Source organism: Phyllobates terribilis, unplaced genomic scaffold (genome assembly GCF_046119375.1).
Source record: "Phyllobates terribilis strain yellow unplaced genomic scaffold, ASM4611937v1 Scaffold_8__6_contigs__length_399053987, whole genome shotgun sequence".
Lineage (NCBI taxonomy): Eukaryota > Metazoa > Chordata > Amphibia > Anura > Dendrobatidae > Phyllobates > Phyllobates terribilis.
Genome location: NW_027362768.1, coordinates 363,980,381 through 364,051,812, shown reverse-complemented (window position 1 = coordinate 364,051,812; position 71,432 = coordinate 363,980,381). Strand labels below are relative to the sequence as shown.

Sequence of the window (71,432 nt, the reverse complement as noted above, 5' to 3'; positions counted from 1 at the left end):
AGTTTATTTTTTTTTTTAATTCTGTGGAAGCAGAAAAGCAATGTCTGACTTTCACTTGTTCATTTTAATAGATTTTAAATTTATTATTACTTTTGTCAAATTCAAGTTATTTCTGTGACCATTGTGGGTTTTTCTTTCATTAAACGAGGGGTACCAGCAATTTTGACCACACATACAATTATGTACAGGAGATGCCCAGGTTATACTGGCTGTATATATATACAGGGTGGTCCAAAAGTAGGTGGACAGAAAGTGTAATAAGGTTATGAAGGGGGAGATTTATCAAACATGGTGTAAAGTGAAACTGGCTCAGTTGCCCTTAGCAACCAGATTCCACTTTTCATTCCTCATAGAATCTTTGGAAAATGAAAGGTGGAATCTGATTGGTTGCTAAGGGCAACTGAGCCCGTTTCATAGATCTAGTTTTCACAGATAGATCTCCCCCAAATCTGTTTTCTTTACAGATAATTCAGATAACACATAATGGCAAATAATTTAGATACAGATCAAAGAAAATGGATTTTAACAGAGTATTGGAAATCTCAAAATGCTGAAACCGTTAGAGCAAATTGGGTGTAAACATTTGGTACTCAAGCCCCAAAGAGCCAAACCATTTACCGCATTCGTGACAAATTCAATGCCACTGGCTCAATCCTGAATGCTCCAAAAACTGCTCGACCCAAAACAGTCTGTACAGAAGATAATAAACAACTTGTTGCTGAAACATTTGTTCAGAGTCCAAAAAAGTCACCAGAAGAGCCTCTCTGGAATTGGGAATTTCACGAGCTTCTATCATGCGAATCCTGAAATCTATTGGGTGGAAAGCTTATCGTCCACGTCTAATTCATGGTTTATTGGAGGATGATCCAGACAGGCGGCTGCAATTTAGTGTTTGATAAATCTCCCCACTTCATAACCTTATTACACTTTCTGTCCACCTACTTTTGGACCACCCTGTATATAATTATGTACAGGAGATGCCCATATATTATATAAATACAGTACAGACCAAAAGTTTGGACACACCTTCTCATTTAAATATTTTTCTGTATTTTCATGACTATGAAAATTGTACATTCACACTGAAGGCATCAAAACTATGAATTACCACATGTGGAATTATAGACTTAACAAAAAAGTGTGAAACAACTGAAAATATGTCTTATGTTCTAGGTTCTTCAAAGTAGCCACCTTTTGCTTTGATGACTGCTTTGCACACTCTTGGCATTCTCTTGATGAGCTTCAAGAGGTAGTCACCGGAAATGGTCTTCCAACAATCTTGAAGGAGTTCCCAGAGATGCTTAGCACTTGTTGGCCCTTTTGCCTTCACTCTGCGGTCCAGCTCACCCCAAACCATCTCGATTGGGTCAGGTCTGGTGACTGTGGAGGCCAGGTCATCTGGCGTAGCCCCCCATCACTCTCCCTCTTGGTCAAATAGCCCTTACACAGCCTGGAGGTGTGTTTGGGATCATTGTCCTGTTGAAAAATAAATGATGATCCAACTAAACGCAAACCGGATGGAATAGCATGCCGCTGCAAGTTGCTGTGCTAGCCATGCTGGTTCAGTATGCCTTCAATTTTTAATAAATCCCCAACAGTGTCACCAGCAAAGCACCCCCACACCATCACACCTCCTCCTCCATGCTTCACGGTGGGAACCAGGCATGTAGAGTCCATCCGTTCACCTTTTCTGCGTCGCACAAAGACACGGTGGTTGGACCCAAAGATCTCAAATTTGGACTCATCAGACCAAAGCACAGATTTCCACTGGTCTAATGTCCATTCCTTGTGTTCTTTAGCCCAAACAAGTCTCTTCTGCTTGTTGCCTGTCCTTAGCAGTGGTTTCCTAGCAGCTATTTTACCATGAAGGCCTGCTGCACAAAGTCTCCTCTTAACAGTTGTTGAAGAGATGTGTCTGCTGCTAGAACTCTGTGTGGCATTGACCTGGTCTCTAATCTGAGCGGCTGTTAACCTGCGATTTCTGAGGCTGGTGACTCGGATAAACTTATCCTCAGAAGCAGAGGTGACTCTTGGTCTTCCTTTCCTGGGGCGGTCCTCATGTGAGCCAGTTTCTTTGTAGCGCTTGATGGATTTTGCAACTGCACTTGGGGACACTTTCAAAGTTTTCCCAATTTTTCGGACTGACTGACCTTCATTTCTTAAAGTAATGATGGCCACTCGTTTTTCTTTACTTAGAATTTGTATTATGGCAAGAAAAAAGCAGCTAATAGTCTATTCAGTAGGACTATCAGCTGTGTATCCACCAGACTTCTGCACAACACAACTGATGGTCCCAACCCTATTTATAAGGCAAGAAATCCCACTTATTAAACCTGACAGGGCACACCTGTGAAGTGAAGACCATTTCCGGTGACTACCTCTTGAAGCTCATCAAGAGAATGCCAAGAGTGTGCAAAGCAGTCATCAAAGCAAAAGGTGGCTACTTTGAAGAACCTAGAATATAAGACATATTTTCAGTTGTTTCACACTTTTTTGTTAAGTATATAATTCCACATGTGTTAATTCATAGTTTTGATGCCTTCAGTGTGAATGTACAATTTTCAAAGTTATGAAAATACAGAAAAATCTTTAAATGAGAAGGTGTGTCCAAACTTTTGGTCTGTACTGTATATATACACATACACAGCCGGTATAACCTGGGCATCTCCTCTATATAATTCTATATGTACAGCCGGTATAACCTGGGCATCCTCTATCTTTCATGTTATATGCTTAGCACAATTCTGTTAACCATTACCATGCTGCAGCTCAGCAGATGTGATAACCGCAGGTGGAGATGTCACTCTTGAGATAAGATCAGATCTGACACAGTTTTGAGACGTTGGTTGTGAAAGGTTATAATGGCGGAGCACATAATGCGGAGCAGTGATACAGACCCAGTGTGGCGCGACAGCACAGCCACAACATCACGGTTAGTGGAATATTCTATTTTTAGGCATTACCGTATTTTTCGGACCATAAGACGCACTTTTTTCCTCCAAGATTTTGGAGGAAAACGGGGGCGGGGGGCGTCTTATAGTCGGAATGTTGGGGGGGGGGGGTGTATATTTATGTGTGGTGTGGGGGGAGCGGTATCGGTGGAGGAGCGGGGCACAGGAGGCAGCAGCCGCCTACTGCATCCTACACTGTCCCTGCTGCTAAAGAAAATGAATATTCAATGCTCCCCACGCCCATTGGGCGTTTGGAGCACTGAATATTCATGCTCCTTAGTAGCGGTATACAGGGTAGCCACGCTGCGGCCAGCTATCTCCTGTGCCCGCTGTTAAAGGGCATGAATATTCAACCTCTCTCCACGCCCATGGGCGTTGGGAGGGGGTGAATATTCATGCCCTTTAATGAGCGGGCACAGGAGATAGCCGGCAGCAGCAGCGCGGCTCCGCTGTGTGTCGGCTATGAAGGAGAGTGAAGTCACTGCTCCCCACGCACACAGACCCGGCGTGGGGAGCAGTGACTTCCGGCAGCTGATCTCTCCTTGTGAGCCGTGCATGGCAGGGACGTCATGCGCGGCTCACATGGAGAGATCAGTGCAGGTAAACCAGACGCAGCGCTGGAGGAGAGAAGAAAGGTGAGTAGGAGTGTTTATTTATTTTTTTTAATGTGCAGCCTGATGGGGATGAGGGGTGCCATGGATACCAGGACAGGGATGAGGGGTGCCATGATTACCAGGATGAGGGATGCCAGACATACCAGGATGAGGATGGGGACCACATAAAAGGAAGGGGGGCGGGGGGGGGGGGGGGGGGGGGGGCATATATACCAGGATGGGGGATATTGTCAGAATTGGGGGACAATACCCCTATACCAGTGTCAGCAGAAGACCCCCTCCCCTTAAAAGTGCATCATGACCACATTTTTTGCTTAAATTTTTTTTTTTTTTTTTTTTATTTTCCTCCTCTAAAACCTAGATGCGTCTTATGGTCCAGTGCGTCTTATAGTCCGAAAAATACGGTAATTACGTCACAAGGAATCAGGTGATCGCCCCCTATGGCAGGACCGTTACCCTTAGAAGGGGAAACACGAGGATTTCTGCTTTCCGTGTATGTTAAAGTCCGAGAGTCTGTGACGATTTATTTCTACACATCAGACAAATTCAAACGACACAAATCAGGCTCCCAGCAGCGACCAATAGAGGGCGCTCAGTGCATACGATGACAGTACAGAGAGACCATTAACCAGTTCAGGACCCTTTTGCCACGTTTCCTGATCGGACACATTTTTGTTTTTTTCCACGTATGCACTTTCAATGGCTTTAAAACTTCTCTTTCGAATATTCACATAGTTTTTGCCTCTTTTGTTCACAATACATAAAGAAAAATAAAAAGTACGTGTCTATTTTATTTTTTTTTCCTTTTTAAAGACCAAAAAGAACCATTAAAAATAAATAAAAAAATTGCATTCCTGTTTCCATGGGAAAATGTTTATTTTTTGACAAAGGCAGGGCTATAAACAGCGATACAGTCTTGCAGTGTTTTTTTTATTATTTATTTCATGCACTGTGCCACCCAATAAGTTCATAAAAATCCTTTGGAGGATATTTTGACATTAATTATTTTTATTACAGATTTTCCCTGAAACTGGGGCTAATATATCAGCTCCAGTTACAGGGGAAATCCATTCTACTGGCTTCATACCAGAGCTGTCTGGATCTCCTAGGACCTAGCAGTTCCTGCTCCCTCTCCGAACTCAGCGATCACATGACTGCTGCGTATGGATTAGGAAGTGCCGTTAGCGCTTCCCATTACTGTACATACAGCGCTTGTTTAGTGCTGTGTGTGCAGCGATTGGGAAGGCAGAGATGGTAATAAACTGTCTCTGCCTTCTCTATGGCCAGTGTGGGCCTTCTGGCTAATACGGCAGGAAAAATAATATTGTACTTGATGTCTTTAGCGAAAAGTGGGAAGTCCTAGATTGGATATTTTCTAGCAAGTTGTGTATGCAGGATGGGGGGGGGGGGGGGGGGATACATTACAGACGACCAAATCTATTCACAGGACCCTGGTCCAGTGGCCGCCAAGAGGGACCCCCTGTAAACTCTTTCCTAGATGGTGGGATCCTCAAAACCCCTACTGATTTGTAGGCTGCATCGATGCAGTGTGATGTGCACATGACATGGCACCGGGTGGACTAATCTGAAGAGGTGAAGGGAGGAATAGGCTTTGAGGTGTCCAGTCTGGGGGGCCACAGACTGCAGCTGGTGTTCACTCCTTCATCAGACATCCTGGACGCCTCAGAAAGGGAGGACCGGCTGGCACGGAGGAATGGACCGGAATTGCTCATCTATAGTTCTCACTAACGAGGTATGAAAATATAAAAGTTCTGGCTTAGTTTTCATACAAGACATTCATTTATTTTCACATCTTAAAATAGAAAGTGGGACGCAGACAGATTTCCCTTATGATATGGAACATAAAGCCTGATATGTGGAGGTTTGCAAAAGTAAAATCGACTCAAATCAAATCGGCTCAAATCAACTGAGGTCTAGTGTAGAAGGAAGCGACAGGTCCCGTAATTATAAGTAACATCATGCACATCGTGTCGTCCCCATTATCTCCCCCCTCCGTTCACTTTTCCTTCCCTCCATAGTCCTCCTCCTAGTGTCCACCCTCCGGTCACTTTTCCTTCCCATCTTCTTCACCCTCTGGTTACTCCCTCCCCCCCCCCCATAGTCCTCTATATGGTCTCCAACCTCCGGTCACTTTTTCTTCTTCTCCTGAGTACTGGTGAACCACGAGTCCAGGAGCTTCTTGCTGTAGTAAATCTGCCAGGAATGAACCTGCACGGCCACAACCATAACCAAGTACATGACGGACACGGCAGAGAAGCCGAAGATGAAGCGGTAAGCCTTGCCGTGGCGGTACAGCTGCTGGGCCATGGGGAACATTTCCATGCTGCCGTAGATCAAGGGTGCGATGGAGAAGAGGCCGGTGCTGATCATGGAGATCACCAGGTAACTGATGTTGTTCCGAGGGAAGGAGAACAACCCGAAGAGAGAGGGCACGATGCTCAGGAGGTACGGGTACTCCCACTGGTACGGCATGGCTACCAAATCATGGGACACCAGTTTCAGCTGGGCCACAGTCATCTGAGCTGCCAGCAGCAACCAGATGACGATGTGAGCGTAGATCAGTTTCTTGATTTCGTTCTTCAGAGAAACGCTGAAATAAAACATTTGGAAGTTAATGGCATTAACACATCTCAAAAATGTGACACAGGGAAAATAAAAGGCTAAAAAAGTAAGAAGTAATAATGAAAAACAACCGGAGGGTCAACGTTCAACTATACGAAGTGAAGGTGTATAAAAAGAGCATGATAGAGAGGCAGAGTCTCCCAGGAGCAAAGATGGTCAGAGGTCACCGATCGGTGAACAACAGCATCTAAAAATTGTGAAAGAATTGCAAAGACTTTGAATATCCTCCATATACCGCACATAATATCGCATTCTTGCTTCCTTTACACAGTGGTCCAACCATTACACAGGTCACGGGTCCTTTACCTTCGGGGCTTCCTTGCAGCTTGGCGCTTACTCTCTCAATTGATGCATTGTTAATGTAACAATGAGTTTGTTTGTCCCTGGAGGGAAAGCGTAACCTTAATGTGATGGTGGTAGAACTGCCCAAGAACTGCAACGAGGCTGCTGCATGCAAAATACAATATCACTGCAGCGCCACCAAGTGGTGTGAAGTATAATTACACCGACTAAACATTAAAGGGGCTGACCTCTCAATATAACAGTAGTGGGGGTCCGACACCCGGCACCCCCACCAATCTGCTCTGGCTGGATATAAGTGATGCATGAGACAGATCACAGCAGAACCGGACGTTGCTTAGTGGCCATTGCTGAGTATTTCATCTACTATAGGTCATTAATACGAGATCAGTTGGGTCTCAGACCCAGCACCAACACTGATTTCATATTGATGACCTCTCCTACGAGTAGGTCAGTTATTGTGTCCTGGACAACCCCTTTAATAACCTGATACATGATGGGTGGACAGCGGCCATATTGAAATACTACCAAGTAGATTTATCTATTGTAACAGATACCTCATCTGATAATGGTTGGCCACTCTTTCCCGATGTAGATAATCATTTCCATCCGTCCCGGCTGCCCGAGGACCTGCACGGGAAGCCATTGCCGATGTTCTCACCTGTTGGGAGGTAAACACACGATTATATCCGATAAGGATTAGTGAGAATAACAGAAGCCCCCAGTGACCGATATCACGCAACCCTGGTGAATTATTAGCCAACTTCTGCAGCTAAACACACTGCAGAGGTTTTCTGACTCGCTATTTGACTTTGAACATGATCCCAGTGTGGTCATAAAGAAAAAGGAAAAAATACTCCCGATCCGCTGTCGCTCCTCCACCGAGGACAGAGGAGAGCATCGGGGCATCGGAAAGAGCAGATACTATTAAATGTAAAATACGCAACAGTGATACGAGTTTTTGTGGAAAGATTGCATCAAATAAGCCACACGTGAACAAGCCCTAAGGAGCCAAAAGCCTCATTTAGACGTCTGTTTTTCTTTTTTTTTTTATGTGGAAGAGAAAAAAAAAAAAAAAACACGGACCAATTTTTATCAGTTTGCTGCAACTGATTTCCATCCATTTTGAGTCGTTTTCAACCATTATTCTCATCAGCATATTAAAAAAAAAAAAAAAGAAAAGAAAGGGAGGTGAACAGCCCTATAGACTATAATGGGTGCGAGATACCCGTACGTTATTCTCGGATGTCTGAACGAGCTCTTAGGCTCCGGCTTTAAGTTAATGAAGATGAATGTGGTCGTGCTGTCATGGAACTGCAAGAGATCAGTTACATGTGAATCTGCCTTCACAAATGTCGATTCAAGTCACTCGCACCCAACTGCTTTTTTTTTTTTTAAACATCTAAGGCTATGTTCACATATGGCATTTTTTGTCACCCAAATTTTAAGCTGTATTTTACAGTACCAGCAAAAGCTATGAGACTTCAGAAACCTCATGCACACATTGTTTTTTTTTCCTGACTGAACTGGAAACGAATGCGTTTTTTGAAAATGTCTGTTTCAGCATTTTTTTTTTTTGCCCATAGAAAGCAATGGGTAAGTGCCAAACGGCAGCAAAAACGCAGGTGTCAGGTTTTGCTGCAGAAGGAACAGAAGGTAATAAGCTGTAACAGCATGAAAACTGCAGCAAAAACTTTTTTGTTTTAAAGCAGCTTCTTTACTGCCAAGAGAACAGGTTTTTAGTTGCAGCAAAAAATGCAACGTGTGAACGTATATTTGCTGCAATTTGCAGACATCGGATCCATATTGCAGCGAAATTTTAGACAAAAAAAAGTCACAGCCAAGTGGGAGCCGCACACAGCAAACACTGAAATGTACACTAACAGTGTTTGTGGATCTGTCACTCACAATTAAAGGCGCCATGCAGCCTCACCATTAAAGGGGATGTTCAATGATGACCCCTTAGTTTTCCCCCATCCCAGCGATCAAACATGCATCTCCCTCCCCTGCAGTCCCATGCAAAACCACACAGGAAGCCCCTTGAGTGGCTCTGCTACATCTGTGCAGACATTAAACACACACTTGACCCTGATATAAATGCACACAGCACGACAGCCTGCACAGTACGTACTACAACGTCCAGCAGGCACCGATTATTATTACAGTGGGAGTATAACGCCCATCCTGCTTCCCATCATCCAGTTTTTCTGCACCAGGCGCCTCTCACTGCCCCCCTGACTCACCTACCACCTTCCTCCCGATAATAATGGCTCAGTCAGCGCTGCACAATTACTACTTCCGGTTCCAGCGCGGCGCCATGTTGCTACTACCGGAAGGTTTTTGGCCGCCATATTGGTGCTCCCGGAAGTAGCTGACTTTTATTGTTCAGTGGAAGGAACAAGGTTTTCTTCCAGGTTTTAGTATCTAGTAGCTGTTATGGAGGGAGGGCAATCAGCACAGGCAATGTTCAGACCTTTTCAGTTGCTGTATTCAGCTGTGTGAAACCAAATCTTAATAGCTTACTAATTGCCCCTGATAATAAAAGCTAGAGTGCCTCCATAAAAAGTGATAACTTGCACTTAGCTTAAAGGGAGTGTCGCTGTTGAGGGGCCCTGCTTGAACCTCATATCAGCTGGGCTCTGGCTTTTAGCTAAAGCCGCTGCAGAGGACATTGTGTGAAAGCGAGTCACTAATAGGGTTCTGCTCAGATGAGACGTCTTTAAAATTACACATTTTTGGGCTTGTGTTCCACCCCACCCCTTTTTATATGGGCAATGACTATTTTATTTTTATCCCTATATACCCATAAGGGGGCTTTTGTTTTTTTTTTGCAGGACGATTCGTAGTTTTTAATGATGCCGTTCAGTTTACCAAAAAATGTCCCGAAAAGTGATAAAAAAAAATTCCCAGTGCATTGAAATGGCGAAAAGAAGTTGCAAACCTGCCATTGTTTTGTAGGTTTAGTCTTTATAGTGTTCTTTGTCCAGTAAAAAATGACCTGGCAGCCGGATTTTCCAGGTTGGTGTGGAGAGAGACCAAACTTACAAAGCATATATGTGTATGTATGTGTGTATTAGTAGTTAAAAAAAAACACCCAATTTTTTTTTTTATAAAATAAATGGGTTTAGGTCGTCATTTAAGATCCAAAACTTTTTATTTTTTATTTTTCTGTAAGTGAACCTGTAATCGGACCCCATTGCACGGACTGGCCAGCGGGTCTCCTGACCCGAGTGTGGCAGCTTCATATATTTCTATGCAGCTGTCAAGCTCTAGTCGGGACACCCGCCAGCCAGTCCATACATTGCAGACCGATTTATAAGGTAGTCTGCACCCTTACATTGTTTTTTTATGCGTGATAAGGGTTCTTTCACGCGTCAGTGTTTTGAGTACGTGTGGTGTCCGTTTCCACACGTATCGGAGACACTGACACCCATAGACCCATTCAAATGAATGGGTGTGTGCACATGTCAGTGTTTTTCCACGGACCGTGTGTCCATGGGCAAAAGATGCTGACATGTCTGTTTTTTTCTCGCAGCACGGGCTGCAAAACGTACCACACTGATAACATCCGGGAGCAGGAGCAGAAGACTTCTCTCAACTTTGTCCCTTGCTCATACTGATCACTTCAGCACCCAGTGCTTGGGAACAGTGCTAACTGTACTGCTGATTCCCAGGCGCCGGTACGTGTGATGTGCACACAGATATCTCCAGTACTGTTTCTTCCGGTGAAAGATGCCTAAGTTGTTTTTATTTATGCCATTTTGGGGTACATGCAGTGGATTTATTGCATTTCATTGGGGTGAGGAAAGAACAGGACAGACACCTGACAATCATTCCAGATTTCTGAAGATGCAATGTCATGGGTACCTCTCACATCCCAACGCGGAATGGGCAGCAGTGCACATCTATAACCACCCCGCCACATAAAAGGACTCCTTCAGCACAGAATGACTGTTCAAACCAAGTAGAGACGCTTGCTGCTTCACTTTGGAGCCAGTCATTTAAATTCACCTTTACACCTGCTTGTTTTCTCTCTATCTCCACCCCCTCCCCTCCGCTTTGACTGACAGCTCTGGAATCATAGAGGCAGAGATAGAGGGAAAACAAACAGGTGGGAAGGTGTATTTAAATGATTGTCTGTGCCATGATACACCGGGCGCCGCTAGTTGGTTTCAACAGTCATTATGTGCTGAAAGAGTGATTTTAGATGGGAAAAATTGCTTCTAAAAAGAAGCAACTTTGCAATTTACTCAAGAACAGAAAGATTCTTAAATCTATAGTTTCCTGATCATTGCCTGCATTACAGGCCACCACTGCAGTCTTTCAGGGATGGCTGGTTTTCTAGGCAAGGACCGCATCTCTTACAAGCTGTTTCCTATAGAGCTTGTAAGCGCTGCTCTGAAGCTTCTGGACAGCTTCAATGCTCCTCTAAAGTTGCAGTGGCCACGCTATCTCTTACGGCAGCATTGAACGGGGCAGAGTTTGGGCCAGCGGTGTGTGAGTAGGTGATAAATATCCTTTGTGGGATATCCGCTTTAAATTTGCAATTCTTCATTTCTCCTGTGGGGGTGCTGCAGGGAATTTAATAATTTGTTGCCACATTTCTTAAAGATTACAGCTGGTCTCTGGGATGGCTTTGCAAAAATAATTGCACTATTCGACGTGAGTCACATGGTCCATTGTGTCTAGCTCTAGATGTGAGTCACGCTGCACCCATATCCATTATTTATTGCAATAGTTGCCTTTCACCTACATAATCAGCACGTGATCTGATTGTATTACATTGACTCTTCTACTTGCAATCGCTCTGCCTGATATGAGGGCTGTATTGGGACATCATGATAGAAGTGGAGCAGATTTGCACAGTGGGTGGGGGGGGGCTGCATAAACCAGGGAATGTGCCTGACCACTAATGACCCCTGCTCCTATTTATTTCCACACTGCTGCTGGGAGTGGGAATAGGGCCGCAATGGCCTGAGGTTACTCCTTACAGTAGAGCAGTCTGGGTAAAGGGGAGTGAAACTCTCATCATACACCAAATACTCCGACAGGGTCAGTATGTGACAGCCCCAGTGACAGCGAGGAGCAGCGGCATCTACACGATCTGTAAGTACCTTACATGGTGTATACTTGCAGCCGCTGTTCACATCACGTTGTGAATTTATAGGTCCTCGTCTCCATGGGGGTGCGAGATCTGAAATGCATGATTTAATTTCCTTGAAAGCCAAATTACCCTCACAATTGCGCAGTAACTTGGTTGACTCATAGCATCATAACTAAATGATTGACCGCGCGGCCCCATTGCTGCACGTAAAATAACATAATGGCAATACGACTGTCAACAAACAAAAAAAAAAAAGTTGAATTCTTTCTTGCATCCGACTTTGTGGACATGGACTGCAATGAAAGGTATTGCAGACCCTAAATCATACGCAAACGACCCCCAAAGCGCCCTGCAAAGGAGTCGAACGATAGCAAATGGTGCATGATTTTAGGATACGATCAAAGTTGCTGTGTAGACAAGACCCACCAAGCAATATTTGGGGTAGCGACCTCCTTTATTTCCCATTGAAAGGAACAGGGGTCTGACAGGTTAGATTTATAATTGTCTCATCCTCTGAGATAAGTGGGTGTCAGGCGAAGGTTATGGGGAGGTCTGGCCGGGTAACGTGTGATTATGTAGCAAAGGGTTAAATCCGCAGCAAGTCTCTGCATAATGCACATTTATTGACTACCAAATACACCCCTAGGCGCCATCAGACGGACATTTTTGTTTCCATATAAGTGTGCTGGATCTGATTTGCATCAGAAAAAAAACACACTCATGTGAATAGCCCCATAGACTCTAATGGGCACGTGTCCACGGATAAAAAAACGTACGTCTGAATGAGCCCTTACACTTGCGCTGCAGATTTTTATCACAAGTGGTTGTTGTGGGGCCCCTGTTTAGGATTTTATTTTGGGGCCCAGGAGCGACACGTGTGGCACTATTATCGCAGAACTGTTTCCATACAGACAATAGATGCTAAAAAATAAAATCAAGTTTTGTGGCCCTGAAGGGAGGCAACATGGTATGAGGTAAACGCTGCTTTTCACGTATTGATGGTCTCTCATCTTCCATCATGGCGAACATGTATAAAAATAGGTATACAGGAAAAATGGAGTAGTTGCCCATAGCAGCCAATCGGATTTCAGCTTTCATTTGTAAAAGGTCCCATGGAAAATAAGAGCTGGAAGCTGATTTGTTGCTATTGCTGCTTTACCTCTCTTGTGCCCTGATATATATATTTCATGTAATCCCCTTCAGTCCAGCAATGGAGACTGGAGGCCATATTGTCTTGTAAAAAAGATGAATAAAACTGTGATGGTGCCGGGGTGTGAGTGATATGGCGGCCATACTGCCAATTCATGTGAATAGGATAGAGCCGGTCCCTTCAGAAGTCAGGTTGCCATTGGATTGGGATACGGCAAGAAAATGCTCCTGTTTGTGGGAAGCCACACTCCTGTATCCATGACAGTCTAGAAGTGCTATAAACAAAAGATGGCTGCCATGTGTTTGCCCAGGAGGAAAGCAATGAGGGAGGAGGGGGTGACTTGGTGATGTCTCCCTTCCTCCGCTTTTCCAGCTGTCTGTTTATATCTTATAATCTATTTATTATGTCACCCTATAATAATTATATTAGTATAATGTCATACTGAATATAACAGAACGTGAGATGTTGGGAGTTGTACTTGGTGGCCGCAGATGGATTACACATGGAAGACAGGTAGAGAGCGACAGACCCCGAATTACACATGGAGGACAGGTAGAGAGCGACAGACCCCGCACTACACATGGAGGACAGGTAGAGAGCGACAGACCCCGCACTACACATGGAGGACAGGTAGAGAGCGACAGACCCCGCACTACACAGGGAGGACAGGTAGAGAGCGACAGACCCCGCACTACACACGGAGGACAGGTAGAGAGCGACAGACCCCGCACTACACATGGAGGACAGGTAGAGAGCGACAGACCCCGCACTACACACGGAGGACAGGTAGAGAGCGACAGACCCCGCACTACACACGGAGGACAGGTAGAGAGCGACAGACCCCGCACTACACACGGAGGACAGGTAGAGAGCGACAGACCCCGCACTACACACGGAGGACAGGTAGAGAGCGACAGACCCCGCACTACACACTGAGGACAGGTAGAGAGCGACAGACCCCGCACTACACACGGAGGACAGGTAGAGAGCGACAGACCCCGCACTACACACGGAGGACATGTAGAGAGCGACAGACCCCGCACTACACAGGGAGGACAGGTAGAGAGCGACAGACCCCGCACTACACATGGAGGACAGGTAGAGAGCGACAGACCCCGCACTACACACGGAGGACAGGTAGAGAGCGACAGACCCCGCACTACACACGGAGGACAGGTAGAGAGCGACAGACCCCGCACTACACACGGAGGACAGGTAGAGAGCGACAGACCCCGCACTACACACGGACGACATGTAGAGAGCGACAGACCCCGCACTACACAGGGAGGACAGGTAGAGAGCGACAGACCCCGCACTACACATGGAGGACAGGTAGAGAGCGACAGACCCCGCACTACACATGGAGGACAGGTAGAGAGCGACAGACCCCGCACTACACATGGAGGACAGGTAGAGAGCGACAGACCCCGCACTACACATGGAGGACAGGTAGAGAGTGACAGACCCCGCACTACACATGGAGGACAGGTAGAGAGTGACAGACCCCGCACTACACACGGAGGACAGGAGGAGAGTGACTGACCCCGCACTACACATGGAGGACAGGTAGAGAGCGACTGACCCCTCACTACACACGGAGGACAGGAGGAGAGTGACTGACCCCACACTGCACACGGAGGACAGGTAGAGAGCGACAGACCCCGCACTACACATGGAGGGCAGTTTCTTCTTAAACTTATAGGCTTGCATGTCTGTCAGGATCTGTGGAAAGCTTGGTGGACATTGCTCTCCACAATGTTGCCTAGATATTGTGGTGCGTAATATACAGTAATAAAACCGCTCTTTGACCTTCCGCCTGAACCTTCCACCGGAGTGGACCTTGTACCCATGACTTACACCGTCACCCTGAATTTGGTGACGTCACTGATGATCTGACGGGACAAGGTACGCCGCTCAGGATATAAGTGACCCCACAGCCGGCTCTCCTCAGACTTTCTCTGAATGCTACAGACTGAGACTTCTGGTAATATGGCAAATCAGTGAGTATCTACCCAGACGTTCATGGCAGAATTTGTAATGTTTGATTTATTACAATTCCAAAACTATTTCAATATTTTTATTAACTTTAACATTTAGAAAAAAAGCAGGATTCTGTGTATCACTACTGATCCCAGCATGCCCTGATGACCTGGATAGTAATGCTCTGTAATATCTGATTTTTTATTTTTTTTTTGTAGATCGGAAGAGATTTTCCTGACTAAGATGGAATATGCCATGAAGTCTCTGAGTCTTCTCTCTCCCAGGTCTCTCTCCAAGTAAGAAGTCTTCTTATAATGATTTATATTCTACTTCTAAGCTCCATTTATACCTTGCGCCCAATCACCAATCTAACGTCCATCCTCTATTGATGGGGGATGACTCCGTCTAGTACAACATATTCTCTCCGTCTTAATGTGGTGGTCTCGGCATGGGCTTTAGGGGACCCCCATCGTACGGGTAGATTCAGGTCCTAGAGGTGGCTACAGTTGGATCTGGTGCAAACATCCAGTCTATGTCCACACTGTTGACCGTCCCTCCCTTCATGTCGTTGTCACCTTTCACCGGATTTATCGGGCAGATGGCTTCATATTTGGCAATTTTCCGCTCTGTCCAAAAGTCGAGTTCTGTGTACAGACAACACAAAGGTCATGGGGAATTATGAAACGTGGCGCAGGCTGATGGCACGCTTTCTACATCGGCCGTTATCACAGGGCGGATTAGGTGTGAGGCCTTTGACGTTACAGTATGTTATAATTGTCCGTCCTGGTTATTACAGGTGCGTCTCCGTCAGCGCCACAATGACTCAACAACTCCTTTCCCGGCCGGCATCCAAACCACGACCCTTCAGAGTTTGCAACTACGACCGAAGCGTCCGAAAGGGCATCGTGGCTGAGAGTCTGGAAGATCTGCTTAACAAGGTGAGGACCAAGGCTGGAGATCTCAGGTCATCAGTGGTCACCAGCTGCCAACGCTCAATGGGTGGGCTGAAGAACCTAATATGTCAGGGTGGGTGCTAAGGAGGTCCAGTCTCATGTTGGATGCGGATGCCCCCATGGGCTTGACCCTGACCATGATGACTCGATCAATGCTCTCTATGTAGTAGGACCTCTCGTTCTCAGTTGCGTTGGAAGTTTTTTGACCCTTTAAATAAATCATGTAGATGCTCCTATAAGTAGTGAACTTCCTACTATAATGTTGGGGTCATCGCTCACCAAAAATGTCTCTCTTCTTCTCCCTAGACCCAGGATGCCATGCTCATGGATGAAGAAGCCATCACACTGGTTCTGGAGGAAGATGGCACCGGTGTGGACACTGAAGACTTTTTCCAGTCTTTGGAAAGTGGAGTTGTGTTCATGGCTCTTGTGAAAGGACAGACATGGAAGCCGTCTCAAGTGAGTCCATCAGGTGCAGAATGCAGGGGGAAGACCGGCGGCTTTTAGCACTTGTCGTTTAGGGACCAGCAAGTGGCCTTAGAATAGGGGTAGAAGTTGAAGCTCCTGGGTACTGATGCCCCACCTGTCCTACCCCGCTCTTCAAGTGCATAGGGTTGAGGGTTTTTATATTGAGGGTTTGTATAGCAGATTCATCCATTTAATAGTAATTTTTTTCATCCACAGAAGGCCGGCTACCATATTTCTTTGTCCAGCTCGCCTCTGCGGAAGATCGACGTGGCCCAGTTCAGCTTTGACCTTTACAAGAACAATCCCCAGGATTTCATTGGGTGTCTGAATATTAAGGCTACCCTATACGGGACCTACTCCGTGTCCTATAACCTGCAGTGCCACAGCGCCAAAAGAATGATGAGGTGAATATCTAGGATCTCGGTGCTTCTATAGGAGTTGTCACCCAGCTTTCCAAGTCTCCTGAATGGCAAATCTGTCTACTTATGAGTTGCTGGGGGTCTGGGAAAGTTGGGTTACCACCGCTATGGGAGCTGTAATATTGGCCACATTGGTGGCTTTTCCAGAAGATATAACTAAGATTGGACTGAATAGGATTTTTGACTTCTTTTTCCATCACAGGGAGGCCATACGCTGGACGCTGTTCACCATGCAGACCACCGGGCACGTCCTCCTGGGAACCTCATGTTATATGCAGCAGCTTCTGGAGCCAAATAACAAGATCGTAGCCGAGGAAGAAAAACCATCGGCTGCTCTCAGAGACTTCCTCCCCTTCTACCCACGCCGGATGCTCCAGTAATACCAATATAGAAGAACCAGCAATACTGGGAGTCCAAGCCTGGGGGTGACCGTGGGCCCCCCATATCTTCACTCTGCGGTGCTGCAGGTTACAGCAGAGGCGTTAGATATTTCGGCAGTATCTGCAGTGCTGCACAATACTGTTTCACAAAGTTTATAGGGGAACACTAAAGTTGTCACCTATCGGGTAGCAATGGGACGCAAAATGACATTTTTCCATAAGGCCGAGTGAAGACAACGAACGTTATGGAGCATTCTGCAATTTTTTTCTTAGTTTTTTTTTTTTTTTTCAAAATGTGATTACTGCCACCGTCTGAGATGGGGATAACTTTCGCCTCTGGCAGGACGTTACCAACCAAGTTTTACCATTTGCATCTGACAGACTGGTTAGCCTGAATTTGGGGGCAATAAGTTGTCCTCTATTCATTCTTTGCCTTATTAACTCAATTTTTGGGGTAAAATGTAATAATCATCCTTAAATGTTTTTTTTTTTTCTTTATAGACTGGAGGGTTGGGTAGCACTGGAGGTCTTGAATACCATTTTATGCTAAGATGCAGGCACTTTATATATTTACTGTACGTAGCTAGAGGACATGTAATACTGACTGTTACCAGCGTTATAATGCTTATTTATGTATCTTCTGTTATAATAAAAAAAAAAACCACTTAATAAAACACGTTATTTTATTGTGAATGTGTTTTTTTTTTTTTTTTTTTCGACATAAGGTGCGACCTAATTCTGCAGGTTCCAATGGAAATGGACAACAGCGCCGCCGTATGGTTGGGTTTGGAAATACTGTGTGAACACAAGGTGTCCTGTTACTGCATATTGGACCATTTTGCAATGATCCAATATGTGAAGACAGTGAATTATTACCCTGGAAGCCTTTTTCACCTAGATTTTAATGGTGGTGGTTCAGAAATATAATCATCTCCCAGTGCCGGGTGTGGGACATATCACTATGTGCAGCGCCTCCCTCCCCTGCTGTATCTACACGATGATCATGGGGAGAGTAGTCCTACGTTTGCTCTGTTGAGGATCCGTCCTGCCACCTGTAGAAATTACCATCCGGTGGTGAAATATAAAGACTTTGTTTTGTTTGACACTTGAGATTTTGGACCCCATTTTTTTGGGGACGAAAATATACAATCAAAACGTCCCTTATGGAATCTGTCATAATCAAGAAACCTACAGACAATAGAATTAAAGGGGTTATTACATGAGGATAATTTATCTGTACATGGCCACCCTTCTCATCAGCTGATTAAATACTCAGATGTAACTTGATTTTTCTAAGCCTCAATACACAGAGCCCATGGGGGCATCGTAATGAATGGGAGGCACTATAGGGGCATCGTAATGCAAGGGGTTACTGTGGGGGCAGTTGTAATATTGTTTGGGGAAACAGTGGGGGTGTCGTAATGTATGGGAGACACTATAGGGGCATCGTAATGCAAGGGGGTATTGTATGGGATTGTAATGGATGTAGGAACTGTGGGGGCTTCGTAATGCAAGGCGGGTACTGTATGGGATTGTAATGTATGGGGGCACTATGGTGGGTTGTAATGCAAAGTGGGCAGTTGTAATGTATGGGGGAAGCTATGGCAGCACCATACTGAATGAGGGGCACTAATGTATGGGAGGCGGCGTGGGGGCAGTGTAATACATTGGGGGCACTGGGGGGGCAGTGTAATACTGTGGGGGCAGTGTAATACATTGGGGGCACTGGGGGGGCAGTGTAATACATTGGGGGCACTGGGGGGGCAGTGTAATACATTGGGGGCACTGTGGGGGCAGTGTAATACATTGGGGACCGCCGTCACCCGCACTTTTACAGAAACTACAGTGGCTCATCAGCCTAGAACTTGTCAGGTTTTCATATTCAGTTCATTGAAAATTTAAGTGACACCCTCACCAAAATGATGACAAACTACAAAAGGGGAAAACTCACAAGGAGTTTTATGAAACACTAGTTAATGGTGGATTGCAATCCGTGGGCCTCCAGCTGGTGAGAGACTACAGCTCAGGAGCCGGAGACCAGGAAGCAACCACAGAAATATGGAGAAATCCTCCAACACTGCACAAAAGGAGGAAACTACATCTCCCAGCAGGCTGAGCGCGGGGACGAGTTGCACGCATGCGGAGTGAGGGGCAAGATGTCAGCTGCCAGGAGAGCGGCATGATCAGTGCAGGGAGCGGGGTCAGTGTGTGAGTGACGGGAATGACGGCTGTGTACCGGCGGGTCAGGAGCGGCTGGAGAACCGTGTCCGGGATAGGCGGCCCCGGCTGTGCGAGGGGACGATGCTCGACGCCCTGGTGAGTGCGAGGGGGCGGGTCAAGGGGGAAACAGACAAAGGGGCGGGGAGAGGAACTGCAGCACAGGACCCCTAGTGACGAGAGCGCCGCCCTGAGGGCCACCCTGAGGACCCCCCAGCGAGGTGAGCGCCGCCCTGGGGACCCCCCCAGCGAGGTGAGCGCCGCCCTGGGGACCCCCCCAGCGAGGTGAGCGCTTCCCTGGGGACCCCCCAAGCGAGGTGAGCGCCGCCCTGGGGACCCCCCAAGCGAGGTGAGCGCCGCCCTGGGGACCCCCCCAGCGAGGTGAGCGCCGCCCTGGGGACCCCCCAGCGAAAAGAGAGTGCCGCCCTGAGGACCCCCCCCCAGCGAGGAGAGCGCCACCCTCGGGGACCCCCCCAGCGAGGAGAGTGCCACTCTGAGGGCCCCCAGCGAGGAGAGCGCCGCTCTCAGGGGACCCCCTAGTAAGGAGAGCGCCACCTTTAGCACCCCCAACCCCTGGTGATGTGCCAGATTCATCCAGTATTGGGTGCTGGACCCTGTTAGTGACAATGTGCCCCCAGTGTGGCCCTTACCCGGCCCTGCTGGCAGTGTGGACGCATCTTACTTCTGTGCCCACGTCATTACCTCGTAATCAGTGTAGCCACGGTATACTACTCACCACAACTTGTGTTTTTTTTTGTTTTTTTTCTTCGTTTGCAGGTATCAGGAGCATTTGGAGATGGAGGCCAAGGGGCGCAGACCTCCCCCCAGACCCCAAGAGGTGAAATCCAGCATCTTGAGCTGCCCGGGCGTCCCCAGTGTGGACTCGATGACCCGGGAGTCGCTGTGTGAACACCTGGCACAGAACGTGGTGTATATGGCAGGTCTGTACAGGGGTCACATATTCCTCCTCTGACACCTACATTATAATGGGGGCTCACATCCCACGTTATCTCTGTGACACTTACCTGAATATTTATTATTAAATAAATCCTTCTCAGTTGGTTTTGGTTTTCCCCACCATGCTTTACACTGCAGTTTCGGGTTTGATTATAAAATCCCATTTACAGCTGTATTTTATCTTTAGGTCCACTAGTGGCCATCAGCAAACCCCAGGGACTGCCCATTACAGGTAGGTGAGCCGCAAATCCGGCTCTGAAGACAGTAATATGGAGTCAGGTGTCCAGGAGCCATTCACACTGCGCACAATGTCGTCTTTTCTTTCAGCAGGAAATGCGGAAGGAAATTCAGTGATGTCTGTGCTCCCAGAACTACAGCGGATCCTGCAGATCAAGTCAGAGCTTCACGTGGTGAAAGCTGCACCAAAGTATGTACAAGAATATAACTACTATAATACTGCCCCTATGTACAAGAATATAACTACTATAATACTGCCCCTATGTACAAGAATATAACTACTATAATACTGCTCCCTATGTACAAGAATATAACTACTATAATACTGCTCCCTATGTACAAGAATATAACTACTATAATACTGCTCCTATGTACAAGAATATAACTACTATAATACTGCTCCCTATGTACAAGAATATAACTACTATAATACTGCTCCCTATGTACAAGAATATAACTACTATAATACTGCTCCCTATGTACAAGAATATAACTACTATAATACTGCCCCTATGTACAAGAATATAACTACTATAATACTGCCCCTATGTACAAGAATATAACTACTATAATACTGCCCCTATGTACAAGAATATAACTACTATAATACTGCCCCTATGTACAAGAATATAACTACTATAATACTGCCCCTATGTACAAGAATATAACTACTATAATACTGCTCCCTATGTACAAGAATATAACTACTATAATACTGCTCCCTATGTACAAGAATATAACTACTATAATACTGCTCCCTATGTACAAGAATATAACTACTATAATACTGCTCCCTATGTACAAGAATATAACTACTATAATACTGCTCCCTATGTACAAGAATATAACTACTATAATACTGCTCCCTATGTACAAGAATATAACTACTATAATACTGCCCCTATGTACAAGAATATAACTACTATAATACTGCCCCTATGTACAAGAATATAACTACTATAATACTGCCCCTATGTACAAGAATATAACTACTATAATACTGCCCCTATGTACAAGAATATAACTACTATAATACTGCCCCTATGTACAGGAATATAACTACTATAATACTGCTCCTATGTACAAGAATATAACTACTATAATACTGCTTCTATGTACAGGAATATAACTACTATAATACTGCCCCCTATGTATAAGAATATAACTACTATAATACTGCCCCCTATGTATAAGAATATATCTACTATAATACTGCTCCCTATGTACAGGAATATATCTACTATAATACTGCCCCCTATGTACAAGAATATAACTACTATAATACTGCCCGCTATGTATAAGAATATAACTACTATAATACTGCCCCTATGTACAAGAATATAACTACTATAATACTGCTTCTATGTACAGGAATATAACTACTATAATACTGCTTCTATGTACAGGAATATAACTACTATAATACTGTCCCCTATGTACAGGAATATAACTACTATAATACTGCCCCCTATGTACAAGAATATAACTACTATAATACTGCCCCCTATGTACAAGAATATAACTACTATAATACTGCCTCCTATATACAAGAATATAACTACTATAATACTGCCTCCTATGTACAAGAATATAACTACTATAATACTGCTCCTATGTACAAGAATATAACTACTATAATACTGCCCCCTATGTACAAGAATTTAACTACTATAATACTGCCCCCTATGTACAAGAATATATCTACTATAATACTGCCCCCTATGTACAAGAATATATCTACTATAATACTGCTCCTATGTACAAGAATATATCTACTATAATACTGCCTCCTATGTACAAGAATATAACTACTATAATACTGCCTCCTATGTACAAGAATATAACTACTATAATACTGCCTCCTATATACAAGAATATAACTACTATAATACTGCACCCTGTGTACAAGAATATAACTACTATAATACTGCCTCCTATATACAAGAATATAACTACTATAATACTGCCTCCTATGTACAAGAATATAACTACTATAATACTGCCCCCTATGTACAAGAATATAACTACCATAATACTGCCCCCTATGTACAAGGATATAACTACTATAATACTGCCCCCTATGTACAAGAATATAACTACTATAATACTGCCCCCTATGTACAAGAATATAACTACTATAATACTGCCCCCTATATACAAGAATATAACTACTATAATACTGCTCCTATGTACAAGAATATAACTACTATAATACTGCTTCTATGTACAGGAATATAACTACTATAATACTGTCCCCTATGTACAGGAATATAACTACTATAATACTGCCCCCTATGTACAAGAATATAACTACTATAATACTGCCCCCTATGTACAAGAATATAACTACTATAATACTGCCTCCTATATACAAGAATATAACTACTATAATACTGCCTCCTATGTACAAGAATATAACTACTATAATACTGCTCCTATGTACAAGAATATAACTACTATAATACTGCCCCCTATGTACAAGAATTTAACTACTATAATACTGCCCCCTATGTACAAGAATATATCTACTATAATACTGCCCCCTATGTACAAGAATATATCTACTATAATACTGCTCCTATGTACAAGAATATATCTACTATAATACTGCCTCCTATGTACAAGAATATAACTACTATAATACTGCCTCCTATGTACAAGAATATAACTACTATAATACTGCCTCCTATATACAAGAATATAACTACTATAATACTGCACCCTGTGTACAAGAATATAACTACTATAATACTGCCTCCTATATACAAGAATATAACTACTATAATACTGCCTCCTATGTACAAGAATATAACTACTATAATACTGCCCCCTATGTACAAGAATATAACTACCATAATACTGCCCCCTATGTACAAGGATATAACTACTATAATACTGCCCCCTATGTACAAGAATATAACTACTATAATACTGCCCCCTATGTACAAGAATATAACTACTATAATACTGCCCCCTATGTACAAGAATATAACTACTATAATACTGCCCCCTATGTACAAGAATATAACTACTATAATACTGCCCCCTATGTACAAGAATATAACTACTATAATACTGCCTCCTATATACAAGAATATAACTACTATAATACTGCCCCCTATGTACAAGAATATAACTACTATAATGCTGCCCCTATGTACAAGAATATAACTACTATAATACTGCCCCCTATGTACAAGAATATAACTACTATAATACTGCCTCCTATATACAAGAATATAACTACTATAATACTGCCCCCTATGTACAAGAATATAACTACTATAATGCTGCCCCTATGTACAAGAATATAACTACTATAATACTGCACCCTGTGTACAAGAATGTAACTACTATAATACTGCCCCCTATGTACAAGAATATAACTACCATAATACTGCCCCCTATGTACAAGGATATAACTACTATAATACTGCCCCCTATGTACAAGAATATAACTACTATAATACTGCACCCTGTGTACAAGAATATAACTACTATAATACTGCCTCCTGTGTACAAGAATATAACTACTATAATACTGCCTCCTATGTACAAGAATATAACTACTATAATACTGCCTCCTATGTACAAGAATATAACTACTATAATACTGCTCCTATGTACAAGAATATAACTACTATAATACTGCTCCTATGTACAAGAATGTAACTACTATAATACTGCCTCCTATATACAAGAATATAACTACTATAATACTGCCTCCTATGTACAAGAATATAACTACTATAATACTGCTCCTATGTACAAGAATGTAACTACTATAATACTGCACCCTGTGTACAAGAATGTAACTACTATAATACTGCCCCCTATGTACAAGAATATAACTACCATAATACTGCCCCCTATGTACAAGGATATAACTACTATAATACTGCCCCCTATGTACAAGAATATAACTACTATAATACTGCACCCTATGTACAAGAATATAACTACCATAATACTGCCCCCTATGTACAAGGATATAACTACTATAATACTGCCCCCTATGTACAAGAATATAACTACTATAATACTGCCCCCTATGTACAAGAATATAACTACTATAATACTGCCCCCTATGTACAAGAATATAACTACTACAATACTGCCCCTATGTACAAGAATATAACTACCATAATACTGCCCCCTATGTACAAGGATATAACTACTATAATACTGCCCCTATGTACAAGGATATAACTACCATAATACTGCCCCCTATGTACAAGGATATAACTACTATAATACTGCCCCCTATGTACAAGAATATAACTACTATAATACTGCCCCCTATGTACAAGAATATAACTACTATAATACTGCCCCCTATGTACAAGAATATAACTACTATAATACTGCCCCCTATGTACAAGAATATAACTACTATAATACTGCTCCCTATGTACAGGAATATAACTACTATAATACTGCCCCCTATGTACAAGAATATAACTACTATAATACTGCCCCCTATGTACAAGAATATAACTACTATAATACTGCCCCCTATGTACAAGAATATAACTACTATAATACTGCCCCCTATGTACAAGAATATAACTACTACAATACTGCCCCCTATGTACAAGAATATAACTACTATAATACTGCCTCCTGTGTACAAGAATATAACTACTATAATACTGCCCCCTATGTACAAGAATATAACTACTATAATACTGCCCCCTATGTACAAGAATATAACTACTATAATACTGCCCTGTTGGTGCCGGTGGACTTGCTGCGTCCCCTGTACCTCCGCTTGTCTTGTGCAGGGAGACTTCGGGGCTGGTTCTCTTCTCTTCTTGTTACGTCACCACGAAGAAGTTTGAGGATTTCTACTCTGAGTGTCGTAGATCTGCGCGGCCGCTCGCTACGTTCTGGTGAGCTCTCGCCTTCGTATTTCCAGTCCTATGTGGATGTTTCTCTTTGCTGTTGCCGCTTTCACACTTAGCACAGCTGTTAATGCCGCCTTGTTTTCAGGGCTGTAACTCTCGGGGTTCCGAATCCATCCAAAGGTGAAATAAAAGTGGCGCTAAAAGTGGAAAAAATCAGAGACCTCGATCTGGTAAGATAAAGAAATGGTGTTTCTTGGATATGAGATATCGACCTAAACAAGATCTGTGGAGAGACTGGGCCATTCTTTGGAGGCATCTTATTATTTACTTATGGTGCCCTAAAAAAAGCCGCCACACAGTGCAGAGATAATCTCTTATGACAGCACAGTCAGGGAGGTCGCAGATGCATCTCTTGGTGTAATACATAATTGCATATTGTGTGTTTTTAGGTTGTGCCTGTGATGCATCCGTCCAAAGGAAGCCTGGAGAGAAGGGACGTGAAGAGAACCGAGACGAGGTATCAGGTTCTCCGCTCTGCAGACGGGTGTTCACTCCTACAGCTGCAGCCAATGAGCGGTACGGAAATATATTAAGAGTTGTTTGAGTTAAGCTCTGAAGTCTGCGGAATAGTGAGTGCTGCTCTGGAGTATAATACAGGAGGTAACTCAGGATCAGTACAGGATCAGTAATGTAATGTATGTACACAGTGACTGCACCAGCAGAATAGTGAGTGCTGCTCTGGAGTATAATACGGGAGGTAACTCAGGATCAGTACAGGATCAGTAATGTAATGTATGTACACAGTGACTGCACCAGCAGAATAGTGAGTGCTGCTCTGGAGTATAATACAGGATGTAACTCGGGATCAGTAATGTAATGTATGTACACAGTGACTGCACCAGCAGAATAGTGAGTGCAGCTCTGGAGTATAATACAGGATGTAACTCAGGATCAGTAATGTAATGTATGTACACAGTGACTGCACCAGCAGAATAGTGAGTGCAGCTCTGAAGTATAATACAGGATGTAACTCAGGATCAGTACAGGATCAGTAATGTAATGTATGTACACAGTGACTGCACCAGCAGAATAGTGAGTGCAGCTCTGAAGTATAATACAGGATAAGTAATGCAGTAACACTAGATTATATATGGATGTTGCATATTGGTGATGAGAGATGGACATGTCTTAATATTTCTGTAATTCTCCTCTGACTACGGGTTTATTTTTCATCTGTGTCTTGCTATTTTTCTTTCTCCCGTTTCTTTTCTCTGTAGTTTATCGGGAGCAGCTTTTAGTCCACTGCTCCTTACAGTTCTGTCCGGTTCTGGGCGATCATACTTACAGTTCACGGGTGGCAAAAATTTTAGGGCAGAACATCTTTGTTCCTTTGGACCTCGCGACTCCACGACCGCAGGTAAAGCAGGAATGTAAATTCCAGGAACGACTTGCCGCCGCCTCCTCTTATCGGGGGGCTATATAGTGTCGTGTTGTTATATACTCCTATGAGGGGCTGCAGGGAGTGAGAGATAATAAGATCCACAGCACATTTTATAATCAAAGTATGAAATAGCCGAGCAGTCGGATCTGTGGTCGGCAGCAGCTTGCTGACTGTTTCCCTGTGGTGTTTATGGATTACACACATTTGAATGTATCTCTTGTTTCTTGATAACAGCGGATAGAAGAGACGATTCTCCGTAGGATGCATGTGACAGAGGAGCAGGTGCACCGGATCCCTCTGCACCTTCACCTGCAGCTGCTGCTGATGCCGGACGACCCCTCCGCAGCGCACCCCACGCATCTCACTGCTCCGCCGCCTCCTTATTTCCAGCGGACAATGGAACTTTTGCGTCTTAAAATGAAATAGTCCTTCCTTATCAGACATGTAAATAACGGTTGAGGCAGGAGTGACTGGGTGGTCCTGTGACCACCACGTATGGCTAGCAGATGGCTGACTGGTGGACTCTCAGTATAAAGGTAGCTCCAGGTTCTGGGTCCCATAGTACAGACAGGGAGGTTGGGGGGAGGCTCCTGCTGCAGAAAGCTGCCGTACAGTCGTGGACGGGATTCTATATGATCAGAATGTGTAAAGGTTTTGGTGGATGAAACTATTTTCTTACATTTGTAAATAATTTAGTTCTAAATTGCTTTATCGTGTCATATACACTTGTCATTTATGTATTCACTTAATAAATAAATGACGATATTTTACAGTACGTTCATCCTTCCTGACTACTGCATGATTTATACATTGTACTGATTATAAGTTAAAGACTGCATTATACTCCGGAGCTGCACTCACAATTCTGCCCTGTACAATAGCAGATTATGCTAGATTTGTGAATGAAGCTCTGGTGTATAATACAGGATGTAACTCAGGATCAGTACAGGATAAGTAATGTAATGTATGTACACAGTGACTGCACCAGTAGAATAGTGAGTGCAGCTCTGGAGTATAATACAGGATGTAACTCAGGATCAGTGCAGGATCAGTAATGTAATGTATGTACACAGTGACTCCACCAGCAGAATAGTGAGTGCAGCTCTGGAGTATAATACAGGATGTAACTCAGGATCAGTAATGTAATGTATGTACACAGTGACTGCACCAGCAGAATAGTGAGTGCAGCTCTGGAGTATAATACAGGATGTAACTCAGGATCAGTACAGGATAAGTAATGTAATGTATGTACACAGTGACTGCACCAGTAGAATAGTGAGTGCAGCTCTGGAGTATAATACAGGATGTAACTCAGGATCAGTGCAGGATCAGTAATGTAATGTATGTACACAGTGACTCCACCAGCAGAATAGTGAGTGCAGCTCTGGAGTATAATACAGGATGTAACTCAGGATCAGTAATGTAATGTATGTACACAGTGACTGCACCAGCAGAATAGTGAGTGCAGCTCTGGAGTATAATACAGGATGTAACTCAGGATCAGTGCAGGATCAGTAATGTAATGTATGTACACAGTGACTGCACCAGCAGAATTATGAGTGCAGCTCTGGAGTATAATACAGGATGTAACTCAGGATCAGTAATGTAATGTATGTACACAGTGACTGCACCAGCAGAATAGTGAGTGCAGCTCTGGAGTATAATACAGGATGTAACTCAGGATCAGTAATGTAATGTATGTACACAGTGACTGCACCAGCAGAATAGTGAGTGCAGCTCTGGAGTATAATACAGGATGTAACTCAGGATCAGTGCAGGATCAGTAATGTAATGTATGTACACAGTGACTGCACCAGCAGAATAGTGAGTGCAGCTCTGGAGTATAATACAGGATGTAACTCAGGATCAGTACAGGATCAGTAATGTAATGTATGTACACAGTGACTGCACCAGCAGAATAGTGAGTGCAGCTCTGGAGTATAATACAGGATGTAACTCAGGATCAGTGCAGGATCAGTAATGTAATGTATGTACACAGTGACTGCACCAGCAGAATAGTGAGTGCAGCTCTGGAGTATAATACAGGATGTAACTGAGGATCAGTAATGTAATGTATGTACACAGTGACTGCACCAGCAGAATAGTGAGTGCAGCTCTGGAGTGAATTTAATTACAAATAGGACTTAATAGTAGAAGTGGTTGTCTGGATCGTTCATGGTAAAATCACACATGGGACACAGATTGGATATAAGAAGCTGCCGTTCACTCTCTGTATGTCCATAGTGATCAGAGCAGCAGTGAGGTGAGGATGGCCGTTCCCCGGGCTGTGAGCGGTTCTGCTCCTTCTTGGAACTTGCTGAGGTTGGTTCCTTTGCTGAGCTGGAATCGGAGGGGCTTATAGAGAAGCTTGGTGCTCCGGGTACAGTTGCACATTGCATGCAGGGTATTGCTTACTGAAGAAGATCCCTTACAGAACAAACATGGCATCCTGGGGGGGTCCAGTCCTGATATGAAGTAAGGAAAGAAAAATGATATAGTAGCTACCCATATGGCTTCTATCCCTTATCTACCTACTGTTATCCCGCAGACAGTACAGTATATACGACATTGACTGAGTGCGGCACTATTGGCTGCACTTGCGCTATGATCAGTGAGCTGAATTGTCTGTTGGAGTCTGAATATCACCATTGAGCCGACCTCTTAAAGGGGCTTTCCACTAAATACATTAATCCCTTTTGCAAGGGAAATCTTTCTTACCTGTCCTTGGAAAGTTTTTAAGTAGCTGGATTTCTCCTAGGTCAAAGCTGGAGAACTTCAAGTTGAGGTGTATCCCATCCCTTTGGTTGGCCAGGTGCTTCACTAATGGTGACTTCTCCGAGAATCCTGGTTTAGGAGCAGCAAGCAGTCGCTGATGGAGCTGGGACACTGCTCCTTTGGACACACTTTTCCCATTCACCAGCACTTTGGTCGTCTCCTTATACTCCGACCTCAACTTGCTGGACAGTCTTACAAGCTCCACGCTGTCCCGTCCACATTTTAGTTCCGCTACGGCTATGTTTTCTTTCCCAAGCACCGTGGTCTTTGCCCTTTTTAACACGTGAGGGTGTTGTGTGCTCCGGGAGAACTTCGATGTGGAATATGGGATTGTTGTCCGTTGTCTGGAAGGATCTTGGTTCCCAATGAGCAATGTTGCGTTTGACGTCTTGCTTTGCACCATGGAGAGGGATCTTTGGTTGGTCGGTGGAGAGAAGCTGACATTGATGGGTCCACTGAGATGCTTCTTGAGAGGAGCACGAGGCTTTCTTACCATGGAACCTTCCACCAATAAATTGATTCCGACATATTGAGGCATATCTACGGCGGGCTGAAAGAAAACGGATATATGATGCAGTATTTTCCTCTGTTTCTGTGATATGGCCGCTATAAAGCCTCCACTGCAGATCTGTCTTGTAGAGATATACCTCCCCCCGATTTGTCACTTCACCCAGTCTACCAACATACAGAATATAACTGCACCTTTTATTCTTCTCCATTTTGGAGAAGTTACTGCATTCATTTACCACGGAAGGTCAACGTAACCCAGTGGCTAGCTAGTTGCCATCTTGGGCTATTGACATGCAGAGATACCTTTGCCATGGAGACTATCGGATGTACCTGTTTGAAGATGAGGTCAAAGCCGCCAACGTCACAGTTGCGATCGTACTTCCGGTCGATCACTACTCGTAAAGTGTCTTCCTGAACCGTAGCGCAAAGCCTGGAGGTCACTACTGTGGACGGTGCCATGGTTGGACTGGCATTGATCTCGATCAACCATGGTTGATAGTTCTCTCCGAACATGAAATCGGCTCCGTACAACTCAAAACTGCTTTTTCTGAACTCTACTACATCCTGAGCACTTTGCATGGCATGGATGATGGCCGCCTTCATCCCGGGCACAATGACCTGATCCCAGGCTCTCTTGTCTCCCAGCCGTTGGAGATGCGTCCGGAACTGGTCGCTGGACCACATGTTATCGACGGGAACCTGAGGATGACGACTTTGGGAGTTCTCGAAGTTCTTTTGTATGGAGTTGTTGCATAAGTGGATGGATCTGCAGAGGAGATAATGACCATGTGAGACAATCACTATCCTTCGTAGAGAAGTCCTACCAGACATCTCGCTGTCTCTGGTCCATGATAATGTCTACGTTTCTGTGGCACCACTCATGAGATGTACACAAAGTTACACAGATTCGTAACAAGTCTGACTTTCCACAAATGACTGGTGACTTTGAAGATTCAAGAATATCATGGATGAGAAGTTACAAAAGAAAGATAGAGACTCGGAAACTCAATACTTCCACTTGTAGCACATATGGCCAGGCTAAAATCTCGGCATAATTTGGACATATTTTGAGATGACCCAGTTAAATGGAGAACATAGGAACATGTCAAGGGAAAAGAAGATGGGCAACAAGGGCGAGGACAAGTGCAAAGATCATGAAGATGACACTTAGAAGCAGGAAGACCTAAGCAAAAGACGGGAAACTCTGGAGGAACTCTATTACTAGGCAACACAAGTGATAACATCTTGGTGGTGACGAGACACCATACCTGACCATCTTAAGGCTATGTGCCCACGATGCAGAAATGCTCCGGATTTTTGTCCTGAGCATTTCTGCATCTTCCTGGCAGAAAAAACGCATGCGGATTGTACATGCGTTTTTCCTGCCAGGGACATGCGGATATGAAGCGTTCTTCACATGCATTTCCGCATGCGGGTTGTCAAGCGCTTTCCAAGCGATTTTAGCATCACTTGGAAAGTGCTTGACAACTTGGTCACACTATATAAATCCATGCAACCGGCTTGGATTTATATAGTGTGTCCGAAAGAATGTCAAAAAATAAATCTATACTTACCTTCCGATGGCCCCCGGAGTCTTTATTCGATGCGTCCTGGCTTGCCGGCAGCTCGCGGTACACTAAAGGACCTGCTGACGTCAGCGGTCACATGACTAAATGACATCACGGCAGGTCCTTTTCAGACCATCGCGAGTTGCCGGCAAGCAGAGACAAAGACATCGCTGAGGACACCGGGGGCCATCAGAAGGTAAGTATAATATTTATTTTTTATTTTATTCTTTTTTTTTTTTACAGGTTCTATGGTAGGGGGGGTCTGGAGGAGAGTCTCCTCTTCTCCAGACCCGAGTACCATCCGCACATTGAACCGCTTGGATTCTACATGTACAGATTCAGTGATGCGGATTCCATGCGTTCCAATGCAAGTCAATGGCGGCAAAAACGCCGCGCTTCCGCAAAATAATTGGTAATGCTGCTTATTTTTCCGCAATGATAATCCGCAGCGGAAATTTCCGCAGCATGAGCACAGCACATGCGGATTATCATTGGGGAACATGGCAGGCCTTCTACCAAGCGTTTTTTAAGCATTAAAAAACGCATAGTGGGCACACAGCCTTAGACAAGAACTGGTATATCAAGCTAACCTACGTGTCTAGATTATCCAGGGAGTACGGTTGTGTTGAAAATCGTACATAACATTCACGGTAGAACCAGATAGTCAGAGGGTTCCAGTCCGTCACCAGGAACCACTGACGCACGTCAAACTTGGTGCCGAAGATGAGGAGCGGTCTCTCGATATATTTCTGGACCACCCACTTTCCGTCCTTGACAATCATGGGATCACAATCCACCAACTTCAGAATCTCCGCCAAGTGATCCATGCAGATAATACCTGTGGAGAATACGCCACGTTATACGACCAGCACGTAGATCAGAAGACGTCCTGATTATACAGAACATTTGTATCGATCTTAACCAAATTCAGACAACTACATTGTACATGGCAAAATAAGTGACAATATGGCCGTCATTAAAGGTCTCCCGTACCTTGTTGTTCCACTTTACGGAAATCTGTTTCTTTATGGAAATGTTTCTGCTCTACTTTGCTCGACGTTTAACAAAAGTCAGTGACAAGTCTTATGGAGGCTTTAATGGGGGCCGCATCCAATCACCCAGCGCCCCCGGGTGTTAATAACTATCTCTCACCTCTTCCACGAGATTTGGCACCTGGTTTCACAATCCAGATATTTCTGTCTCCTTCAATATCCAACTGCGGATTCACGTCAGACAACTGCTGCAATAAGTAACTGCACTGATCCATATAGCAAGATGAATGTTCAATGGATGCTCCATCACTACAAGACAATAAAGGGGACATCCATATCAACACACATGTATCCTCATCAATAATGAGCAGCATTATAGTAGTTATATTCTTGTACATAGGAGGCAGTATTATAGTAGTTATATTCTTGTACATAGGAGCAGTATTATAGTAGTTATATTCTTGTACATAGGGGCAGTATTATAGTAGTTATATTCTTGTACATAGGGGGCAGTATTATAGTAGTTATATTCTTGTACATAGGGAGCAGTATTATAGTAGTTATATTCTTGTACATAGGGGGCAGTATTATAGTAGTTATATTCTTGTACATAGGAGCAGCATTATAGTAGTTATATTCTTGTACATAGGAGGCAGTATTATAGTAGTTATATTCTTGTACATAGGAGCAGTATTATAGTAGTTATATTCTTGTACATAGGGGGCAGTATTATAGTAGTTATATTCTTGTACATAGGGAGCAGTATTATAGTAGTTATATTCTTGTACATAGGGGGCAGTATTATAGTAGTTATATTCTTGTACACAGGGGGCAGTATTGTAATAGTTATATTCTTGTACATAGGGGGCAGTATTATAGTAGTTATATTCTTGTACATAGGGGGCAGTATTATAGTAGTTATATTCTTGTACACAGGGGGCAGTATTGTAATAGTTATATTCTTGTACATAGGGGGCAGTATTATAGTAGTTATATTCTTGTACATAGGGGGCAGTATTATAGTAGTTATATTCTTGTACACAGGGGGCAGTATTGTAATAGTTATATTCTTGTACATAGAGGGCAGTATTATAGTAGTTATATTCTTGTACATAGGGGGCAGTATTATAGTAGTTATATTCTTGTACATAGGGGGCAGTATTATAGTAGTTATATTCTTGTACATAGGAGCAGTATTATAGTAGTTATATTCTTGTACATAGGGGGCAGTATTATAGTAGTTATATTCTTGTACATAGGGGGCAGTATTATAGTAGTTATATTCTTGTACATAGGAGCAGTATTATAGTATTTATATTCTTGTACATAGGGGCAGTATTATAGTAGTTATATTCTTGTACATAGGGGCAGTATTATAGTAGTTATATTCTTGTACATAGGAGCAGTATTATAGTAGTTATATTCTTGTACATAGGGGGCAGTATTATAGTAGTTATATTCTTGTACACAGGGGGCAGTATTATAGTAGTTATATTCTTGTACATAGGAGCAGTATTATAGTATTTATATTCTTGTACATAGGGGCATTATTATAGTAGTTATATTCTTGTACATAGGGGCAGTATTATAGTAGTTATATTCTTGTACATAGGGGGCAGTATTATAGTAGTTATATTCTTGTACATAGGGGGCAGTATTATAGTAGTTATATTCTTGTACATAGGAGCAGTATTATAGTATTTATATTCTTGTACATAGGGGCAGTATTATAGTAGTTATATTCTTGTACATAGGGGCAGTATTATAGTAGTTATATTTTGTACATAGGGGCAGTATTATAGTAGTTATATTCTTGTACATAGGGGGCAGTATTATAGTAGTTATATTCTTGTACATAGGAGCAGTATTATAGTAGTTATATTCTTGTACATAGGAGGCAGTATTATAGTAGTTATATTCTTGTACATAGGGGGCAGTATTATAGTAGTTATATTCTTGTACATAGGGGGCAGTATTATAGTAGTTATATTCTTGTACATAGGGGGCAGTATTATAGTAGTTATATTCTTGTACATAGGGGGCAGTATTATAGTAGTTATATTCTTGTACATAGGAGCAGTATTATAGTAGTTATATTCTTGTACATAGGGGCAGTATTATAGTAGTTATATTCTTGTACATAGGGGGCAGTATTATAGTAGTTATATTCTTGTACATAGGAGGCAGTATTATAGTAGTTATATTCTTGTACATAGGAGCAGTATTATAGTAGTTATATTCTTGTACATAGGAGGCAGTATTATAGTAGTTATATTCTTGTACATAGGGGGCAGTATTATAGTAGTTATATTCTTGTACATAGGAGGCAGTATTATAGTAGTTATATTCTTGTACATAGGGGGCAGTATTATAGTAGTTATATTCTTGTACATAGGGGGCAGTATTATAGTAGTTATATTCTTGTACATAGGAGGCAGTATTATAGTAGTTATATTCTTGTACATAGGGGGCAGTATTATAGTAGTTATATTCTTGTACATAGGAGGCAGTATTATAGTAGTTATATTCTTGTACATAGGGGGCAGTATTATAGTAGTTATATTCTTGTACATAGGGGGCAGTATTATAGTAGTTATATTCTTGTACATAGGAGGCAGTATTATAGTAGTTATATTCTTGTACATAGGAGCAGTATTATAGTAGTTATATTCTTGTACATAGGAGCAGTATTATAGTAGTTATATTCTTGTACATAGGGGCAGTATTATAGTAGTTATATTCTTGTACATAGGGGGCAGTATTATAGTAGTTATATTCTTGTACATAGGAGCAGTATTATAGTAGTTATATTCTTGTACATAGGAGGCAGTATTATAGTAGTTATATTCTTGTACATAGGGGGCAGTATTATAGTAGTTATATTCTTGTACATAGGAGGCAGTATTATAGTAGTTATATTCTTGTACATAGGGGGCAGTATTATAGTAGTTATATTCTTGTACATAGGGGGCAGTATTATAGTAGTTATATTCTTGTACATAGGAGCAGTATTATAGTAGTTATATTCTTGTACATAGGGGCAGTATTATAGTAGTTATATTCTTGTACATAGGGGGCAGTATTATAGTAGTTATATTCTTGTACATAGGGGGCAGTATTATAGTAGTTATATTCTTGTACATAGGAGCAGTATTATAGTATTTATATTCTTGTACATAGGGGCAGTATTATAGTAGTTATATTCTTGTACATAGGGGCAGTATTATAGTAGTTATATTTTGTACATAGGGGCAGTATTATAGTAGTTATATTCTTGTACATAGGGGGCAGTATTATAGTAGTTATATTCTTGTACATAGGAGCAGTATTATAGTAGTTATATTCTTGTACATAGGAGGCAGTATTATAGTAGTTATATTCTTGTACACAGGGGGCAGTATTATAGTAGTTATATTCTTGTACATAGGGGCAGTATTATAGTAGTTATATTCTTGTACATAGGGGGCAGTATTATAGTAGTTATATTCTTGTACATAGGAGCAGTATTATAGTAGTTATATTCTTGTACATAGGAGGCAGTATTATAGTAGTTATATTCTTGTACACAGGGGGCAGTATTATAGTAGTTATATTCTTGTACATAGGGGGCAGTATTATAGTAGTTATATTCTTGTACACAGGGGACAGTATTATAGTAGTTATATTCTTGTACATAGGGGGCAGTATTATAGTAGTTATATTCTTGTACATAGGAGCAGTATTATAGTATTTATATTCTTGTACATAGGGGCAGTATTATAGTAGTTATATTCTTGTACATAGGGGCAGTATTATAGTAGTTATATTCTTGTACATAGGGGGCAGTATTATAGTAGTTATATTCTTGTACATAGGAGCAGTATTATAGTAGTTATATTCTTGTACATAGGGGCAGTATTATAGTAGTTATATTCTTGTACATAGGGGCAGTATTATAGTAGTTATATTCTTGTACATAGGGGGCAGTATTATAATAGTTATATTCTTGTACATAGGGGCAGTATTATAGTAGTTATATTCTTGTATATAGGAGCAGTATTATAGTAGTTATATTCTTGTATATAGGGAGCAGTATTATAGTAGTTATATTCTTGTATATAGCAGCAGTATTATAGTAGTTATATTCTTGTACATAGGGGGCAGTATTATAGTAGTTATATTCTTGTATATAGGGAGCAGTATTATAGTAGTTATATTCTTGTATATAGCAGCAGTATTATAGTAGTTATATTCTTGTACATAGGGGCAGTATTATAGTAGTTATATTCTTGTACATAGGGGGCAGTATTATAGTAGTTATATTCTTGTATATAGGGAGCAGTATTATAGTAGTTATATTCTTGTATATAGCAGCAGTATTATAGTAGTTATATTCTTGTACATAGGGGGCAGTATTATAGTAGTTATATTCTTGTACATAGGGGGCAGTATTATAGTAGTTATATTCTTGCACATAGAAGCAGTATTATAGTAGTTATATTCTTGTACATAGGAGCAGTATTATAGTAGTTATATTCTTGTACATAGGGGGCAGTATTATAGTAGTTATATTCTTGTACATAGGGGCAGTATTATAGTAGTTATATTCTTGTACATAGGGGCAGTATTATAGTAGTTATATTCTTGTACATAGGAGCAGTATTATAGTAGTTATATTCTTGTACATAGGAGCAGTATTATAGTAGTTATATTGTTGTACATAGGGGCAGTATTATAGTAGTTATATTCTTGTACATAGGGGGCAGTATTATAGTAGTTATATTCCTGTACATAGGGGGCAGTATTATAGTAGTTATATTCTTGTACATAGGGGGCAGTATTATAGTAGTTATATTCTTGTACATAGGGGGCAGTATTATAGTAGTTATATTCTTATACATAGGGAGCAGTATTATAGTAGTTATATTTTTGTACATAGGGGGCAGTATTATAGTAGTTATATTCCTGTACATAGGGGGCAGTATTATAGTAGTTATATTCTTGTACATAGGGGGCAGTATTATAGTAGTTATATTCTTGTACATAGGGGGCAGTATTATAGTAGTTATATTCTTGCACATAGGGGGCAGTATTATAGTAGTTATATTCCTGTACATAGGGGGCAGTATTATAGTAGTTATATTCTTGTACATAGGGGGCAGTATTATAGTAGTTATATTCTTATACATAGGGGCAGTATTATAGTAGTTATATTCTTGTACATAGGGGCAGTATTATAGTAGTTATATTCTTATACATAGGGAGCAGTATTATAGTAGTTATATTTTTGTACATAGGGGGCAGTATTATAGTAGTTATATTCTTGTACATAGGGGCAGTATTATAGTAGTTATATTCTTGTATATAGGAGCAGTATTATAGTAGTTATATTCTTGTACATAGGGGGCAGTATTATAGTAGTTATATTCTTGTATATAGGGAGCAGTATTATAGTAGTTATATTCTTGTATATAGGAGCAGTATTATAGTAGTTATATTCTTGTACATAGGGGGCAGTATTATAGTAGTTATATTCTTGTACATAGGGGGCAGTATTATAGTAGTTATATTCTTGCACATAGAAGCAGTATTATAGTAGTTATATTCTTGTACATAGGAGCAGTATTATAGTAGTTATATTCTTGTACATAGGGGCAGTATTATAGTAGTTATATTCTTGTACATAGGGGGCAGTATTATAGTAGTTATATTCCTGTACATAGGAGCAGTATTATAGTAGTTATATTTTTGTACATAGGAGCAGTATTATAGTAGTTATATTCTTGTACATAGGAGCAGTATTATAGTAGTTATATTCTTGTACATAGGGGGCAGTATTATAGTAATTATATTCTTGTACATAGGAGCAGTATTATAGTAGTTATATTGTTGTACATAGGAGCAGTATTATAGTAGTTATATTCTTGTACATAGGGGGCAGTATTATAGTAGTTATATTTCTGTACATAGGGGGCAGTATTATAGTAGTTATATTCTTGTACATAGGGGGCAGTATTATAGTAGTTATATTCTTGTACATAGGGGGCAGTATTATAGTAGTTATATTCTTATACATAGGGGCAGTATTATAGTAGTTATATTCTTGTACATAGGGGCAGTATTATAGTAGTTATATTCTTATACATAGGGAGCAGTATTATAGTAGTTATATTTTTGTACATAGGGGGCAGTATTATAGTAGTTATATTCCTGTACATAGGGGGCAGTATTATAGTAGTTATATTCTTGTACATAGGGGGCAGTATTATAGTAGTTATATTCTTGTACATAGGGGCAGTATTATAGTAGTTATATTCTTGCACATAGGGGGCAGTATTATAGTAGTTATATTCCTGTACATAGGGGGCAGTATTATAGTAGTTATATTCTTGTACATAGGGGGCAGTATTATAGTAGTTATATTCTTATACATAGGGGCAGTATTATAGTAGTTATATTCTTGTACATAGGGGCAGTATTATAGTAGTTATATTCTTATACATAGGGAGCAGTATTATAGTAGTTATATTTTTGTACATAGGGGGCAGTATTATAGTAGTTATATTCCTGTACATAGGGGGCAGTATTATAGTAGTTATATTCTTGTACATAGGAGCAGTATTATAGTAGTTATATTTTTGTACACAGGTGCAGTATTATAGTAGTTATATTCTTGTACATAGGGGGCAGTATTATAGTAGTTATATTCTTGTACATAGGAGCAGTATTATAGTAGTTATATTTTTGTACACAGGTGCAGTATTATAGTAGTTATATTCTTGTACATAGGGGGCAGTATTATAGTAGTTATATTCTTGTACATAGGAGCAGTATTATAGTAGTTATATTCTTGTACATAGGAGCAGTAGTATAGTAGTTATATTCTTGTACATAGGGGCAGTATTATAGTAGTTATATTCTTGTACATAGAGAGCAGTATTATAGTAGTTATAGTCATGTACATAGGAGCAGTATTATAGTAGTTATATTCTTGTACATAGGGGGAGCAGTATTATAGTAGTTACATTCTTGTACACAGGGTGCAGCATTATAGTAGTTATATTCTTGTACATAGGGGCAGTATTATAGTAGTTATATTCTTGTACACAGGGTGCAGTATTATAGTAGTTATATTCTTGTACATAGGGGCAGTATTATAGTAGTTATATTCTTGTACATAGGGGGCAGTATTATAGTAGTTATATTCTTGCACATAGGGGGCAGTATTATAGTAGTTATATTCCTGTACATAGGGGGCAGTATTATAGTAGTTATATTCTTGTACATAGGAGCAGTATTATAGTAGTTATATTCTTGTACATAGGAGCAGTATTATAGTAGTTATATTCTTGTACATAGGGAGCAGTATTATAGTAGTTATATTCTTGTACATAGGAGCAGTATTATAGTAGTTATATTCTTGTACATAGGGGGCAGTATTATAGTAGTTATATTCTTGTACATAGGGGCAGTATTATAGTAGTTATATTCTTGTACATAGGAGCGGTATTATAGTAGTTATATTCTTGTACATAGGAGCTGTATTATAGTAGTTATATTCCTGTACACAGAGTGCAGTATTATAGTAGTTATATTCTTGTACATAGGAACTGTATTATAGTAGTTATATTCCTGTACACAGGGTGCAGTAGTATAGTAGTTATATTCTTGTACATAGGAGCAGTATTATAGTAGTTATATTCTTGTACATAGGAGCAGTATTATAGTAGTTATATTTTTGTACATAGGGGCAGTATTATAGTAGTTATATTCCTGTACACAGGGTGCAGTATTATAGTAGTTATATTTTTGTACATAGGGGCAGTATTATAGTAGTTATATTCCTATACACAGGGTGCAGTAGTATAGTAGTTATATTCTTGTACATAGGAGCAGTATTATAGTAGTTATATACTTGTACATAGGGAGCAGTATTATAGTAGTTATATTCTTGTACATAGGGGCAGTATTATAGTAGTTATATTCTTGTACATAGGGAGCAGTATTATAGTAGTTATATTCTTGTACATAGGAGCAGTATTATAGTAGTTATATTCTTGTACATAGGGGGCAGTATTATAGTAGTTATAGTCTTGTACATAGGGGGCAGTATTATAGTTGTTATAGTCTTGTACATAGGGGGCAGTATTATAGTAGTTATATTCTTGTACACCGGGTGCAGTAGTATAGTAGTTATATTCTTGTACACAAGGTGCAGTATTATAGTAGTTATATTCTTGTACATAGTGGCAGTATTATAGTAGTTATATTCTTGTACATAGGAGCAGTATTATAGTAGTTATATTCTTGTACATAGGGGGCAGTATTATAGTAGTTATATTACTGTACATAGGAGCAGTATTATAGTAGTTATATTCTTGTACACAGGGTGCAGTATTACAGTAGTTATATTCTTGTACATAGGAGCAGTATTATAGTAGTTATATTCTTATACATAGGGGCAGTATTATAGTAGTTATATTCTTGTACATAGGAGCAGTATTATAGTAGTTATATTCTTGTACATAGCAGTATTATAGTAGTTATATTCTTGTACACAGGGTGCAGTAGTATAGTAGTTATATTCTTGTACACAGGGTGCAGTATTATAGTAGTTATATTCTGGTACATAGGAGCAGTATTATAGTAGTTATATTCTTGTACATAGAGAGCAGTATTATAGTAGTTATAGTCATGTACATAGGAGCAGTATTATAGTAGTTATATTCTTGTACATAGGGGGAGCAGTATTATAGTAGTTACATTCTTGTACACAGGGTGCAGCATTATAGTAGTTATATTCTTGTACATAGGGGCAGTATTATAGTAGTTATATTCTTGTACACAGGGTGCAGTATTATAGTAGTTATATTCTTGTACATAGGGGCAGTATTATAGTAGTTATATTCTTGTACATAGGGGGCAGTATTATAGTAGTTATATTCTTGCACATAGGGGGCAGTATTATAGTAGTTATATTCCTGTACATAGGGGGCAGTATTATAGTAGTTATATTCTTGTACATAGGAGCAGTATTATAGTAGTTATATTCTTGTACATAGGAGCAGTATTATAGTAGTTATATTCTTGTACATAGGGAGCAGTATTATAGTAGTTATATTCTTGTACATAGGAGCAGTATTATAGTAGTTATATTCTTGTACATAGGGAGCAGTATTATAGTAGTTATATTCTTGTACATAGGGGCAGTATTATAGTAGTTATATTCTTGTACATAGGAGCAGTATTATAGTAGTTATATTCTTGTACATAGGGAGCAGTATTATAGTAGTTATATTCTTGTACATAGGAGCAGTATTATAGTAGTTATATTCTTGTACATAGGAGCAGTATTATAGTAGTTATATTCCTGTACATAGGGGCAGTATTATAGTAGTTATATTCTTGTACATAGGAGCGGTATTATAGTAGTTATATTCTTGTACATAGGAGCTGTATTATAGTAGTTATATTCCTGTACACAGGGTGCAGTATTATAGTAGTTATATTCTTGTACATAGGAACTGTATTATAGTAGTTATATTCCTGTACACAGGGTGCAGTAGTATAGTAGTTATATTCTTGTACATAGGAGCAGTATTATAGTAGTTATATTCTTGTACATAGGAGCAGTATTATAGTAGTTATATTTTTGTACATAGGGGCAGTATTATAGTAGTTATATTCCTGTACACAGGGTGCAGTATTATAGTAGTTATATTCTTGTACATAGGAGCAGTATTATAGTAGTTATATACTTGTACATAGGGAGCAGTATTATAGTAGTTATATTCTTGTACATAGGGGCAGTATTATAGTAGTTATATTCTTGTACATAGGGAGCAGTATTATAGTAGTTATATTCTTGTACATAGGAGCAGTATTATAGTAGTTATATTCTTGTACATAGGGGGCAGTATTATAGTAGTTATAGTCTTGTACATAGGGGGCAGTATTATAGTTGTTATAGTCTTGTACATAGGGGGCAGTATTATAGTAGTTATATTCTTGTACACCGGGTGCAGTAGTATAGTAGTTATATTCTTGTACACAAGGTGCAGTATTATAGTAGTTATATTCTTGTACATAGTGGCAGTATTATAGTAGTTATATTCTTGTACATAGGAGCAGTATTATAGTAGTTATATTCTTGTACATAGGGGGCAGTATTATAGTAGTTATATTACTGTACATAGGAGCAGTATTATAGTAGTTATATTCTTGTACACAGGGTGCAGTATTACAGTAGTTATATTCTTGTACATAGGAGCAGTATTATAGTAGTTATATTCTTATACATAGGGGCAGTATTATAGTAGTTATATTCTTGTACATAGGAGCAGTATTATAGTAGTTATATTCTTGTACATAGGAGCAGTATTATAGTAGTTATATTCTTGTACACAGGGTGCAGTAGTATAGTAGTTATATTCTTGTACACAGGGTGCAGTATTATAGTAGTTATATTCTGGTACATAGGAGCAGTATTATAGTAGTTATATTCTTGTACATAGGAGCAGTATTATAGTAGCTATATTCTTGTACATAGGAGCAGTAGTATAGTAGTTATATTCTTGTACATAAGGGGCAGTATTATCGTAGCTATATTCTTGTACATAGAGAGCAGTATTATAGTAGTTATAGTAATGTACATAGGAGCAGTATTAAAGTAGTTATATTCTTGTACATAGGGGGAGCAGTATTATAGTAGTTACATTCTTGTACACAGGGTGCAGCATTATAGTAGTTATATTCTTGTACATAGGGGCAGTATTATAGTAGTTATATTCTTGTACACAGGGTGCAGTATTATAGTAGTTATATTCTTGTACATAGGAGCAGTATTATAGTAGTTATATTCTTGTACATAGGAGCAGTATTATAGTAGTTATATTCTTGTACATAGGGGCAGTATTATAGTAGTTATATTCTTGTACATAGGAGCAGTATTATAGTAGTTATATTCTTGTACATAGGGAGCAGTATTATAGTAGTTATATTCTTGTACATAGGAGCAGTATTATAGTAGTTATATTCTTGTACATAGGAGCAGTATTATAGTAGTTATATTCCTGTACATAGGGGCAGTATTATAGTAGTTATATTCTTGTACATAGGAGCGGTATTATAGTAGTTATATTCTTGTACATAGGAGCTGTATTATAGTAGTTATATTCCTGTACACAGGGTGCAGTATTATAGTAGTTATATTCTTGTACATAGGAACTGTATTATAGTAGTTATATTCCTGTACACAGGGTGCAGTAGTATAGTAGTTATATTCTTGTACATAGGAGCAGTATTATAGTAGTTATATTCTTGTACATAGGAGCAGTATTATAGTAGTTATATTTTTGTACATAGGGGCAGTATTATAGTAGTTATATTCCTGTACACAGGGTGCAGTATTATAGTAGTTATATTCTTGTACATAGGAGCAGTATTATAGTAGTTATATACTTGTACATAGGGAGCAGTATTATAGTAGTTATATTCTTGTACATAGGGGCAGTATTATAGTAGTTATATTCTTGTACATAGGGAGCAGTATTATAGTAGTTATATTCTTGTACATAGGAGCAGTATTATAGTAGTTATATTCTTGTACATAGGGGGCAGTATTATAGTAGTTATGGTCTTGTACATAGGGGGCAGTATTATAGTTGTTATAGTCTTGTACATAGGGGGCAGTATTATAGTAGTTATATTCTTGTACACCGGGTGCAGTAGTATAGTAGTTATATTCCTGTATATAGGGGCAGTATTATAGTAGTTATATTCTTGTACATAGGAGCAGTATTATAGTAGTTATATTCTTGTACATAGGGGGCAGTATTATAGTAGTTATATTACTGTACATAGGAGCAGTATTATATTAGTTATATTCTTGTACACAGGGTGCAGTATTACAGTAGTTATATTCTTGTACATAGGAGCAGTATTATAGTAGTTATATTCTTGTACACAGGGTGCAGTATTATAGTAGTTATATTCTTGTACATAGGAGCAGTATTATAGTAGTTATATTCTTGTACATAGGAGCAGTATTATAGTAGTTATATTCTTGTACACAGGGTGCAGTAGTATAGTAGTTATATTCTTGTACACAGGGTGCAGTATTATAGTAGTTATATTCTTGTACATAGGAGCAGTATTATAGTAGTTATATTCTTGTACATAGGAGCAGTATTATAGTAGCTATATTCTTGTACATAGGAGCAGTAGTATAGTAGTTATATTCTTGTACATAAGGGGCAGTATTATCGTAGCTATATTCTTGTACATAGAGAACAGTATTATAGTAGTTATAGTCATGTACATAGGAGCAGTATTATAGTAGTTATATTCTTGTACATAGGGGGAGCAGTATTATAGTAGTTACATTCTTGTACACAGGGTACAGCATTATAGTAGTTATATTCTTGTACATAGGGGCAGTATTATAGTAGTTATATTCTTGTACACAGGGTGCAGTATTATAGTAGTTATATTCTTGTACATAGGAGCAGTATTATAGTAGTTATATTCTTGTACATAGGAGCAGTATTATAGTAGTTATATTCTTGTACATAGGGAGCAGTATTATAGTAATTATATTCTTGTACATAGGAGCAGTATTATAGTAGTTATATTCTTGTACATAGGGGGCAGTATTATAGTAGTTATATTCTTGTACATAGGGGCAGTATTATAGTAGTTATATTCTTGTACATAGGAGCAGTATTATAGTAGTTATATTCTTGTACATAGGGAGCAGTATTATAGTAGTTATATTCTTGTACATAGGGGCAGTATTATAGTAGTTATATTCTTGTACATAGGAGCAGTATTATAGTAGTTATATACTTGTACATAGGAGCGGTATTATAGTAGTTATATTCTTGTACATAGGAGCTGTATTATAGTAGTTATATTCCTGTACACAGGGTGCAGTATTATAGTAGTTATATTCTTGTACATAGGAGCTGTATTATAGTAGTTATATTCCTGTACACAGGGTGCAGTAGTATAGTAGTTATATTCTTGTACATAGGAGCAGTATTATAGTAGATATATTCTTGTACATAGGAGTAGTATTATAGTAGTTATATTCTTGTACATAGGAGCAGTATTATAGTAGTTATATTCTTGTACATAGGAGTAGTATTATAGTAGTTATATTCTTGTACATAGGGAGCAGTATTATAGTAGTTATATTCTTGTACATAGGAGCAGTATTATAGTAGTTATATTCTTGTACATAGGAGTAGTATTATAGTAGTTATATTCTTGTACATAGGAGCGGTATTATAGTAGTTATATTCTTGTACATAGGAGCAGTATTATAGTAGTTATATTCCTGTACACAGGGTGCAGTATTATAGTAGTTATATTCTTGTACATAGGAGCTGTATTATAGTAGTTATATTCCTGTACACAGTGTGCAGTAGTATAGTAGTTATATTCTTGTACATAGGAGCAGTATTATAGTAGTTATATTCTTGTACATAGGTGCAGTATTATAGTAGTTATATTCTTGTACATAGGGGCAGTATTATAGTAGTTATATACTTGTACACAGGGTGCAGTAGTATAGTAGTTATATTCTTGTACATAGGAGCAGTATTATAGTAGTTATATTTTTGTACATAGGGGCAGTATTATAGTAGTTATATTCCTGTACACAGGGTGCAGTATTATAGTAGTTATATTCTTGTACATAGGAGCAGTATTATAGTAGTTATATACTTGTACATAGGGAGCAGTATTATAGTAGTTATATTCTTGTACATAGGGAGCAGTATTATAGTAGTTATATTCTTGTACAGAGGGGGCAGTATTATAGTAGTTATATTCTTGTACATAGGGGGCAGTATTATAGTAGTTATATTCTTGTACATAGGGGCAGTATTATAGTAGTTATATTCTTGTACATAGGAGCAGTATTATAGTAGTTATATACTTGTACATAGGGAGCAGTATTATAGTAGTTATATTCTTGTACATAGGGGCAGTATTATAGTAGTTATATTCTTGTACATAGGGGCAGTATTATAGTAGTTATATTCTTGTACATAGGGGGCAGTATTATAGTAGTTATATTCTTGTACATAGGGTCAGTATTATAGTAGTTATATTCTTGTACATAGGAGCAGTATTATAGTAGTTATATACTTGTACATAGGGAGCAGTATTATAGTAGTTATATTCTTGTACATAGGGGCAGTATTATAGTAGTTATATTCTTGTACATAGGAGCAGTATTATAGTAGTTATATTCTTGTACATAGGAGCAGTATTATAGCAGTTATATACTTGTACATAGGGAGCAGTATTATAGTAGTTATATTCTTGTACATAGGGGCAGTATTATAGTAGTTATATTCTTGTACATAGGGGGACAGTATTACAGTAGTTATATTCTTGTACATAGGAGCAGTATTATAGTAGTTATATTCTTGTACATTAAGGGCAGTATTATAGTAGTTATATTCTTGTACATAGGGGGCAGTATTATAGTAGTTATATTCTTGTACATAGGGGGCAGTATTATAGTAGTTATATTCCTGTACATAGGGGGCAGTATTTTAGGATTCCAGATTTATAACCATCATAAATGACATTATTTCTTTCTGATTCACTTACTGAATCACCTGGTAATAGCTCTGCAGGAATTCTTCCCATGATGCATCCGTCATTATGGAAGTTGAAGCTGTTTCTACGTCGATGTCGTCGTGCTCCAGGCTGTTCAGATAGAAGTCGCAGGCATTGATGGCGGTGGTGATGACGTGAGCTGGGACACAACCTCCGCGCTTCTTGCTCCCTCTTTTATTATCTATAGATAAGGAGTAGTTGCGTTCAGCACTTTTTGTAATGGGGTTTGTTGGTGGCAGAGAACTTGGGTCGTGTTCAGAAAAGTGTAGAACAAAATAAATAAAAATTGAATCTATATAATGAGAGGCTCTGCACCTTCACATACTGTGTGCTATAATTCCTTACTATTTTCAAGATCTCTAGTGTTTGTCAGTGAAGGGAAACATTCTAGATTACATTTGAAGGCTAAAAACTCACATAAAAGACCCAGGAGCTTCCGTGGCCCTAATACTACTCAGACAACACAGGGTGAGGGTAAAACAGTGTAGAAATACTTTATTGAACCACCAAACGGACAATAAACACATAGAACAGTCCCAGCAAATACCCAAGATGGTACAACATTACACAGTCTCACCCTTCCGCTGGCCCGATGGGAATAGAGCAACTGCGACTTTGGGACTTCCAGGGCCAACTACCTCAATCAGTGGTCCCTCCGCTTTTGGCGGACCCCCACAGAGAGGAGATAGCGGCAAGCTTAGGAAGCTGTCACTCCATCGAGGTACAAGGCCAGGAGACCCGTGGGCCCCACCCTGGGCCCCGAGAGTTTTCATGAGGCCAGATGACCAGTGGGTCCCAATCTGGCTTCTCCGAATGTCTCCAAGGGTTCCAGACGACCAGAGGGTCCCACCTGGCAACCCCAAATATCTCCATGGGGCCAGGTGACTTCATCGTCCCAACCTGGTCTTCCCAAATCTATCCATGGGTTCTCTGATGGTCAGTGGAGCAGATCCGTAGCCTTCCAGTCAGGGCCGTGTACCCTTAGGTTAAGTGCACACGTAGCATTTTTGATGCGGTTTTGTGGCGCTTTTTCCGCCCCAAAACGCTTGGTAATCGGTCTGCCAGCTATTGCAATGGTAATCCTGATGTGCTGTGCACATGATGCGGAAATTTTCGCTCAGCATTACCATTGCGTTGTAAAACGCAGCATGTCCTTTCTATGCAGCGTTTCCCGCCCATTGACTTTAATTGACTGTTGCCCATTGACTGCTGCGGAGACTAGCGACTCTACAAGAGAATTTGACATGCTGCGGTCCTGAAAACCGCGCCGCATGTCAGTGTCCACTGGTGATTCGCAGCCTCTGATGCACGCATAGTGGACATGGGATTTCTAGAGATCCCATCCACTATACTGTAACATCTGGATGCTGCGGGTTTGACGCTGTATAAACACGCAGCGTCAAACCTGCAGCGGCTCCTGACCGTGGCCACGTACTCAAACTCACCCGCAGCATGTCAATTTCTGTAGCGGACATGCTAGTCTCCGCTGCAGATTTTGACAGATTGAAGGGTCATTATATGCGGTGGATTCACATGTACCGACAACAAAAGTGCGGCATTAGAACACCGTGTTTTGAACGCTGCAAAAATACGCTGCGTCCAAAGCGCTGCTTGTGTTGATCGGGGGGATGTAGCGGCTAACAAAACAGCTGTGAACTATTAATAATAGTCAGGGAACATGTTTGTATAATGGCTAAAAATAGCAGCTCTCAACTACCCCAGAAATGACTTGAATGGAAATGCTAATAAAATTTGGGTGAATGGGATTAGCTGACACCTAGCTCTTTTGTGTGGTGATGACAAGGTGTCAATCAGACCCTTTCATTATCAAACCTAATTAAAGTAAAGTAAAGAGTTAAATAAACACACAGACACAAAGTAAACACTTTATTTGAAATACAACAGACACATTCTTAAATTAACCAATATACTCACCCCAGTTTTGACAGTAATCCAATTAAATTAAAGCAATGTCCCACGTTCCTTTTCAAATAACTTTATTTAGCTCCAAAAAGTATTCACTGATGTACAAAAACGCATCAAAATCGTGGCTAAACGGGCGTTTTTTCCACAGCGTTTTGCCTGCCAAGGAGATGCAGAAAAGCTGCAGAAATTTCTGCTTCAAGTCCTGAACGTGCGCACATACCCTTAGGCCGGAATCATGTAGAATCCAAATCTGTGCCTCTGGATAAAGCCATGCTACCAAACTGATGTCCTGAAGAGTCTGACTGATCTTTGATTCTCTCTTTCATTTCTCACTGCTACAGAGGCACATGTCCCTTAAATAGTCATATTTGTTCTTTCAAGTACACATCCACAGGGCAAGTATTAGGGAGGGTATTCTTCCACAGGGCTCAGGCCTCATTGTTTGAGAATTTAATCAATTTACATAGTTGGTATAGCAGGGGCTCTTTAAATCAACATCTAGCTGGCTTTAGTGCAATATGCAATTAGCATAGTAACAAACATCATTGTTTCAAAACCAAGAGAAGTCAACATTCAGTTTTATACACATAATAGTATGTCCTTCTTGACCAGCCACAGAAAAACACATACATTCACAAGTCAACACAATCACAATAGTGTATTTCTCTAGGCTTAACAAATCTAGATGTCTGGCTGATTAAGATTAGAAACTGTTTCGTCACAACTCACATAAGGGCAAGCTCTTCCCCCATTTCCACCCGAAAGCCGTGCACCTTATGAGCCCGCTATTCACCGTTCACACTCGTCGTGTTCTCCTGGGTGTCGGAAGTTCGGTTCCATTCGCCTCCTGCCACTCTTTTCAGAATACTCCGAGCAGCCGTCAGCCAGAAATCCTCTAAAACACAACACGTAAGATTTCTCTGATTACTCATATGCTTAGAATGATTACCATATAGAGATTGCTATATAATAAAAGGGTATATAGAATTAGGAAAAATTCCAAAAAGGACACTGCCACCCCATCTACTGGCTGTGTATGGTATTGCATCTTAGCCTTAGTAATTTCAATTGAGGCAGGCTGCAATACCAGATACAACCCATGGACAGGGGGGTGCTGTTTTTGGAAAATAGAGACAATTATTAATAGTGTCCATTAATCATACCAATGAATGCCCTCTTCTCATCCTCGGCACCCAGTCTATAGCAACGAGGGAAGAAAGAATCTGGATCGGCCTCATCAAACCAGTGGAGGTTCCTTAAATTCATGCAGAGACCGACCTGAAGGACAAAACAACAGTATGAAGGAGCCTATTAAAAATCAGTAAAAAAACATTGCTTTTTAGGAGCCTCACATATAAGGCTGAAATTATGTTGGAAAAACTAAGTGCCCCCCCCAAAGCATTATTAGAACTCAGCTAATCTGTTAGGGTTGTGTCTGACAACGAGCTTGTTGTCTGTTTCCAATGGCAACCAGGAAATAATATATCTATATGTAAAATTATGTTCATAGGGGAACCCACCCATTACAATGCTCCGACCCCTATTCTGTACCCACCTTGGTGGTAAAAGATCCAGCTTTCGCGTAGTGGTTCATCATCTGATCCTTCTTCAGAAATCGGCAGTCCACAGCATCTCGCCTGGTTGTCCAGATGAAATAGGGCAATTCGTTGCGGACAAGTCTAGACTGGAACGACAGAACGTAGAGGGGAGAAGCGCGTGGTTACATCATGTCATCGCTGACTTCCGTTGTTCCAGGACAATGGATCAATTGGGCCGGATTAGAAAATATCCGTCCTAAATGATCCATTATTGGAGCCACAATGAGCTCCTATCTGATCTTTTTTTTTTTTGCTCCAGATGATAAGTGGCGACTATACAGCTTCTTATCTTCCCCCTGGTTAATTAAGCCCTGACATTTACCATTAGATCATAGGTGCCATCCGGATCCTCATCTTTCTCCTCCTCTTCCTCGGCATCATCATCTGGGGAATGAATGCACAGCAGTTTAATCCCGAACCCCAGTGCATTGTGCTGTGAAAGAGTTTTTCCTTTACTCTATATTACTAGCTAAAAAAAACTACATCTCTCGCAATGCAGCGCAGCAGAGCAACTAACCCAGTAGAGAGGTGTGCGGGTGCGCAGCCTGGGAGCTAACAGGAAAGCAGCAGAATCATGAAAGCAGAGGAGGTGCCAGGCTTCATTCAATCAGCGGATCATTTGATTTTTTTTCTATCTTTTATATATATATAAGACGAAGCCATAATGTCTGATAAATGCTGATTAATATATTGTACCTTCCTGTAAAACACGTTTTATTGTTTTTTTTTTTGCATTCTGATATCAAGTAAGAATCGCCCCTTTATGTACCGTCATCATCATTTCCGCTTCCATCCCCGTCATCGTCTTCATTTTCTTCATCTTTTCCCTTTTTCCGGGAAGCTTTTGTGACCTTGGGCAGCTTCTTCTCCACCCATCCGCGGCTGCGCAGGCAATGACGTATCACTGGGTAAGACCCGTGAATACTGAATATTTTTTTTTGCTGTTTTTTTGGAGGGGGTAACAGAAAAAAATGAAAAGAATTAAAAGAAAATGAAAAAAAAAACCCACAAAAAATAGTAGCTGATGGAGATAGAACTTGGGCCCACCAGAGGACACTGACGGTGATGGATTGATGGTGGTCTGGGCCCTTGGACTCACCTGAGCCTCACAGGGCTACTCCCATCTCGTAAAGTCATACCATGTTTTCTAGGATTTGATTAATGGGAGTCTGACCCCTGGGACCCCAGTAATGCTGAGGATGAAGGGTCTATAGCACTGATTTGCCGCTCCTGTCCAGCCACCTACTCTGCTGTCGGTCCCATTCATTTTACTAGGGTTGTGCTGCAGTTGAGTGGTCCTCTCCTTCTCAGGATTGGTGGGTTTCCAGAAGTTACAACCCCAGTTCTTTGTCCTAAAGAGTCGGCCATACCCCTTTAAATGTATAGTAGATTCAGGTCCCATTAATGGGAGCCTGTATTTCAAGAACCGCACCCCGCCGTTCCCATACAAATTAATAGGATCCTGACCACTTCTCCACAGACAGCACCTTACACCCCCAGTTCTTTGTCCTAAAGAATCGGCCATACCCCTTTAAATATATAGTAGATGCAGGTCCCACTAATGGGAGCCCGTATTTCAAGAACAGCACCCCGTCGTTCCCATACAAATTAATAGGATCCTGACTACTTCTCCGCACATCAGGGTCCCGTTCTTGAGAAACAGATGCAAGAATGAAGGGGTTGGAACCAGGGATCTGTGTCTGGTCTTGCAATATTTAAAGGGATTGTCTCAACCCAATAAATGGGTAAAAATAATTTCAAAGTGTTCATGAAAACAAGAAACTTTGCAATTTACTTCTTATTAAAAATATTGACTGTTCTCAAGAATGGAGGGAATTTAATTGTATACTTCTAGTTGCCCCGATTACCAGCCACCTCTGCAGTCTGTCTGCGGTGGTCGGTCTCCTAGGCAAGACGCGCAGCTCAACCTCAGAGGAGCGGTGCCCTCCTGAAGATTTATCTTGAGAATAACTCTTTAAGGGCTGCAATACCAGACACAACCTTTGGACAAAAGTGGCGCTGTTTCTGGCAGAAAAAAAACAAACATTCACAATGAAATAAATTACTAATAAGGTTTCCACTTGCACCGACCTTAATTGCTTTTTCCACCAGGAGCTTGGCGAGTTTCAGGCGATCCGGATTAATCATGGTGCTGTTAATCATCTTGCGCACTCGCCCCTCGGCAGCCGTCACTGTGTGCGCACAGAAGAGATGTCAATGTGTATGTACAGCAGGACGATATCGGGAATGAGGAGGCCATAGACAACTAAAAATATTCAGATTTTTCAAGCCTTTGAGTTTAAGTGGTGCTCTGCCATTGACAATCCCTGGTGATCTGCAGGGCACAGTAAGTGATGTCTCTGCATTGCCCCTGCAGGGGAAGTGAAGTACTGCACTATTCCAATTATAATCAATGGAGGCCGGGTCCTCCAGGGTAAGAGCCTCTTTTCTGGAGGCCACTGAATAGTCAGTGGCTGAAGCCTCGCTAGGGCACTACCATACAGCACTATACAGAAAGGCCACTTTCTACAACCTGCACCAGATGTCACAGAAAATGTATGTCTCCCATACCGAATTAAAGTGGATTATCCTGAGCCCATATCTAGGCCATACACTAATGCCCGGACGGGAAATGAATCGCAGATTACCCGGACACTTAGAGGTCATTTACCGTCTTGTTTGTGCTTCTCAATGGCAGAGCGCGGTTTCTTTCTTAGGTTTCCATTAGACGTCCTCTCGTGCCCATCACTCTGGGTCCGGGGTCTCCTGGATATTCCTAAAAAAATATGGTTAAAAGTAACATTTTTGCATTGCACACAGAAAGCAAAACTACCCAGTGTTGGGCAAAGGTCTAAAAAATAGGATAGGTTCCCCTTTAATATTTAAAGGGACCCTGTCTGCAGCTTTTTAAAAATACGGTACATTTTGTGACTCTAAAGCAAATTACCTTCCATATTTTTCGTTTTTTCAAAGTTTTCTCCCTCCGGTTCCTGTGTTTCAGGCGAGGGCTGGGGCTGTGGAATACATAATGGTCATATTGCATTTATACAAGGCGGTACCAACAAAAAGAGTCCAGCTGTATTAAGCAAAATATTACAGATTGAAAGAATGAGAAAGAAAAAGCAAAAGTAAGAAGCGGAGTCAAAAACATCAGCAGGTGCCGTCATATAATACAGTGATCGTCTCAATTGCGCCATCTAATGGTGGAAAGTTTGTGAAATACTTGTTATATATTTCAATATGGGGATACAGAATTATCAGTGCCGGTTACAACTTGCCCGATCTGCACCTAAAGGCTTTCGTTGGAGACATTTTTGGTATTTTTGTACCCTGCGCAGCTGCGCCCACTATATTTAGGCCCCAGGACGTCAGTAAAGTGCTAACTTGATGGTAGTTCACTCAGGACTGCAAAATACGGCTTGGTGCTGTGCGCTTACATGTCAACTAATTAACGTGCGTGCAAAGGAGTTTGGATAGGAGCGCTCTTCCTCGCTCATCATTCTTGTTGCTCCTGCTCTGTCTAGAATGATTAAACAGGACTATGGTGCCAAAAACAGCGCCACGCCTGTCCACAGGTTGTGTCTGGTATTACAGCTCAACCTGATTGACTTCTATAGAGTGAAACTGCAGTACCACATACAACCTATGGGAAGCAGTGGAGAGGCCACAATCCAAGCTGCTGGAGGTCTAGTGTGGAGTTTCCACAATCAGTGATGGTTTGGGGGCCATGTCATCTGCTGGTGTAGGTCCACTGTGTTTTATCAAGACCAAAGTCAGTGCAGCCGTCTACCAGGACATTTTAGAGCACTTCATGCTTCCCTCTGCCGACAAGCTTTATGGAGATGGAAATGTCATTCTCCAGCAGGACTTGGCCCCTGTCCACACTGCCAAAAGTACCAATACCTGGTTTACACACAACAGTATCACTGTGCTTGATTGGCAGCAAACTCACCTGACCTTAACCCCATAGAGAATCTATTATAGAGAATCTATGGGGTATTGTCAAGAGGAAGATGAGAGACACCAGACCCCACAATGCAGATGAGCTGAAGGCTGCTATCAAAGCCACCTGGGCTTCCATAACACCTCAGCAGCCACAGGCTGATCCCTCCATGCCACATTGCCGCATTGATGCAAAAGGAGCCCGACCAAGTATTGAGGGCATTTACTGAACATACATTTTGGATTTGAAAATCATTTTTCAAGCTGTTGTTATAAAGTATTCTAATTTACTGAGATAATGACTTTTGTGTTTTCATTGGCTGTAAGCCGTAATCACCAACATTAACAGCAATAAACAAGTGAAATAAATCACTCTGTGTGTAATGACTCTATATAATATACGAGTTTCACTTTTTGTATTGAAGAACTGAAATAAATTAACTTTTTGATGATATTCTAATTTAGTGAGACGCACCTGTATATCAGAGCTAGAATGAAGTTCCTAACATTGGATCCCTCGGTGTCGGCCTCAGTTCCAGGACTATTTCCCCATTTGCCATTGGTTCTGAATGTCACGGCCCCCGCAGTGTGTAGGTGGCGAGTAAACTTTAAGCCGAGCGATGGCAGAGCACAACGTCAATTGTTCCTTTTATATACAAACATAAAAGAATGTTCACCTGGGTTACCATGGCAACAGCGGCGCTGGCGGCAACCATTGTTCTTTTGTGGAAAGGCTTCTCAGCGACAGATCTGTCAATCAGGTTCCAAGCCGGGAGGACGGGGGCGCTGTGTGGAGAATAGACACCCGGTTATTGCAGGGGATGGGACGATTTAAGGGCATCTCCAACCATAAAAAATAGTTAGTTATATCTGTGTGACAATATGGCGGTGCTATCCAGCTTTCCCCACCAGAGTCTGGGAGAGATGGGAGGAAGCTGTAATTGTGGCAATAATGTTATATAGTCAGCAACATATCTGCTATAGAAACATTGTGTATGACTACTATGGGGCTAATGGTCAGAGTGGGCTCAAAACTGAACTGTTTGTCCTGACACTACTTGCAGCCGCCACTAGGGGGAGCTTCCTGTATGCAGATGTAAACTGGTGAAACATGGTGCATGACTACTATGGGGCTAGTGGTTGGAATGGGCTCACAACTGAACTGCTTCTCCTGCTTGACCTGACACTAATTGCAGCCGCCACTAGGGGAAGCTTCCTGTATGCAGATGTAAACTGCTCCAATTGAGTCCAATGCCTTCTGTATGAATGCATGTGCAGGGAGCACCCTCTAGTGGTGGCAGCAGGCAGACAGAATTCAATCATTTATCAAATCGGAAAAAAACAAGAAAACTTTCTTCCCTATACAGATATATTTCATACCTGCCAATGGCACTAATTTTGCCAGAACAAACATGCCTGCAAAAGGAGTGATGATTTTGCAAATCCTGCCCCCAAGATGGGTGGTTCTGGTGGCATAAAAGTTTTGGTTTATGGCATTGCAATGTTGGCAAGTATATTATGAAATTAATCTAAATCAGAATGATGGAGATTTCAGTGGGGAATCCCATTTCCGCTACATGTGAACACATCCTTGCAATTGTCAGGTCAGATGAATGCATTAGTACGCAGATCTGTGAACCTCCAATACACTGCCGGCACTCCAGATCTACTACTCCAGAAGTACAGAGTCTCTGTGGATCCGGAGAATCTCGAAGCTACGGCACTGCCGCAAAATTTCCCAAGTGGTGTAACTTTTACAAGTAGCTCACACAGCAGCACTCCTTCATTTAGACAATTATCCAATCATATCCTTATAGCGGTCAAAGCTTTGCTTTTCTGATCTGGAGCTCCAAATCTCCTGCATACATACAAATGATACAATTCGGTCTTCCTGACACCACCACTAGGGGGAGCTCACTGCATACAGTGTTTACATTGAAAGCAATAATAAACCTGTCTGCGAGAAGCTACAATCACTTTTTTTTTTTTTTAAGACTTTTTGATTATTTAGTGAAAGTATTGGCAGAGAATATATGAAGGAGATGCAACAATAAAAAAAAGACAACATATCAACAGTCAATAAATATATCAGGTTGTTACATAAATAACAGTCCCTTGTTACAAATTATCAGGGAATTGCACTGTGTGACTTGACCCCGAGATCACTTGCAAAGTTCAAGAAAATTTGGGTTCTGTTGGATACCGAGTAATTTGCTGACTCTTACAACTTATAACGATTACTCCCTGTAACAAAGTGGCAAGACGAGTATCAGAGAAGCATAGATCCAGTGATATCCACTAGAATACTTCTATAGATCTCTAGTAGGACACAATATATCAGAGGTCTATGCAGGCGGCATCTTACCGGGCATATTAGTACATGGCACATCTAGCAGGCACGGCCATGGGGGACTGTGCTGCCCCTCTGTTTGCAGAGCTGAGGTTCTGCACTGTGCAGCTGCTGCAGAGCCCTTGTAATCCTGCCCATGCCATGAAGGCAGGATCCCTGGGTAATCCGTCCCCTTCTGTTTGCTGTTGCCTTGGTGACAATCTCCTGGGAAACCAGGAAACACAATCCTACTCCTCCTGCGGTAAATGGTGGCTGCCCCGGCAGCGCTGTAATCCACCTGACAGCTCGTCACAATGTATGAACTCCGCGTAACCTCAGCCCATATCACCGCCATAATCTGGGCAGGATGAGGCAGGCAAAAATATTATATGATGATGGTCCCTAACCTTCTAGAAGCGTCAGAAAAATTTCCAGTGCAGCATCCGGTCTCTAATGAGTTTTTTTTTAATTCAGATTATTGACTTTTTAGTGCAAAAAGTGAAAGTTGAAAGTATCACAGCTTGTAAATGCTTTTTGTTGCCAGACAAGAGTCTTTCAATTCTTGTTTGAGGGATTTTCATCCATTCTTCCTTGGAGAATTCTTCCCATTCTGTGAGATTCCTGGGGCATCTCGCATCCTCTGCTATTTTGAGGTCTAGCCACAGATTTTCAATGATGTTCAGATTAGGGGACTGTGAGGGCCATTGTAAAACCTTTTGAGGTCGTCTATTGTGGATTTTGACGTGTGTTTAGGATCATTATCCATTTGTAGAATCATCTTCTTTTCACCTTCAGCTTTTTTTACAGATGGTGTTATGTTTGCATCAAGAATTAGTTGAAATTTCATTGAATCCATTCTTCCCTCTACCTGTGAAATGTTCCACGTGCCATTGGCTGCAACACAATCCCAAAGCATGATTGATCCGCTCCCATGCTTGATAGTTGGCGAGATGTTCTTTTCCTGAAATCCTGTGCCCTTTTTTCTCCACACATACCTTTGGATCACTGTGGCCAAAGACTTCTATTTTATCCTCATTGGTCCACAGGACTTGTTTCCAAAATGCATCAGGCTTGTTTAGATGTTCTTTTGCATACTTCTGACCCTGAATTTTCTTCTGATGACTCTTCCATGAAGGTCATATTTGTGCAGGTGTCTCTGAACAGTAGAACAATGTACCACAACTCCAGAGTCTGCTAAATCTTTCTGAAGGTCTTTTGCAGTCAAGAAGGGCTTCTGATTTGCTTCTCTAGCAATCCTAAGAGCAGCTCACTGAAATTTTGCTTGGTCAGCCAGACCTTATCTTGACCTCCACTGTTCCTGGTAACTGCCATTTCTTAATTACATTTCGAACTGAGAAAAGGACAACTTAAAAACGCTTTGCTATCTTCTTATAGCCTTCTCCTGATTTGTGGGCCTCCACCATTTTAATTTTCAGAGTGTTAGGCAGATGCTTAGAAGAACCCATGGCTGCTGATTTTTGGCACAACGTTAGAGGAGGCTGGGTTTTTTAAAAGCTGGGAAATTTGCATCACCTGGCCTTTCTTAATGATGATAGTGAACAAGCCATAACCCTAACAGGCTAATTAAGGTCGGAAAACTTGGTAAACGTTTTCTGAGCACACAAATCTCCAAGGGCGCCCAAAGTTTTGCATCAGCCCATTTTCCTTATTGTGATTTTTAAAATGTAAAAAGTGACTTTTTTTCCTAAAATACAAAGTAAATGTGTCATCTTTAACTTTAGGCCTTTTAGAGATCATTTCATCTTCAACTTGCTTAACTGTTCACAATAACAGTAAGCTTGACCAGGGGTGCCCAAACTTTTACAAGCCACTGTATATACGTACAAAACATGAATAAAAGCAGTATTGCCAAAGCAGCACAGTGTATTTCAGGAAACGCCAGAAAGTGAGTGTACTCATTTTTATTATATTGTGTGATCCTTAAAGGGGTTCTCCCACACAGCTTTGGAAGGGAAATGGTGCTGGCGATGGCACATCTGCATATACCAGTTAGGACGCATGTACGATCGGCAGCTATCGCACTTGCGTTTCGATAGGTACGTGCAGGAGCAACATCATCAGCGCCACTCACATAACAATGCAGAAGTGAGCGGCGTGGGCCAACCCCTTTAATGGAGTTTTTTACACGCAGCAGAAATGTCAGCAACTATCCCACTCCCTTGAATGGGGTTTGCAAAAATCCCTTCACCCTCATGGAGTGTTACAGGGGACTTTTAGGCGCACCTGAATACACCCATCCATATCTAAAACTTTATACTATTTTTTTTCCCTTTATTAGTACGATGCTGCCACCTTCTGGCTATTCTGGGCACTAATTATGGGGCTAGTGCCCGTTCTATCCTGGTCAAGGGGCATTGAATAGAGCTGCAGGTTGCACTGGCATCCTGCAGCTCAATTCCATCACTCTATGGCGCTTTGTTACCTTAGTCAGCGCCATAGCCTTTGAATAACACAATGGACACATGACGCTCTATTCAGTGCCACTTGGCCACAGTCTTTTGAGCCAATAGGGTACACATGTCCCCACCCCCCCATTACAGCGAGACCCACAGAGACCTAATGACTATCACATATCCGGTGTATCGGTGATCATTTATTATTATACCCTTTAAGGATGGTTGTGTCTTGTAACAATAAAGTTTTAAAAAACATTTTTTAACACTTTCGGTGCCATTTTAGGGTTCCTGGCATTTTACACTTGTGCCATCATCGCACGTAGTAAATCACAGTGATGCCCCAACCCAATATTAGCCTTGTAGGACATTGTAAGACATCACTGTACATTGCGCCACTTTCTCTACCAACCGTCACACTACTACTCCCCACCCCCCATATGGCGGTTACACAGTATCAGGCCCCAGTGACATTTCCTCTTTCTGGAGTCATATTGTCTTAGGCAGACTAGAGCGACTCAGGACGAAGAAGTCCGAGTCATCTCCATCACATAAATCACCAAAAAATAATCACTAGGCCTCATATAGTAACCGACAGGAGCACTTGCCTTGTTGTCCATAGCAACCAATCAGAGCTCAGCTTTCATTTATTTACCTACTCTGGAAAAATGAAAGGTGCGCTGTGATTGGTTGCTATGGGTAACAATACTAGGATTTCTTTTAGGCCGTGATTTTAGTACTTTTCGATCTCAGACCAAAGTCGGTTTATCACTGTAAATGTTAACCTGTAGGGGGCGTATGTTTACATTCTATTTTGTGTGTTTTACAGTATACGACCCCTATAGGCTACTATTAGCAGGGATAACTTATTGCCATCACAATTACGAAGCGCAATAGTCACCAGCCATTTTATTTTCTCTTTTACAATGTGTCAATGAAGACTGAGGGCAAGCGCCCACGTTAATTCGTTTGTTGTAGGAGAAATGCCATTTTTCTAGTTGTCAGACTAATGTCAGAGAAGGTGGAGGGGGGCTGTTATAAAGAAGGTGACCAAGTGCCATATTAATTCATGTATACACACCAGAAAACGGCCATGGGAATATCCTAAATATCCCTCCACAAAATGGTGACAACCCCCATCTTAAACATGACGTCTTTTGAAACACATAAAAAAAAAGCCTCCTGACTGCAGAGGAGATCTGATCCACACAAGGAAATTCCATGCAGCCGAAGTCATAGAAAATAGTGGTGAAACTTTTAAAACCACTTCCTCATGAAAACGGTGACGAATACTGACAATCAACAGCAATTCTGTGCGGTGAAATATAGCAAAAATCAGGAGGGGAGTAGTATTATAGTAGTTATATTCTTGTACATAGGAGCAGTATTATAGTAGTTATATTCTTGTACATAGGGGGCAGTATTATAGTAGTTATATTCTTGTACATAGGAGCAGTATTATAGTAGTTATATTCTTGTACATAGGGGGCAGTATTATAGTAGTTATATTCTTGTACATAGGAGGCAGTATTATAGTAGTTATATTCTTGTACATAGGAGCAGTATTATAGTAGTTATATTCTTGTACATAGGGGGCAGTATTATAGTAGTTATATTCTTGTACATAGGAGCAGTATTATAGTAGTTATATTCTTGTACATAGGAGGCAGTATTATAGTAGTTATATTCTTGTACATAGGAGGCAGTATTATAGTAGTTATATTCTTGTACATAGGAGGCAGTATTATAGTAGTTATATTCTTGTACATAGGAGGCAGTATTATAGTATATTCTTGTACATAGGAGCAGTATTATAGTAGTTATATTCTTGTACATAGGAGGCAGTATTATAGTAGTTATATTCTTGTACATAGGGGGCAGTATTATAGTAGTTATATTCTTGTACATAGGAGCAGTATTATAGTAGTTATATTCTTGTACATAGGAGCAGTATTATAGTAGTTATATTCTTGTACATAGGAGCAGTATTATAGTAGTTATATTCTTGTACATAGGAGGCAGTATTATAGTAGTTATATTCTTGTACATAGGGGTAGTATTATAGTAGTTATATTCTTGTACATAGGAGCAGTATTATAGTAGTTATATTCTTGTACATAGGGGTAGTATTATAGTAGTTATATTCTTGTACATAGGGGGCAGTATTATAGTAGTTATATTCTTGTACATAGGGAGCAGTATTATAGTAGTTATATTCTTGTACATAGGGGGCAGTATTATAGTAGTTATATTCCTGTACATAGGGGAAGTATTATAGTAGTAATATTCTTGTACATAGGGGCAGTATTATAGTAGTTATATTCTTGTACATAGGGGGCAGTATTATAGTAGTTATATTCTTGTACATAGGGAGCAGTATTATAGTAGTTATATTCTTGTACATAGGGGGCAGTATTATAGTAGTTATATTCCTGTACATAGGGGAAGTATTATAGTAGTAATATTCTTGTACATAGGGGCAGTATTATAGTATATTCTTGTACATAGGGGGCAGTATTATAGTAGTTATATTCCTGTACATAGGGGAAGTATTATAGTAGTAATATTCTTGTACATAGGGGCAGTATTATAGTATATTCTTGTACATAGGGGGCAGTATTATAGCCGTTCAGTTCTTGTACATAGGGGCAGTATTATAGTAATTATAGCCATAGACAGGACAAAAAGGCTTTATTTTTGAATAAGAAAAATCTACATTAAGTGCAAAAAAAGCAGAAGATACAGAATGTGATTTTTTTTGTTCTTTCTGAAGATTGCCAATTCTCAAGATGCAGGCGGTGGGGAGATTACACCAGTGCTTTTAAAATTAATTTCCACTGTCATTAGATGAACCATGTGGTTTGGCAGAAGTCCATATGGAGTGCAAATATAGACAAGCAGTTTCCTGACGTGTTGGATCTGCGGGTTCACGATCTTCCTTGTAACAACTATGAGGCCGGGCAGTGCGGGAAGCCTTACAGTACCTCTGGATAGGATGGCTGCCGTATATAGGTGTTGTCCGTAATAACCATGAACCGTCTGGCTGACAGGCGCGTCGTGGGGCAGAACGCCTGCAGCTTACAATACGCGCACCAGGCTGTGTATTGTGCACTCAATCCTTAGTCGACTTTGCTTCACTTTCACCCCCCCAACAACAATAAAAAAAAAATCATGTAGGGGACAGAGGAATGGAAAGAAAGAGGGCGAGAGCCGATAATGCACTCGAGAATAACCCCTTCAGTGCCACTGAAGGTTCCAGTTTTGGGCACTTATTGAAAAATCACTTTAAGTGACCTTCTTTGTATACAAATTGCAGAAAGAAAAAAAAAAAAAGGAAATCTAAAGCAATAATAAAAAAGGAAGGAAAAAAAATACAGGTTCAGACAAGCACATAAATCTTCTCTCAAAATAACAATAAAAATATTCTGTCCCATCCTGTGGGGGAGTTTGGAATGAAGGTACATGCCATGTACATTTCCCCATGAGGTCTACCTGACAGACATTCACCATTTCCTTAATTCTGCACCTAAATGCAAGCCCCCTCCCTCCGCCCTTTTATTCCCCGCCACCCTGGGCAGTGATGCAGAGATCCAGGAGCAAAATGAGGGAGTCACATCTGCTGTCCAAAACCGTTCTTTAAAACTGGAACAGAGAGAAAGAAAAGGCAATAGTTAGGGAGGAACAAGAACACAATATACAGACAGCTCAGGGGACAACGGTACTTTTAAGGTAATATGTCTAATTGCTGCAGACCTGCAGTCACCACTAGGGGGAGCTCCAGAGCTTACTGCATACAGAGCGCACTGTATGCCGTAGGCTCCCTCTAGTGGTGGCTGCAGGCAGTCAGCAGTTTTAATGTCTTGCCTCTGCAGTGGATTTGGAGCTTTATACTAGATGAATACCTTCAACCGCTTAGCACCAAATGGCATAACTGTATGTCAGTGCCGGGGTGAACTTATGCGAAGGGGGAAAATCACCTACCCCACACAATATATGCTGGCTACATTACATAAAAAATTAAAATAAACAATTTGCTATCACTATGTCCGTAAAAATCCAATCTATTAAAATATTTAACTAACCCAGACGAAAAGCACAGTCTAGAGAATTTTTTTTTTTAAAAAAGGTCCATTTGCCATAGAAAAACCAATGCCGAACACAGCTCCAAAGAAATTACTGTACTTAGAAAGTGGCGACACAAACCAAAATTTATTTTTATTACTTTTCTGGAGAATAAGTTTAAGTATTATTTTTTACCATACATTAAATGCCCTAAAAATCAAAGTTAGTTTTATTTTTATTTTTTTCCTACCATTTCATCTCACTTGGAATTTTTTTTTTTTTCAATATATTAAATGGTAAAATGAATTGGTGTCAAAACGACAACACAACCCGTAAAAAAAGGGTCTCATGTGGCCATGTCAGTGGAAAAATTAAAAGAAAAAAAAAAAAAAAGTTATGGCTCCTGGAAGATTGAGAGAAAAACATCACAGTTCGATATCCTTATGGAAAACTGCAGCACACTGTCAGGATTGGGCTCAGTTTGCCTTCTTGAGTCGCTGTCATGTGACCGCTCGCATGCGATTTAGATACTCGCCTTCAATATTTCCTGCATTTCTCAATGTTTTATTGAGAGAAGCGTATGACAAACTAATCAGTATGTGTTCGGAAATATATAAATTGCATATGAGCCGAAACCTGATGATCGTGTGAACAGAAAAACAGAGCCGAATCCTGACAGCGAGCATATTGCGCAGTCTGGCACCTGCAGAATTGCAGGTTTTGCCTGGAAAACCCCTTTAAAGGTAAAGAACTGGGTGACCAATATAGGCATCATATTCTCCATTCTGGATGGTCCCAAGTAGAGAAAATGGTTTATCCAAGTCCCATTAAAGGGGCAGACAGACGCCGCTCACTTCTGCATTGCAAACGAGTCGTGAAATAACATCCTGACCTGATAAGACACATATATGTTCTGCAGGTATCGTCCACGTGTCTTGACCGGTAACGTTATCAGCATGGTTCACTTTTTATATACAAAAGTGACTACATATGCAAGACCACCTCAACCGAACACAGCCCCCCCACCCCCTTATTTCTGGGGTCTCAGCGGCCAACCAGATCTGGCTGTAAATTACAGTAGAAGGATCCATCCTGGCGCATTGTGCGGCGGGCGTCCTTACATTTTTTAGGAACTCCTCGGCTACGATACGGGCTCTAGCGTTGACTGACAGCTTCATTTCACTGATCTCCTTGTCGATCTCCTCCATAAAATGAATCACAAAGTCCACCAGCTTGTGTTTGTACATTTGCTCCGTGTGGAAGTTTGTGATCAGGAAGCTGATGTCGTAGCCCTGGGAACCAAAAAAAAAAAAACCAAGATAAAGAACAGCTCTTTACACACAGAGCGGAGCGGGGGGTCGTTATAGGTTCCTGCTAAAGGGAACGTCAATTAGTCCCACGCATCAGGCGGCGACTAAGGATCGGCAGGAGTGGCACCGACGACGGTGGAAAATCTCACACGTGAGCGGCAGCGATGCACAGCATCCAGGAACATGAGCTGCACCGGACTTAAAGGGGTACTCCGGCCATAATGTGTTATCTATCTAAAGGATGAAGAATAACCATTAGATCAGTATATTGCATCCATAGATCCAGCAGCTCTGCCACACAGGGAGAACCAGGGATCATCGGGTGCAGCTCCCTTTATTCACTACACGGCGCTCAGAACTGTATCTAAGCTGCTTCTCAGCTGTCAGACAGCCGAACACCCGACCTGTTAACAGGTCTCTGCCGTGGTCAGTAATTGTTTGCAGGCATCATATGTCCAGACTATAGGAGAAGTCCCAATTTCTGTACGTCCTATGGGGGGAATCACTGGCTGCAGCTGTGACGTGTCGTGCCAGCAATCCGGACGAGAGAAGTTTTTTTTTTTCTCTCGACAATGATGTGCTGGGCATAGACCATGTCTGTAAAGGAGACCTGTTCCAGAAAACCCCGATGCCAACAAAAAGGAAATGTGGTATTCTATGGCGCCCATTCACATGCTCGGTCTAAGGGATCATCCGTGAAACTGTGCCCGAGCACGGACCTGAATGCATGGACTGTCTGTGGGTCTCCCATATATGCCTATGAATCTGTATAGTTCAGGTTGGGAGACTGCGGACAGTCCGTGCATTCAGGACCATGCTCAAGCAGAGTTTCACGGACGTCTGCATGTCGGTCTCATCGCTGATATGACTAGTAGGACGTACAAAAGTCCTGCGTGACCGATCACGAGACCCCGCTACGATCCGGCCAATTATCACTCACCTCTACTGGCTTTCTGCGCAGGATAAAGAAATTTTCCGCTCTCATCATCATGAAGCGCATGAATTTGTGACATAAAATCTTTTCAATTTCATCGGCCTAAAAAAGAAAGAGGAAACTATTCTTTATTATTGATATTTTCTGGTTTAACGAGCAAGAAAGGTCCAAGAATAAGCCCATCAGTCTCTCCCCAACCATGCTGGGAGCTGTAGTTGAAGAGTCGCAGGCTGGAGACGACTGCTCCGGACCACTGACCTGTTTGACTGCGATGCTGACACGAACGGAGTTAATGGATCCCTCGATCAAAACTTTCTCCTTCTCGTTCCTGCTGATGACCACCGGCTGTAAGAGCAGCTCTTTACTACTCCTGCAAAAGAATACAGAGAGACGGTCAGAAAACGCACGGAGGAAGTGCGCTGCTGGCGTAATGGCTGCCGCCTGTCAGTCTCTTCCTGCAGAGCAGCGCTCAGCTACAAAAGTGCAGGGGTACTGAATACACCTGGACGGCCGTGCGCTGTCGTGACTGGAAAGACTGAAGTGCATTCACCCTCATCCTGTAGGGCTTCCCTCAATCTAGGGCAGGGATGTCAAACTCAAAACACAGAGGACCAAAATGAAAAACTTAGACAAAGTCACGTGCCAACCAGCATGCATAGAGAACAACGGGCCCCCGCGCACAGTCTCCCTCCATAGAGAACAACGGGCCCCCGCGCACAGTCTCCCTCCATAGAGAACAACGGGCCCCCGCGCACAGTCTCCCTCCATAGAGAACAACGGGCCCCCGCGCACAGTCTCCCTCCATAGAGAACAACGGGCCCCCGCGCACAGTCTCCCTCCATACAGAATAAAGGGCCCCCACATGGTCCTCTATACAGAATAATGGACCCCACAGAGGTGGTGATTCTGGTGCCGCGGGCCAAATATAACAACCCTGTGGCCAGATTTAACCCACGGGCCAGAGTTTGACATGTATCATCTAGGGGTAATTGTGCTCTAAGACACTTCCCCTTTAAAAATCTCCGAAGGTTCCGTATTCCGAAAAAGGCTTCACGTCCCCGTTTCCGTGGCAACAAGCTGTCATCTGTTCCGAGAACATTTGGGTTCTTTTCTTTTCAGAAACAAATCTGGAGGAGGAGCAGCAGTAATTTATTACATGGCAATTACCGTCATTAATGGACACGTCCTGCCAGGTACCTTGTAGGCGGTGTTCACAAGCGGTTGTGGTGTATTTTTTGTGGCCAGAATTGCAGTAAATCCGCAGCATTTTTGAAAATCACAGAAGAGAGTTTTATTTATATAATCAAAAATGGGTTAAATTAGCAGCTTTACTCCGACACAAATTGGCCTAATAAGCTCTCATTAGGATGCTTGTTTGTAATGACTGGGGATCAACTTATTAAAAAGCCCATATAAGTGTCCCTAAACCTACTGCAATGTCTTTGGAGATGTCTTATCTACTAACAACAAAAAGATCAGGCATATTAAAAATCCAGCATGCCTGATCCTTCTCAGTCCCATGTCATGGGAGGGTCGGGGCGCCCCCAGACACATGATGCAGTCAGTCAGTCCCAGCAGTAATCGCTAGGTGTGGGTGACTACACTCTTATGGGTAAGGACCTTAACGCTAACCGATCTGTCCGAAGCAGTGAGCCTACATGCTTATGGTTTCCAGGCAGCAAAAACTAAAAAAAAAAAAACAAGACAATGGACACAAGACAATGGACACAAGGGCAGACGTTACTATAGGTGGATCCGGCCGGTGTTGCGGTTTCTTACCTTACTTCCACTTCGGGTTTGTTATGTCTTTCCACCACCTGCGAGGAGAAGTTCTCCAGACACATCGCCGCCTGTAAGGTGGCGCGGACCGTGTTGAGGTACGGGCGAAGTGTGGCAGACTGGAAAGAGAAGAAACATCATGAGTAGTGTTGAGCATTCCGATACTGAAATATCGGGTATCGGCCGATATTCGCGGTATCGGAATTCCGATACTTAATTCCGATACTTTTACAATATCGAATACCGGAATCGGAAGTTCCCATAATGCCTGCGCTCTGCAGTGTCTCTGAAGGATGACAAGCTGGGTGGCAGCGCTCAGCTGAGATCCAGCCTGTCATCAGAATGCCATCCCAGCGTGGGAGAATTCTCCTGATTGTTTAAAAGCCAGCGCGCGGTAAAAAGCCGCCGGCTTTTAAACAATCACACAGCCCCATACTGCTTCCCTGCAGCCTCCCACCCCGATCCTCCGCTCCCCTCGCCACCTCCCATCCCGATCGTAAGTTAGGACCGGGCGGGGAGCGCAGCACCAAGGAGCGGGGAGCGAAGGACCCGGGCGGGGAAGCCGGCAGTGAAAAGACTTCACCGACGGCTTTCCCGTTCTGTGCTGCGCTTTCCCGCCGGTTATTTCAAATGAACAGCTGAGGTATCAGGTGATGCTGATCAGCTGTTCATTTGAAGTAGCTGTGGTGCCCTCAGAGGGTTCATGTGAGTTCATGCTTGACTGCATTGCATGAACTCACATGAACTTTCCCACGGCCGCACAGGTCAGCCTCACCTCCCAGACCATCAGACCGGTCATGATTAGTGTGTGTGCGCGTGTGTGTGCGATGTCTGCGTGTGTGTGCGGGTGTGTGGGGTGTCTGTACGGTGTCTGCGGGTCTGTGCGATGTTTGTGGGTGTGTGCGGTGTCTGTGCGATGTGTGCGGTGTCTGTGCGATGTCTGCGAGGGTGTGCGCGGTGTCTGCGATGTGTGCGGGTGTGTGCGTGCAGGCAGACATAGGCCGATGTGACACTACTACTCCCATCGGCCTATGTCTGTCCCCCGTCCACTCGTGCCAGCAGGATCAGCTCGATGGGAGCAGTAGTTCCCATCAGCCTGATCCTGCTATTTAAATTGCCCTACTGTGTCCCCAATAAATTTTAAATACATGTCATTGGTGGCCAGTGGTTACCTACAATAAATTAGTTCATACATTACCTGTCCCTGCCGATCGCCACCTAAAATAAAGTAAAAAATAAAAAACTACACCTATACTCACCTAGACACCTAATTCCCCGAAGCCATCGATCTCCTGTAATAAAATATAAAATAATAAACCACAACCTTATCCTTACCCCTCCGTAGTAGTCCACGAGTGTCCCACGATGATCTCCAGTTTAGAGCAGCTACATAGAATGTGACCGCTCTGAACCGCTGCCGCCGCTAGAATGACGGGGCTGTAAGGGTTCGCCGGAGTTCAGGCAGCACTGCTCCGGTTAGCTCCTTTACGGCCCTGCTGTATCGTGAGAAATTCCCACGGTACAGCACTGCCATAAAGGAGGTCTCCGGAGCTGCGCTGACTGAATGCACTCCGGTGACCTCAGTCAGGGGCTCACGCTGCCGGGAATGGACGTGTTCCCGGCAGTGTGAGCTTACAGCAGCCATGACAGCTGTCACCATCTCCAGATGTGACAGCTGTGCATGGGAGATCAGCGCAGGAACGTGGACAGGTAACTATTATTTTTAGTAAACTAAGAATTAAATAAAATGGTGTGTTCTATTTCAAATAAATTATTTTTTTCTGGGTGTAGTGTGTTTTTTCTTTTCAACACTTTGTAGGTTAGTAATGGGGGTGTCTTATAGACGCCCATCATTACTAACCTGGGCTTCATGGCAGCTGGCGCTGACATGAACCCCACCACTATTACCCCCTGCCACCGCACCAGGGCAGCGTGGAAGAGCGAGGCTAAGTGCCAGAATTGGCGCATCCTATGGATGCGCCATTTCTGGGGCGGCTGACGGCTGGTGTTTCTAGCCTGGGAGGGGGCCATTATTCATGGCACCCTTCCTGGGCTATTAATATCAGCCCCCAGCTGTCTGCCTAGCCTTTGCTAGCTATTAAAATAGGGGGGACCCCACGTCATTTTTTTTGGGGGGGTCCCCCATTTTAATAGCTATTAAAGGCTAGGTATTCAGCTGGGGGCTGATATTAGTAGCCTGGGAAGCTCCGTGGGTTTTACCCCCTTCTCAGGCTTCAAACATCTGCCCCAGCCGTCTGCTTAACCTCCGCTAGAGCCTAAAATTATGGGGGATCCCACGCCATTTTTTTTTTTTTAAATAAATCCTTTATTTTAACACTAAATGACATTTGAGGAGTTAATAAAGATGCAGTCCCTAAATTATTATTTATTTTTTAATTAATTTTTCCCAAAACTTTTGACGTGGGCTTCGCCATATTTTTGTATGCCAGCTAGGTACAGCATCCAGCTTCTATGAACGCGCCATTTTCCGGGGCGGCTGCGGACTGCAATTTTCAGCGGGGGGGGGGGGCAGAAAGCTTGGGTCTCCCTGCACTGCAGATTCCATCCCCCAGCTGCCTAGTTGTACCTGGCTGGACACAAAAATAGGGAGAAGCTCCACGTTTTTTTTTTTTTTTTAATTATTTCATGAAATTCATGGAATAATTAAGAAAAAAAGGGCTTCCCTTTATTGTTGTGTCCAACCAGGTACAAATAGGCAGCTGGTGGTTGGGGGCAGCCCGTTCCTGCCTGCTGTACCTGACTGGACACAAATATAGGGCGAAGCCCCACATAATTTTTTTTTAATTATTTCATGAATTTCCTGAAATAATTAAAAAAAAATTGACGTGGGGCTTCACACTATATTTGTGTCCAGCCAGGTACAGCAGGCAGGAACGGGCTGCCCCCAACCACCAGCTGCCTATTTGTACCTAGCCGGACACAACAATATAGGGAAGCCCTTTTTTTCTTAATTATTCCATGAATTTCATGAAATAATTTAAAAAAAAAATACGTGGGGCTTCGCCCTATTTTTGTGTCCAGCCAGGTACAACTAGGCAGCTGGGGGCTGGAATCTGCAGCGCAGGGAGGCCCAAGCTTTCTGGGCACCCCCCCCCGCTGCAAATTACAGTCCGCAGCCGCCCCAGAAAATGGCGCGTTCATAGAAGCGCCATCTTCTGGCGCTGTACCCAACTCATCCAGGGCCCTGGTGCGGTGGCTCACTGGGTAATAAAGGGGTTAAGGCCAGCTTGGCATTATCAGCTGGCCCTAAGCCCGAAATTCATGGGGTCACGCCAATATTAGACATGACCGCCATGAATTTCTAGTAAAGTATTTAAAAAAACACAACACCCAGAATAAAGTCCTTTAATTGAAATAAACACACAATTCTTTATTGTTCTAAATTAAACCATACTTACCATCACGCCCATTCCAGCTGAAGCCAACGATCTCCTGCAATAAAAGAAAAATAATAAAGCAACCTCATCCTTACCTTTCCATGGTTCCCAGGACAGCTTCAGCTCTGCTACATCGAGATGACAGGCTGCACCGCAGCAGAACGCTGCCATTCAGCCTGTCATCCCGCAGACACTGAGAAGCGCAGGCTTGCTTGCACTCCTCAGTGTCTGGCTGTGACGGCATAAAGATGAGCCGAGGTCATGTCCAATGAACTCAGCTCACCTCATGCACGTCACTGACAGCGTGGGAAAATTCTCCTGCACTCAGCGCTTCAGCGTGAGAATTTTCCCACGCTGTCAGTGACGTGCATGAGGTGAGCTGAGTTCATTGGACATGACCTCACCTCATGTATGTCACTGACAGCGTGGGAGAATTCTCACGCTGAAGCGCTGAGTGCAGGAGAATTTTCCCACGCTGTCAGTGACGTGCATGAGGTGAGCTGAGTTCATTGGACATGACCTCACCTCATGCACGTCACTGACAGCGTGGGAAAATTCTCCTGCACTCAGCGCTTCAGCGTGAGAATTTTCCCACGCTGTCAGTGACGTGCATGAGGTGAG

At 41.7% G+C, this 71,432-nt stretch overlaps 5 protein-coding genes across 9 annotated transcripts in view; 2 read left to right on the top strand and 3 right to left on the bottom strand.

Annotated features, from left to right (window-relative positions):
• Positions 1-5,342: 5,342 nt before the first annotated feature.
• On the bottom strand, positions 5,343-8,901 carry JAGN1 (jagunal homolog 1). Of its 2 annotated transcripts, none has more exons than XM_073644817.1 (3): positions 8,752-8,901; positions 7,066-7,169; positions 5,343-6,176 (listed from the first exon to the last, which is right to left on the bottom strand). In XM_073644817.1, exons 2-3 carry the CDS (start codon positions 7,152-7,154, stop codon positions 5,714-5,716), a joined length of 552 nt encoding a protein of 183 aa, XP_073500918.1. In that variant the 5' UTR covers positions 7,155-7,169; positions 8,752-8,901; the 3' UTR covers positions 5,343-5,713. The 2 variants fall into 2 exon arrangements, with proteins under 2 accessions (XP_073500918.1, XP_073500919.1); XM_073644818.1 differs by having other exon boundaries at positions 8,640-8,787.
• Positions 8,902-11,417: 2,516 nt separating this feature from the next.
• CIDEC (cell death inducing DFFA like effector c) lies at positions 11,418-17,587 on the top strand. Of its 2 annotated transcripts, none has more exons than XM_073642770.1 (6): positions 11,418-11,614; positions 14,961-15,038; positions 15,539-15,680; positions 16,002-16,154; positions 16,380-16,567; positions 16,785-17,587. In XM_073642770.1, exons 2-6 carry the CDS (start codon positions 14,986-14,988, stop codon positions 16,960-16,962), a joined length of 714 nt encoding a protein of 237 aa, XP_073498871.1. In that variant the 5' UTR covers positions 11,418-11,614; positions 14,961-14,985; the 3' UTR covers positions 16,963-17,587. The 2 variants fall into 2 exon arrangements, with proteins under 2 accessions (XP_073498871.1, XP_073498870.1); XM_073642769.1 differs by lacking the exon at positions 11,418-11,614 and adding an exon at positions 14,638-14,762.
• Positions 17,588-19,069: 1,482 nt separating this feature from the next.
• RPUSD3 (RNA pseudouridine synthase D3) lies at positions 19,070-27,436 on the top strand. 2 transcript variants are annotated; one of them, XM_073644815.1, is made up of 9 exons: positions 19,070-19,278; positions 19,957-20,120; positions 20,324-20,368; positions 20,467-20,563; positions 25,158-25,265; positions 25,366-25,450; positions 25,670-25,796; positions 26,498-26,637; positions 26,896-27,436. In XM_073644815.1, the coding sequence occupies exons 1-9, from the start codon at positions 19,184-19,186 to the stop codon at positions 27,085-27,087; spliced, it is 1,053 nt and encodes a 350-aa protein (XP_073500916.1). In that variant the 5' UTR covers positions 19,070-19,183; the 3' UTR covers positions 27,088-27,436. The 2 variants fall into 2 exon arrangements, with proteins under 2 accessions (XP_073500916.1, XP_073500915.1); XM_073644814.1 differs by having other exon boundaries at positions 20,464-20,563.
• Positions 27,437-28,728: 1,292 nt separating this feature from the next.
• On the bottom strand, positions 28,729-57,147 carry TTLL3 (tubulin tyrosine ligase like 3). Of its 2 annotated transcripts, XM_073644811.1 has the most exons (16): positions 56,951-57,147; positions 55,263-55,371; positions 53,591-53,657; positions 53,315-53,419; positions 52,735-52,835; positions 51,413-51,584; positions 50,966-51,027; positions 50,601-50,729; positions 50,209-50,323; positions 49,839-49,940; positions 47,111-47,300; positions 32,667-32,815; positions 32,109-32,352; positions 30,277-30,712; positions 29,380-29,986; positions 28,729-29,126 (listed from the first exon to the last, which is right to left on the bottom strand). In XM_073644811.1, the coding sequence occupies exons 2-16, from the start codon at positions 55,299-55,301 to the stop codon at positions 28,909-28,911; spliced, it is 2,736 nt and encodes a 911-aa protein (XP_073500912.1). In that variant the 5' UTR covers positions 55,302-55,371; positions 56,951-57,147; the 3' UTR covers positions 28,729-28,908. The 2 variants fall into 2 exon arrangements, with proteins under 2 accessions (XP_073500912.1, XP_073500913.1); XM_073644812.1 differs by lacking the exons at positions 55,263-55,371; positions 56,951-57,147 and adding an exon at positions 55,061-55,220.
• Positions 57,148-62,002: 4,855 nt separating this feature from the next.
• The window catches only part of ARPC4 (actin related protein 2/3 complex subunit 4), a 15,899-nt gene continuing 6,469 nt past the window's right edge, over positions 62,003-71,432 (bottom strand). Inside the window, exons 2-6 of the mRNA XM_073644816.1 lie at positions 67,414-67,532; positions 65,893-66,004; positions 65,641-65,736; positions 64,512-64,682; positions 62,003-62,970 (exon numbers count right to left, since the gene is read on the bottom strand). Of these exons, the coding sequence (XP_073500917.1) occupies positions 62,965-62,970; positions 64,512-64,682; positions 65,641-65,736; positions 65,893-66,004; positions 67,414-67,532 (504 nt within the window). The 3' untranslated portion in view covers positions 62,003-62,964. The remainder of the gene's footprint in view (positions 62,971-64,511; positions 64,683-65,640; positions 65,737-65,892; positions 66,005-67,413; positions 67,533-71,432) is intronic.

What these genes read in the sequence shown, in the direction of transcription:
- JAGN1 (XM_073644817.1), bottom strand. Translation starts at nt 7,154, where the DNA reads ATGGCTTCCCGTGCAGGTCCTCGGGCAGCCGGGACGGATGGAAATGAT. An exon ending in GCCAACCATTATCAGATGAG is followed by an intron (nt 6,177 to 7,065) that starts GTATCTGTTACA and finishes GTTTTATTTCAG; the next exon opens with CGTTTCTCTGAAGAACGAAA.
- CIDEC (XM_073642769.1), top strand. Translation starts at nt 14,725, where the DNA reads ATGCTACAGACTGAGACTTCTGGTAATATGGCAAATCA. An exon ending in TGGAAGATCTGCTTAACAAG is followed by an intron (nt 15,681 to 16,001) that starts GTGAGGACCAAG and finishes TCTTCTCCCTAG; the next exon opens with ACCCAGGATGCCATGCTCAT. An exon ending in AGACATGGAAGCCGTCTCAA is followed by an intron (nt 16,155 to 16,379) that starts GTGAGTCCATCA and finishes TTTCATCCACAG; the next exon opens with AAGGCCGGCTACCATATTTC.
- TTLL3 (XM_073644811.1), bottom strand. Translation starts at nt 55,301, where the DNA reads ATGGTTGCCGCCAGCGCCGCTGTTGCCATGGTAACCCAG. An exon ending in CTGTTGCCATGGTAACCCAG is followed by an intron (nt 53,658 to 55,262) that starts GTGAACATTCTT and finishes TGTATTCCACAG; the next exon opens with CCCCAGCCCTCGCCTGAAAC. An exon ending in TAAAAACTTTCCAAGGACAG is followed by an intron (nt 29,127 to 29,379) that starts GTAAGAAAGATT and finishes ACTTCATATCAG; the next exon opens with GACTGGACCCCCCCAGGATG.
- RPUSD3 (XM_073644814.1), top strand. Translation starts at nt 19,184, where the DNA reads ATGACGGCTGTGTACCGGCGGGTCAGGAGCGGCTGGAGAACCGTGTCC. An exon ending in GTGGTGAAAGCTGCACCAAA is followed by an intron (nt 20,564 to 25,157) that starts GTATGTACAAGA and finishes TGTCTTGTGCAG; the next exon opens with GGAGACTTCGGGGCTGGTTC. An exon ending in ACAGCTGCAGCCAATGAGCG is followed by an intron (nt 25,797 to 26,497) that starts GTACGGAAATAT and finishes TTTTCTCTGTAG; the next exon opens with TTTATCGGGAGCAGCTTTTA.